General features: G+C 48.9%; 1 protein-coding gene across 1 annotated transcript; it reads left to right on the top strand.

The window, feature by feature from the left end:
* Positions 1 to 38879: 38879 nt before the first annotated feature.
* Positions 38880 to 70813, top strand: aqp1a.1 (aquaporin 1a (Colton blood group), tandem duplicate 1). Its single transcript, XM_080213561.1, has 4 exons — positions 38880 to 39324; positions 56984 to 57148; positions 60975 to 61055; positions 70557 to 70813. Exons 1-4 carry the CDS (start codon positions 38956 to 38958, stop codon positions 70734 to 70736), a joined length of 795 nt encoding a protein of 264 aa, XP_080069687.1. The 5' UTR covers positions 38880 to 38955; the 3' UTR covers positions 70737 to 70813.
* Positions 70814 to 72089: the final 1276 nt, after the last annotated feature.

Below are 72089 nucleotides of genomic sequence, written 5' to 3'. Positions count from 1 at the left end.
AGTCCCCAGGTCTTTGACAGAGCCTGCAAACAACTGGGCTTGGGATTTCGGTCCCTTACCGCCTAAGGTGAAGAGCAAATGTTTGGGAGTTGCACAGCATAGCTGCCGGTACCCATCCCCAAAACAAACAGCAACAGCGATAACAGGGTGGAAGAGAGGAGGGTTCAGGAAGGCTGCCATTTGAATTTAACCTTCGACTTGTATTGTGTGGGAGAATGTCACTACACAACAACCTTGTGCAAGTCGCCAAGGCTACAGCAAGTTAACGATTAAACCCAAAGCGAAGCAGGAGAATTTGAAGCATCAGTCCCACAGTCCACACCTACGTCACAAGGCAATTGACGGAGCATCTGCTTGTTGTGTGAATGTGTGCCTCTCAAAAGTGTAACTTATTGTACTATCTCTGTGCGGTGTCTACGTACCAAAATACAGGGCAACCAGTATTTCAGCTGCTCTCATCTTGTTCAGTGTTCTCCTTTAACAAACTGTTTCTGAAACATGTGGATCCTACCTAGATTATTTTGAAATTAATTATGTATATTGAAATAAATGTTGCTGATGTTTTAAGTTTCAATAAAATGCGTTTGATCGCTTGGCATACAGTATTATAAAGTTAAGCCCTTGTCTGGTGGTCACTTTGTATCTTGCCTGCGTATTGAATGAAAGACAACCTTTTCCCAATGGACGAGAGGAGGAGCATGCAAGATGTGCGTTTGAAAAAGCATTTTGTATTTGCATATGACATACCAATTAATTATCCTAATAGCTTACCCCAAATCTCTGCATTGCTTTGTTAACTTACTCTTAGAGCTGCTTGTGCTTTTGATGTTTGACAGAAATTTTAGGAGTCCGTTTGACCCATCATTTTTTCTGGGTGGTAGAGTGGTTAGCACTACTGCCCCAAAGCACCTGGGACCCGGGTTCAGTTCCGGTCTTGGGTGACTGTGCCGAGTTTGCACATTCTCCCCGTGTTTTATGGGTTTCCTCCGGGTGCTCCTGTTTCCTCCCACAATCCAAAGACGTATGGGTTAGGTAAATTGCCTATGCCAAATTGCCCCTTAGTTTTAGGGGGACCAGCAAGGTAAACGTGTGGGGTTACGGGGTTGGAATCTGGTTAAGATTGTTGTTGGTGCAGGTTAAATGGGCCGAATGACCACCTCCTGCACTGTAGGGATTCTATGGTTCTATTCTAATTTACCCCAAATCTCTGCATTGCTTTATTAACTCACTCTTACAACTGCTTGTGCTTCTGGTATTTGACAGAAATTTTAGGAGTCCATTTGGCCCATCATATTGGTACTGGCTTTTTGAAAGAGCTGTCCAATTAGTTTCACGCCCCTGCTTTTTCCCTATAGCCCTTCATTCTTTTTCTCCTTCCAGTACATATCCAATTTCCACTTTGAAAGTTACTATTGAATCTGCTTCCACTGCCCTTTCAGATGGCAATCAGGAGGGCAATGGCTAGTGGTATTGTCGCTAGACTATTACTCCAGAAACTCAGCCAATGTTCTGGGGACCCGGCTTCGAATCCCACCATGACAGATGGCGGAATTTGAATACAAAAAATCTACTGATGGCCATGAAATCATTGTCGATTGTTGGAAAAATCCATCTGGTTCACTAATGTCCTTTTAGGGAAGGAAATCTGCTGTCCTTATTCGGTCTGGCCTACGTGTGACTCCAGAGTCACAGCAATAGGGTTGACTCTTAACTGCCCTCAGGCAATTAGAAATCATAGAACCCTACAGTGCAGAAAGAGGCCCTTCAGCCCATCGAGTCTGCACCGAACACAATGCCACCCAGGACCTAGCCCCATATCCCTACATGTTATACCCACTAATCCCTCTAACCTACACATCCCTGGACACTAAGGGACAATTTCTTAGCATGGCCAATCAACCTAACCCGCACATCTTTGGACTGTGGGAGGAAATCGGAGTATCCGGAGGAAACCCACGCAGACACGAGGAGAACATGCAAACTCCACACAGACAGTGACCTGAGCTAGGAATTGAACCCAGGACCCTAGAGCTGTGAAGCAGCAGTGCTAACCACTGTGCTACCGTGCCGTACAAGGGGTGGGCAATAAATGCTGGCCAGCCAGTGACGCCCATGTCCCATCGATGAATAAGAATAAAAAGCACCTTCCGAATCAGAACAACTCACTATGTAAAAAAAGTCTTATTTGTCCACTGAATGTTTTATGACTTCGTTAGATCTGTCCTTAGTAACTCACCCACCAGTGAAACATTTCTCCTTGTTTACATGGACAAATACCCTCATACTTCCATCACATCTCTCCTTACCCTTCTCAGCTTTCAGAGGAACAGTTCCAGCTACTTGTGCCTATAATTTAGGAATCGTGTTTCAGGAATAGGATGCCAGAATTCTTGAAAAGGTACTGTCGCTCAATCTAGCCCTAGCACACCAACTGGAGGTTTGCTTAATGTCAAGAGCCAAGTGTGCAAAGGAATAGTTAGTTAGTTAGTTTGCAGGATTGTACGCTCGTTCTATTGTAGAGGACTCAATTGCTGTCGCTGAGATGCCAAGCTACCAAAGTTAATGACTGTATTTTCATTCAATTGTGGGACAAAGATGTGCGGGTTAGGTTGATTGGCCATGCTAAAATTGCCCTTAGTGTCCTGAGATGAGTAGTTTAGAGGGATTAGTGGGTAAATATGTAGGGACATGGGGGTAGGGCCTGGGTGGAATTGTGGTTAGTGCAGACTCGATGGGCCGAATGGCCTTTCTCTGTACTGTAGGGTTTCTATGTTTTCTATTCCATGATTTCTATGACATGGATGTCACTGGCTGGCCAGTATTTATTGCCCATCCCTTGTTACCCTTGGTGGTGACAACTTGCTCGACCATTTGGGACAATTAAGCGACATCCACATTGCTGTGTGTGTGTGGAGTCACGTTTTGATTTGATTTTGATTCATTATTGGCACATGTATTGGTACACAATGAAAAGTATTGTTTCTTGCATGCGGTACGGACAAAGCATACCTTGCAAGAAATTACAGAGACAGGGAGAGTATAGGAGATTGGGAGTACAGGGAGAGTTATGGGAAATTGCAGAGATAGGGAGCGAGTTCCAGACAAATATGAGACTTTTTGGAAAGTCTAATACAGATGGGAGATGTAGAATAAGCGGCAGAGCCCTTAAGAATATTGATAGGCAGAGGGATCTGAGTGTACAGGTACACAGGTCACTGAAAGTGGCAATGCACGTGGAGAAGGTAGTCAAGAAGCTGGGCATTGAATATAAAAATTGGCAGGTCAGGCTGCATCTGTACAGACCTTTGGTTCGGCTTCATTTAGTACATTGTGTACAATTCTGGTTGCCGCGCTACCAGAAAGAATGTGGATGCTTTGGAAAGGGTACAGAAAAGGTTTACCAGGATGTTCCCTGAGCTGGGGGGTATTAGCTATGAGGAAAGATTGGATAAGCTCGGCATGTTCTCACTGGATCAGCAGAGGTTGAGGGGTGACCTGATAGAGGTTTACAAGATTATGAGGGGCATGGACAGAGTGGATAGTCAGATGTTCTTTCCTAGGGTAGAAAAGTCAAGTACTCAGGGACAAAAGGTTTAAGGTGCGTAAGGAAAAGTTTAGAGGAAATGTGCGAGGCAAGTTTTTACCCAGAGGGTGGTGAATGTCTGGAAGGCACTGCCAGGGGGGTAGTGGGAGCAGGTACGTTAGCGGCATTTAAGGGGCAACTAGACGAACACATGAGTAGGATGGGAATGGAAGGATACGGACTCGAAGTGCATACGGTTTTAGTTTAGGCAGACGTCATAATTGGCGTAGGCTTGGAGGGGCCGAGGGGCCTGTCCCTGTGCTGTACTGTCTTTTGTTCTTTGTTCCTAGAGGAGGAAAGGAGAGAGTGCAGAATCTAGTGTTACAATCATAGCTAGGGTTTGGCGAAAGATCAACTTAATATAAGGTAGGTCCATTCAAAAGTCTGATGGCAGCAGGGAAGAAGCTGTTCTTGAGTCGGTTGGTACATGACCTCAGACTTTGGTATCTTTTCCCTAAAGGGCATTAGTGAACCAGATGGATTTTTCTGACAATTGACAATGGTTTCACGGTCATCAGTAGTTTCTTAATTCCAGATTTTTTTATTGAATTCAAATTCCACCGTCTGCTGTGGCGGGATTCGAACCTGGGTTCCCAGAACATTCGCTGAGTTTCTCGACTAATAGTTTGGTGATAATGCCACAAGGCCATCGCCTCCCCAGTTTGTCAGTCTCACTGATGCCTGTGCCCTTGTGTGGAGTTCAAGTGGCTGCAGGACATGCAGACTAGTGCAGGAAGGTACATATCTCTTGCAACCAGTACAGGCAGCCAAACAGTTCCCTCTGTCAGACACTTTCTACGCCATAACTTGGTGCCTCTTGAATGTTGCTCAGGTTGGTGAAGTGGTGCCTGAAGACCCACTGTGTCTATGGGCCCCTGTGTAACACCCTCGCCAATCTCCTCCCAGCATCTCCTGTCTTTCTCATTGCTTCAGAATCAGCCCAAAGGCAGCCCTTATCAGACCACTTGTGACTTTTCAGAATGGAGATCAGTTACTGGTAGTGTTCCACAGTGTTGGGACTCCAGTTGTTTGTAGTATATATAAATGATCTGGAGGAAGATGTGATTAGTAAGTTTGCGCATGACAAATTGGCAGAGTTGCAGGTAGTGACGGGGATTGTCAAAGGATAGTCCAGGATATAGATACATTGGACACTTGGGCAGACAAATGACAGATCATGCATTTTGGAGGATCAAATTCAATTGTGAATTCTACAGTAAGTGGCAGAACCCTTAGGAACATTGACATTTTTAAAAATTCGTTCATGGGACATGGGTGTTGCTGGCTGGCCAGCATTTATTGCCCATCCCTTGTTACACGAGGGCTGTTGAAAGTCAACCATATTGCTGTGGCTCTGGAGTCATATAGGTCAGATCAGGTAAGGATGACAGATTTACTTCCCTGAAGGACATTGGTGAACCTGATGGGTTTTTCTGACGAACAAAGAACAATACAGTGCAGGAAACATGCCCTTCGGCCCTCCAAGCCTGTGCCGCTCATTGGTCCAACTAGACCATTCTTCTCTATCCCTCCATTCCCAGTCTGCTCATGTGACTATCCAGATAAGCCTTAAACGATCCCAGTGTGTCTGCCCCCACCACCCTGCTTGGCAGTGCATTCCAGGCCCCCACCACCCTCTGTGTAAAAAAACGTCCCTCTGATATCTGAGTTAAACCTCGCCCCCCGCCTCACCTTGAACCTGTGATCCCTCGTGATCGTCACCTCCGACCTGGGAAAAAGCTTCCCACTGCTCACCCTATCCATACCCCTCATAGTTTTATACACCTCTATTAGGTCTCCCCTCATTCTCAGTCTTTCCAGGGAGAACAATCCCAGTTAACCCAATCTCTCCACATAGCTAATCGACAATGGTCCCATGGTCATCAGTAGATTCTTAATTCCAATTTTTTTTTATTGAATTCAAATTCCACCATCTGCCGTGGCGGGATTTGAACCCGGGTCTCCAGAACATCAGCTGAGTTTCTGGATTAATAGTCTAGCGATAACATCAGTAGACATATAGAGGGATCTGGGTATATAGGTCCACAAATCCCTTCAATTAGTAACACAAGTGGATAAGGTGGTCAAGAAAACTTATAGCATGCTTGCCTTAATTGGCCAAGGTATCGAGTATAAAAATTGGCAAGTTATGTTACAGCTGTATAAAACTTTAGTTAGGCTGCATGTGGAATATTGCGTGAAGTTCTGGATGCCAAACTACCAGGAGGACGTGGATGCTTTGGAGAGGGTGCAAAGAAGGTTTACCGGGATACTGCCTGGTCTGGAAGGCTTTAGGTAAGAGGAGAGGTTGGGTAAACTAGGATTTTTTTTCACTGGAAAAGTGGAGGCTGAGGGGAGATCTGATAGAAGTTAAAATTAAGAGAGGCACAGATGGGGGGATTATCAGAGACTTTATCCTAGGGTGGAAGGGTGGACTGCAAGAGGGCACAGGTTTAAAGGTGAGAGAGGGGTAAGTTTAGGGGAGATATGAGGGGAAAGCTTTTCACACAGAGGGTGGTGGATGCCTGGAACGCATTGCCAGTGGAGGTGGTGGAAGCAGGCACATTAACAATGATAGACACATGAACAGGGGGTGAACAGAGGGTTAGAAACTATGTATTGGTGCAGGTTTGGTGGGCCGAAGGGCCTGTTCCTGTGCTGTATTCTTCTTTGTACTTTGATTGCAGCAGAACTGTTTAGGAAGTAGCCAAGAAAACCATTCAACACTAACAAAACCTCAGAAATTCAAATTAAATTTTGACTGATAAGAGGCCAAAAGCCTTTAAAATGAACCAGCTTGTAATTTGTTTTATTGTGTTACGTGATGGGGAGTGTTGCTGGCCAGAGCAGCGTTTTTATTACTCAAGCCTAATTGCCTTTGAGAATTGGGATGAGCTCTATAAATTGTGCTGCTGAAGGCTTTATTGTTTACCATTTTAATTTGGGTATATTAATGCCGAATGGTGCAGTCTTTCCTGGTTTGGAGCTGAATTGTGCCATTGAGTGCCAGTGTTTGGTGACTGCAAAGTATCCTTATTCCGTGTTTAACAAAGTCTTGGTCACAAGAGTTGAATACCGTCCACGCTCACAGGCCAATCGCACCCCAGTAAGCAGAGTTTGTGACCACTTCCACAAATAGGGCGGCACAGTAGCACAGTGGTTAGCACTGCTGCTTCACAGTACGGGGAACCGGGGTTCAATTCCCGGCTTGGGTCACTGTCTGTACATTCTATCTGTGTCTGCGTGGGTTTCCTCTGAGTGCTCCCGTTTCCTCGCACAATCCGAAAGGTAGTAAGGTCGTGGAATGCCCTGCCTGCAGCAGTTGTGGACTCGCCAACTTTAAGGGCGTTCAAATGGTCAGTGGATAGGCACATGGATAACATTGAAACGGTTTAGGTTAGAGGGTCATTAGATTGGTTCCACTGGTCGGCGCAACATCGAGGGCCGAAGGGCCTGTACTGCGCTGTAATGTTCTATGAAAGACGTGCTGGTTAGATGTATCGGCCATGATAAATTCTCCCTCAGTGAACCCGAACAGGTGCCAGAGTGTGGTGACTAGGGGATTTTCACAGTAGCTTCATCACAGTGTTAATGTGAGCCTTGCCTGTGACAATAATAAATAAAACTTTTGTAGTCAGCGTGACAGAAATAATTTGGACTCAGCAGTGGCATGGCATTGCAATTTGCAGATAAATTAGGGGGTATTGCTAAAACTAAGGTGGACGACTGCACCAAAATCGCAGAGGACATAAGTCCAGAATGGTAGGACAGTCAGCAGGTTGGTGAAACGTGAGCTGCTCATTTTGGTAAGAGGAATAAGGAGGCTACTTGCTTGGAAGATGAGAAACCAACTGGGACATTGGATGAGAGACTGAGGAATACAGATACATAAATTGCAGAAAGGATCCACACTAATTGATAAGGCCAACTAAGAATGCAAACAAATCATTGACTTTCATTTCAGGAGTAGAATATAAAAGGGAGATGACAGAGGCATAATTAAAGTTTATTTATTAGTCACAAGTAAGCTTACATGAAATTGCCCCTTAGTGTCCAGGGATGCGTAGGTTAGAGGGATTAGTGGGTATAATATATGGGGGTAGGGCCTGGGTGGGATTGTGTTCGGTGCAGACTTGATGGGCCAAAGGGCCTCTTTCTGTACTGTAGGGATTCTATGATCTTCTACATTAACGCTGCAATGAAGATTGTCTCATCTTTCAAAACCCTGTACAACCCTGTTAAAATTCTGTAAGTTTCTATAAGATCCCCTCTCACTCTTCTAAACTCCGGTGAATACAATTCTAATTGACTTAGTCTCTCCTCATATGACAGACCTGCCATCCCAGGAAATCAGCCTGGTAAACCTTCACTGTACTCCCTCTATAGCAAGGACATCCTTCCTCAGATAACTATAGCAAGGACATCCTTCCTCAGATAACTATAGCAAGGACATCCTTCCTCAGATAACTGCACACAAGACTCCAGCAATGGCCTAACCAGCACCCTATACCATTGCAGCAAAACATCCCTATCCCTATTCTCAAATCCTCTAGCTATGAAGTGACCTCTTTGTAAATGTGAAGGCTCTCAGTTCAGTCAGTGTGTGTTGCAGAGAATTTATTGCAGTTCTAGCACAGCAGCAGACACCCAGGCAATGCCTTTTGATCATTTAGTAAAATTTATTACCAACAGTGACTCTGTATTCCCGCAGAAATTTAGTTAACCTCTGAAGAAGAAATAGCGCTCTTTCTTTCTGTTGTTATTGGCATCCACATACTGGAGCCACCCTAACCTTTGTTCCATGGTGAGATTTGACCGCATTTTTTCACAGCCTCTGCATAGAGTGTTGGAAACGACCTCCAGTGGTTCAAAGGAGCTGCATGTCCAACTGTTTGTTTACAGTCCAAGGATAAGTTGTTAAGAAACTAAACACAAAGTGAGTTTTACTACGACTTGGCTCAAAGTGTCATGTTGTGCCATGTTTCTCCTGCAGGCAAATTCTTTCCTGTGAGTTTCCTACACTCGGGATTCCATAAGAGTTGGGAGCAGAAATAGGCCATTTGGCCCATCGAGTCTGTTCCGCTGCTCAATGAGATCATGATTGATTTGATAACCATTCAACTTCCCAATTCCTGGCTTGGGCCACTGTCTGTGGAATCTGCACATTCTCCCCGTATCTGCGTGGGTTTCCTCTGAGTGGCCAGGTTTCCTCCTGTGCTCTAAAGACGTGCAGGTTAGGTGGATTGGCCATGCCAAATTGCCCCTTAGAATCAGGGGGACTAACTAGGGTAAATGCATGGGGATAGAGGCTGGGTGGGATTGTGGTCAGTGTAGACTTGATGGGCCAAATGGCCTCCTGCACTGTAGGGATTCTATGATCCATTTCTCTACCTTATCCCTTTGAACCACGGCACCGCTTCTTTCTGGAAGCTTCTGCAGCTCTCCTGTTTGCCCTCTGATCTCTGCGCTCCTTCCAGGCTGGACTCTTGTACCCTACTCCCCATCATTGGTCGGCTTATCCCCTAGGGGTTGAGCTCCGCAACCCTCTCCATCAATCTCTTCACCCAGTCCTTGAAAACCCACCTTAAAACCTACATCTCTTGGCTTCTCTTGGCTTCTCTTGGCTTCTCCTCTTGGCTTCGGCTTTGGGCTGATGATGTTTCTGTGAAGAAACATGGAGCATTTTCTAATGTTGGAGATAGAGCAGAAGTGCAAATTGGTGTGAGGACCATGAGATATAGGATCAGAATTAGGCCATTCAGCCCATTGAATGTGCCATTCAGTCACGGCTGACAAGTTTCTCAACCCCATTCTTCCACCCTATCCCCATAACTTTTGATCCCCTTACAATCAATTAGATTCCAAGGTGGCGCTGGAGTGAGGCAATTTCTTGCAAGCTGTGCCCAGCATACCTTCGAATTCTATCTTTTACTCTCATTCTATGCTTCTAAAAGTTCATTCCAACTTTTTTATCTTCCTCTACACCCTAGCTATGACTGTAACACTCCATTCTGCACTCCCTCGTTTCCTTCTCTATGAACGGTATGCTTTGTCTGTATAGCATGTAGAAAAAGAATCTTTTCACTGTATACTAATACATGTGACAATGATAGATCAGATCAAATCAAATCAAGAACCTATCTATCTCCGCACTCAATAATCTGGCCTCCACGGCCTTCTGTGGCATTGAATTCTAGAAGTTGACCACCCTCTGGCTGAAGAAATTCCTCCTCGTCTCAATTCTAAAAGATTGCCCCTTAATTCCGAGGCCGTACCCTTTGATTGGGCACCACGGTGGCACAGCAGTTAGCTGCTTCACAGCGCCCGGGACCTGGGTTCGATTCCCGGCCTGGGTCACTGTCTGTGTGGAGTCTGCACGTTCTCCCCGTGTCTGCGTGGGTTTCCTCCCACAGTCTGAAAAATGTGCTGGTTGGGTGCGCTGACCCGAGCATGGGGCTGGAGTGTGGCGACTAGGGGAATTTCACAGTAACTTCATTGCAGAGTGTAAGCCTTACTTGTGACTAATAAATAAATACAGAATGACCTCCTTCTGCTCTGTAGGATCCTACGATCCTAATCTCTCCTACTGATGGAAATATCTTCTCCAAGGAATGTTGCCTCATGTTCCCATGACCTGTACATTCTGTTGCTGTACTGCAGATTGATGTATGATACTTTGTTCATTTTTAAGAGCTTTTTAATCATTTCCTTATTTGCCCCACAAGCAGCTATCTGTCCGTCTGTGGACTCAGGTAGACTCTGAGTGCAGTGGCGTTTCCTTGTGCACCCCCGATTTCCATCATTCTTCTCAGCTACCTTAAGCACAGAAATTCCCTCCCTAAATCCAACTCCCTCTGTCTCATCCATTAGGATGTTTTGCAGAGGTTGAGGGTGATTGGCAAAAGGGAGACGGAGATGCCATGAAGAAAAATGTTTTTACGTGAGCGGTTAAGATTAGAAAGACGTTGCCAGGAAGGATGATGGACGCAGCCTGTACTTTTAAAACTAGGGAAAGCAGTGGCCTGGTGGTATTATGGCTAGACTATTAATCCAGAAACTCAGCTAGTGTTCTGGGTTCGAATCCTGCCACAGCAGCTGGTGGAATTTGAATTCAATTTTAAAAATCTGGAATTAAGAATCTACTGATGACCATGAAACCATTGTAGATTGTTGGAAAAACCCATCTGGTTCACTCATGTCCTTTAGGGAAGGAAATCTGCCATCCTTACCCTGGTCTGGCCTACATGTGACTCCAGAGCCACAGCGATGTGGTTGACTCTCAACTGTCCTCTGGAATGGCCCAGCAAGACACCTGGTTCAAGGGCAACTAGGGATGGACAATAAATGCTGGCCAGTCAGTGATGCGCCATTCCCTGTATGAATAAAATAATATTGGCCAAGTTCTCTATGATCTGCTTGGCATCTGTCACAAGCACACCTTCTTTATCTGAATAATTCCCTCCTCCAGGGAGCTCAGGTTTGGTTTGTTCTACCTTATCCTGCTCCTACAAACAACTTGATTTAGTGCTACAGTTCCTGAAATGAGACTTGATCCCATAATCTTGCTACCCATGGGTGACCATAGCTGACACTGTTCACTGAACCAGGTAATTGAGATGTTTCTAAAACTTATTAGTCTCAGTAACTGCTCTTTTTTTTGATCATCTTGGTTTAGCAATCCAAATGTCACTCATTCTGACCTCAAATGTCCTTTCTCTGGCAGTGATCTTATTTTTAGTGACCCCCAGTTCACCCTAGATTTTACTAACGCCACCCATAATCTCCCTTCCATCTGATGTGTCTCAATGTGCCGCAGGAAACACACACACACATGCATGCACACACATGCACACACACACACATACACACACACACTCTCTGACACATGCACACATGCACACACACACACTCTCTGACACACGCACACACACACACTTTCTGACACACACATATGCACTCTCTGACACACGCGCACACACACACTCTCTGACACACACGCACACACACTCTCTGACACACGCACACACACACACACGCGCGCACACACACACATAAGCACACACACATACACACACACACGCTTTCTCACACTTGCACACACACACTCTCCCTCACACTCACACACACATACACACACATGCACACACACACACTCTCCCACACTCACACACAGTCTCACACACACTGACACACACACTCTCACATACACACTCTCTCACTCACACACACACACACACACTCTCTCTCACACACACACTCTCTCACACACACACACACACTCACTCACACACACACACTCTCACACACACACACATGCACACTCTCACACACATTCACAACACACACACACTCACACACACTCTCACACACATACACACAGACTTTCACACACACACTCGCAAGCACTCTCTCACACACACTCTCACACATACATACATACACACATACTCACTCTTTCACATACACTCTCTCTCATGCACACTTTCACACACACACTGACACACACATACTCACACACACTCTCACACACACACACACAAACGTCAAAATCACTGAATGTTGCTGTGAGGAGCTTTGAGTTTTTTAAGTTCATCCTGACGGATTGTAGTTGCTTTCAGAGGCTGATTTCTCTGAGTGAGAGAGTGCGAGACCCTTCATTATCTCATCGTCCTGTCCAGTAAATATGGTCTGGAGAAAATCCCCCTGTGATCCCAGCCATGTAGATTTTGATTTGTCATGAACACTACCCGATTTAATGAGCTTCCTGGAGGAGGTGATTTGACAGGGGTCAAGCTGACTCTGACCCCCCCCTCCTAATGAATCACCAGCTATCCGCTCATACAGCTGGGATTAGACTGCCCCTTCCCACTAGGGTCTTACAGATGACATATGCTTGGTTCCAGCGCACAGGAGCCCATTTACTCTGAGCGTCATTGACGAATGCCCATGTTTATCATTAAAATATTCATTCCTTTTCTGAATTTCTCTTGCTACCAACTCGATTCATTTCCCTGGCAATGGCCTGAGGCTGAACCGCGCTGTTAATAACCTTGGCGTGATGCTTGACACTGACCTTCTATCCGTGCCATCGCTAAGGTCACCCATTCCCACCCCCCCTACCGTTGACTGACTTTGCCCTTGTCTCAGCTGAACTGTGTTTGATAGCCTTGTCTGGGCCTTTGCTATCTACACGCTTTACCATTCCAATGCACTCCTGGGACAAACACCACATTCTACACTCTATAAATACAAGGACATCCAAAACTGCTCCCACTGTCCTTATTCATTGAGGAAAGGTCATAGAATCATACAGAAGGAGGTCATTCGGCCCACACTGACCACAATCTCACCCAGATCCTATCCCCACAACCCCGTGCATCTACCCTAGCTGGTCCCCCTGACACTAAGGGGGCAATTTAGCATGGCCAATCCATCTAACCTGTGAGGAAAGATGTAGTGGCATAGGAGGCAGTTCAGAGGAGGTTCATTAGATTGATTCCAGAGATGAGGCTGTTTGTCAGATGAAGAGAGGTTGAACAGTTTAGGCCAGTTTAACGCGACATGGTGGCACAGTGGTTAGCACTGCTACATCACAGCGCCAGGGACCCAGGTTCGATTCCCGACTTAGGTCACTGCCTGTGTGGAGTTTGCACATTCTCCCCGTGTCTGCGTGGGTTTCCTCCGGGTGCTCTAGTTTCCTCCCACAGTCCAAAAGATGTGCAGGATGCGTAGGTTAGAGGGGTAAATATATGGGGTTAGTGCGATAGGGCTTGGGTGGGATTGTTGTCAGTGCAGACTCAGTGGGCCAACTGACCTCCTTCCGCATTGTCAAGATTCTATACTCTCTGGAATTTAGAAGAATGAGGGGCGATCAAATTGAGATATACAAGACAATAAAAAATATGGACAAAGTAGACATGGAGTGGATGCTTCCCTTTGTGGGACATTCTAGGACGGAAGGTCACAGTCTTAGGATAAGGGGTTAGCAAATTTAAAACAGAGTTGAGGAGAAACTACTTCTCCCAAAGGATTGTGAGTCCATGGAATTCGCTACCCCAAAGTGCAGTGGATGTTGGGACAGTGAGTAAATTTAAGGAGGAGTGAGACAGATTTTTAATTGGGAATGGGTTGAAGGGTTATGGGGAGAAGGCAGGAAAATGGGGATGAGGAGCATATCAGCCATGATCGAATGGTGAGGTGGGCCAAATGGCCTAATTCTGTTCCAATATCTCATGAACTTATGTTAACCCACGTTGCCCCAACGGCTGACTTACTTTGGTTCCTCCTTGAGCAACATCTCTATTTTAAAATTCTAACCCTTGTTTTCAAATCCATTCATAGACACACCCTTCCCTGTCTGTGTAATCTCCCTCCCCCCCCCCCCCACACCCTCCCCCCCCACACCACACTCTCCTGGTCTCTGGAGGATCCCCAACCATTAATCACTCAGCTATTGCTGGTCCTGCCTTCAGCTGCCCAGGGTTTAGCTCTAGAATTCCCTCCCTGAATCTCTCCACTCTCTGCCTCTTTATTCCGTTTAAGACCTGACTCTCTAACCAAGCTATTAGATCTTTACCCTACCGTTGCCCTATGTTTCTGAATATCTGGTTTTGTTTTATAATATTCCTGGGGCTGGGCACCTTGAGATGCTTTGTAATGTGGTGTAGAAACTAGAAGCAGGAGTAGGCCGTTTGGCCCTGTGAGCCTGCTCCCCCATTCATCTTGATCATGGCTGATCATCAAATTCAATATCCTGATTGAAGCAGAATGTTGCCAATGGTGGGGGAATTCAGAACCAGGGGTCAGAGTTTGAGGATAAGGGGGTAAACCTTTTAGAACTGAGGGTGAGGAGAAATTTCTTCACCCAGAGGGTGGTGAACGTGTGGAATTCACTCCCACAGAATGGAGTTGAGGCCAGTCCATCACCTTTCCCCCCACATCCCTTGATCCCTTTAGCCCCAAGAGCTATATCTAATTTCTTCTTGAAATCACACAATGTTATTTTGATTTAATTTGATTTGATTTGCTTTATTATTGTCACATGTATTAGTGTACAGTGAAAAGTATTGTTTCTTGCCCGCTTTACAGACAAAACATGCCGTTCACAGAGAAGGAAAGGAGAGAGTGCAGAATGTACTGTTACAGTCATAGATAGGATGTAGAGAAAGATCAACTTAATGCAAGGTAAGTCCATTCAAAAGTTTGACAGCAGCAGGGGAAAAGATGTTCTTGAGTCAGTTGGTACGTGTCCTCAGGCTTTTGTATCTTTTAAAAGGTGGAAGAGAGAATGTCCAGGGTGTGTGGGGTCCTTAATGATGCTGGCTGCTTTGCTGGGGAAGTGAGAAGTGTAGACAGGGTCAATGGATGGGAGACTGGTTTAAGTGATGGATTGGCCCGTGAATTCCACACATTCACCACCCTCTGGGTGAAGAAATTTCTCCTCATCTCCATCCCAAAAGGTTTACCCCTTATCCTCAAACTATGACCCTTAGTTCTGAACTCCCCCACCATTGGGAACATTCTTTCTGAATCTACCCTGTCTAACCCTGTTAGAATTTTATAAGTTTCTATGAGATTCCCCTCTCACTCTTCTAAACTCCAGTGAATATAATCCTCACCGACTTAGTCTCTCCTCATATGACAGACCTGCCATCCCACGAATCAGCCTGGTAAACCTTCTGTGTACTCCCTGTATTGGGGTGAGTGGGTTGGCGAATAAATTGGGGCTTCTGTGCCCTCGGAGGTTAGAAGAATGGGAGTTGATCTCATTGAAACCAATAAAATTTTGTAGTGAGGGTGGCATGGTGGCACAGTGGTTAGCACTGTTGCCCCACAGCGCCAGGGACTGGGGTTCAATTCCCAGCTTTGAGTCTGTGCGTGTGTGCGGAGTTTGCATGTTCTCCCCGTGTCTGCGTGGGTTTCCTCCGGGTGCTCCGGTTTCCTCCCATTGTCCAAAGATGTGCGGGTTAGGTTGATTGGCCGTGCTAAATTGCCCCTTAGTGTCAAGGGGATTAGCAGGATAAATAAGTGAGGCTACGGGAATAGGACCAGGGTGGGATTGTGGTCAGTGCAGACTCGATGGGCCGAATGGCCTCCTTCTGCACTGTGGGGATTTTGTGATTGTATGAGGTGATAGGTTGGATTGTTCCTATTGGTCGGGGAAACACAGGGAATCAATCTGAGGATAAGGGGTCAGATTATTTCCGAGTGAGCTGAGGAGATATTTCTTCACTCAGAGGGTTGTGAATCTTTGGAATTCTCTCTCCCAGTGGGTTGTGGATGCTCCATTCCTGAATATATTTAAGGCTGTGGGATAGACAGATGTTCTGGGAATTAAGTGATACGGGTAGTGGGCGGGAAAATGGAATTGAAACCCAAGTTCACCCATGATTGTATTGACTGGGGAATGAGGTTCGTTGGGCCGAGTGATCTACTCCTGCTGCTATTTCTCAATGGCCTTCTGATGTTCACAGTCATATGTCCAAAAGATTTACCAATGCCTGGAGACTCCAGCAGGATCATTCCAGTGTGAGAACAAACCTAGTTTCTCCAACCTCTCCTCATAGCTAATGCCCTCCATACCAGGCAACATCCGGGTAAATCTTTTCTGTACCCTCTCCAAAGCCTCCACATCCTTCTGGTAGTGTGGTGACCAGAATTGAACACTATATTCCAAATGCAGCCTAACTAAGGTTCTATAAAGCTGCAACATGACTTGCCAGTTTTTAAACTCAGTGCCCTGGCTGATGAAGACAAACATGTCGTATGCCTTCTTGACTACCTTCTCCACCTGCGTTGCCACTTTCAGTGACCTGTGTCCCTGTACACCCAGATCCCTCTGCCTATCAATACACTTAAGGATTCTGCCATTTACTGTATATCTCCCATCTGTGTTAGACCTTCCAAAATGCATTATCTCACATTTGTCACTTATTGCTTGTGCTGTTTGACAGATTAGTATCTTCACCGTATTGACAACTCATTTTTTCGGTTTGCTTGGCGCTGCTCCTGGCCTGCCGTCCTGCACTCTCCATTTTCATACTAAGAAGTCTCACAACACCAGGTTAAAGTCCAACAGGTTTATTTGGAATCACGAGCTTTTGGAGCCTCGCTCCTTCCTCAGGTGAGTCTCCTTCCTCAGCGCTCTAAAAACTCGTGATTACAAATAAACCTGTTGGACTTTAACCTGGTGTTGTGAGACTTCCTACTGTGTTTACCCCGAGTCCAACGCCGGCATCTCCACATCGTGGCTTCCGTTGACGTGAAGGGAAGGGAAGCTTTCTCCTGGCTGTTTGTGAACTTTGCTACCTTTGTTTTGCATCATTTACAAATACACTAGGATTCCAGTAACCACTGGGAAGCAGCGTTGCCAGGTCTGGGCCATGCATTCCTGGAAATTTTAGTCATATGACATCCTGCCTCCAGCTGTCTGGCCTCCCACCACTGGCCACCCCATATCTCCGCCTTGACCTTCCCCACAGCCAACTGGGAAGCAAGCAGATGTTCCATTGCCCAGTGGAATAATTCTTGGAGGTTATTCAAAAGGTCTTTCTCTTGATGTGTCAACAGACTCGTTCAAAACACATGAAAAAAGAATGCTTCTTAAAATACCGATGATCTTGTTTTATACAGAGTTGCTCGCACTTGCTGGACATTACTGTCCAGTTCCTGGATTCTTCAGGGCAATTAGGAATAGTCTCAAGAGGAAATTTACTGGAAAAGGTTCCAGAGAAAGGGGACTTCCATTAATGTTTATTTATTAGTGTCACAAGTAGGCTTATATTAACACTGCGGTGAAGTTATTATGAAAATCCCCTAGTTGCCACACTCCAGCGCCTGTTTGGGTTCACTGAGGGAGAATTTAGCGTGGCTAATGCGCTGAACCAAAGGTTCAGTGGAAATATGTGGGGTAAGTTTTTTTACACAGATTAATGGGATTGAGGGTTATAGATAGGCCTGGTAGGTAGGGATATGATCGGCGCAACTTGTGGGCCGAAGGGCCTGTTTGTGCTGTAGTGTTCTATGTTCTTTCTTTTGGACTGTGGGAGGAAATGGGAGCACCCGGAGGAAACCCACACAGACATGGGGAGAACATGCAAACTCCTCACAGACAGTGATCCAAGCTGGGAATCGAGCCTGGGTCCCTGGTGCTGTGAGACAGCAGTGCTAACCACTGTGCCGCCGTGCTGGCCAATATGTGGATATATTATTGAGATTGGGCTTATTCTTCTTAGAGCGAGAAGGTCACGGAGAGATTTGATGGAGGGGTTCAAAATAGGGTAAGGAGAAACTGCTTCCACTGGCAGCTGGCATGAAAAGCAGAGGGTAAAGAAATTGCCAAAAGAATGACAGGCATGTTTGTAAGTTTTAAGTGGACAGTGAAGAAAGTTATCTCGGATTGCAATGGGACCTTGATCAATTGGGCCAGTGGGCTGATGAATGGCAGATGGAGTTTAATTTAGACAAATGCGAGGTGATGCATTTTGGTAGATTGAACCAGGGCAGGACTTACTCAGTTAATGGTAGGGCATTGGGGAGAGTTACAGAACAAAGAGATCTAGGGGTACATGTTCATAGCTCCTTGAAAGTGGAGTCACAGATGGACAGAGTGGTGAAGAAGGCATTCGGCATGCTTGGTTTCATCGGTCAGAACATTGAGTTGGGATGTCTTGTTGAATTTGGTAAGGCCACACATGGAATACTGTGTACACTTCTGGTCACCCTATTATAGAAAGAATATTATTAAACTAGAAAGGGTGCAGAAAAATTTACTAGGATGCTACCAGGACTTGGTAGTTTGAGTTTTAAGGAGAGGCTGGATAAATTGAGACTTTTTTCCCTGGAGCGTAGGAGACTTAGAGGTGATCCTGTAGAGGTCTATAAAATAATGAAAGGCATGGATAGCGTAGATAGCCAATATCTTTTCCTAAATGTAGGGGAGTCTAAAACTAGAGGGCATAGGTTTCAGGTGAAAAGGTCCAGTGGGACAATTTTTTCACACAGAGAATGGTGAGTGTCTGGAAGGAGCTGCCAGAGGTAGTAGTAGTAGAGGCAAGTACAATTTTGTCTTTTAAAAAGCATTTAGACAGTTACATGGGTAAGATGGGTATAGAAGGATATGGGCCAAATGCGGGCAATTTGAAATAGCTTAGTGGTAAAAATTGGCATGGACAAGTTGGGCCAAAGGGCCTGTTTACATGCTGTAAGCCTCTATAAGTTTATTTATTAGTGTCAAAAGTCAGCTTACATTAACACTGCAGTGAAAGTACTGTGAAAATTCCTGAGTTGGCACACTCAGGCACCTGTTTGGGTACACTGAGGGAGAATTTAGCACGGCCATTGCACCTAACCAGCACATCTTTCAGACTGTGGGAGGAAACCCACACAGACACAGGGAGGACGTGCAGACTTTGCACGGACAGTGACCCAAGCCAGAAATCGAACCCAGGTCCCTGGTACTGTGAGGCAGCAATGCTAACCACTGTGCTACCGTGCCACCCACAATTGTCATGGGCAACTTTTATTTAGATTCAGAGTGTTGTGATCTGACATGTGCTGCCTGACAGAGAGGTGGAATCAGGTTGAATAATAGCTTTCAAACGGAAATGGGATAAATACTTGTATTGCAAATAATTGCAGAGGGAGGGAGAAGGAGCAGGGGAGTGGGTGTAGTTTCACCTCCATAGCGCCATAGAAATGATGCAGCACAGAAGAAGGCCATTTGGCCCCTCTTGTCCATGCTGACCCAGATACTCAGGTGCCCTTTCTAACCCCATCCAGTGAGTACACCCCACAATCTCCACATGGCTTCTGTCAGCATTGCACTCATATCTGATGGCAGCAGTGAACACTGTCGTTTTGATAATTTGATTTGATTTATTATTGCCTCATGTATTTGCCTACGGCGAAAAATATTGTTTTATTGCGCCCTATACAAAGCTTATAATTCATCAAAGAAGGAAAGGAGAGAGTGCAGAATGTAGTGTTACAGTCATAGCTAGGGTGTAGAGAAAGATCAACTTAATGTGAGGTAGGTCCATTCAAAAGTCTGACAGCAGCAGGGAAGAAGCTGTTCTTGAGTTGGTTGGTACGTAACGCCTGAAGGAAGAAGGTGGAAGAGAGAATGTCCGGGATGCATGGGATCCTTGATTATGCTGGCTGCTTTTCCGAAGTAGCAGGAAGTGTAATCAGAGTCAGTGGATAGGAGGCTAGTTTGAGTGATGGACTGGTTTCGTTCACAACCCTTTGTAATTCCTTGCAGTCTTGGGTAGAACAGGAGGCAAGCTGTGACACAACCAGAAAGAATGCTCTCTGTGATGCATCTATGAGATGTTGGTGAGAGCCATAGCTGACATGCCAAACTTCCTTAGCCTCCTGAGAAAGTAGAGGTGTTGGTGGGCTTTCTTAACTATAGTGTCGGTGTGGCGGGACCAGGACAGGTAGTTGATCAGGACAGGTTGTGATCTGGACACCTATCAACTTGAAGCTCTCAACCATTTCTACTTCATCCCCATTGATGTAGACAGGGGCATGTTCTCCTTTACACTTCCTGAAGTTGCTGACAATCTCCTTTGTTTTGTTGACGTTGAAGGAGAGAGTATTGTTGTCGCACCAGTTCACCAGATTCTCTATCTCAGTGCCAGGGTCCCAGGTTCAATTCCGGCCTCAGGTCCTGTGTCTGTGTGGGCTTCCTCCAGGTGCTCCAGTTTCCTCCCATAGCCCAAAGGTGTGCGGGTTAGGTTGATTGGCCATGCTAAAATTCCCCCTTAGTGTCCCAGGATGTGTAGGTTAGAGGGATTAGTGGGGTAAACGTATGGGGTTAGGGCCTGGGGTGGTGGGACTGTTGTCGGTACAGACTCAATGGGCTGAATGGTCTCCTTCTGCACTGTAGGGTCTCTATGAAATGTGTGAGGTTACGGGAATAGGGTCTGGTTGTGATTATGATCGTGAACAGACTCAATGGGTTGAATGGCCTCATTCTCCACTCTCGGGATTCTATGAAAGAGGATTGTTAAACTGAAATGGAGATAAAGCTGAGAGACTGGCCATCAGACCTCCTCAATAACCTTGTCAGCCGTGTAGTTTGAAATAGAGAAAACCTCACACAGACTGTGTCAGAATCACTGAAGGAAAATGCATTTTTGCAGTGTAGAACATCTGGCTGTTGTGCTTTTGTTTGTGTTTTGGGTTCACGTTAACACTTCCCCCGGGGATGAAATCTTTGTTTTTGTTTTCGCTGCTAAGACGTTAGCCATGCAGCAGAGCTCGAGGCTTGTGTGAGAACCCGAGTGGACAGGAAGTGTTGTTCAGGGCTAGTATCCACTTCCTCCCCCATTGAGAAACACAAGGTCTGCTTCCTGTAAATATCTGTTTTTACAACTTTTAAATGTTGCCAACACCTTACCTTACCCTGCGAGGCAACCTTTGCTCCCTACCAAAGTTATAAATGGGGCAGTTAGAAGTAGCAACAACAAGATGTATACAGCGCCATTAGCGTCGTAAAGCGTTCCAGGATAGTTTGCCAGGAAGTTATCAAATACGCTTTGACATTGAATCACAAGGATAAGTGACCCCGAACTTGATCAAAGGACACCGCCACTATAATTAAGAAAGCTCACCAACGCCTCTACTTTCTTAGGAAACTAAGGAAATTTGGTATGTCCGCAACAACTCTCATCAACTCTTTGGGTCAGTGATTCCTGTTTTCAAGTGCACAGTGGTTAGCACTGCTGCTTCACAGCGTCAGGGACCTGGGTTCGATTCCTGGCTTGGGTCACTGTATGTGTGGAGTTTGCATGTTCTCTCCGCGCCTGCGTGGGTTTCCTCCGGGTGCTCCGGTTTCCTCCCACAGTCTGAAAGACATGCTGGTCAGGTGCACTGGCCGTGCTAAATTTTCCCTCAGTGTACCCGAACAGGCGCCGGAGTGTGGCGACTTGGAGAATTTCACAATAGCTTCATTGCAGTGTTAATGTAAGCCTTACTTGTGACACCGATAAATAAACTTAAAACTTTAAATCCCTCCGAGGCCTCGACCAACACAACCCCTTCACTCATAAGAACATAAGAAATAGGAGCAGGAGTAGGCCATCTAGCCCTTCGAGCCTGCCCCGCCATTCAATAAGATCATGGCTGATCTGAAGTGGATCGGTTCCACTTTCCCGCTTTCTCCCCATAACCCTTAATTCCCTTGTCTATCAGAAATCTATCTACCCATGACTTAAATATATTCAGCGAGGCAGCCTCCACCACTTCAATGGGCAGAGAATTCCAGAGATTCACCACCCTTTGAGTGAAGAAGTTCCTCCTCAACTCTGTTCTAAACTGCTGCCCCCTTATTTTGAGGCTGTGCCCTCTAGTTCTGGTTTCCTTTCTAAGCGGGAAGAATCTCTCTACCTCTACCCTATCTATCCCCTTCATTATCTTATACGTCTCTATAAGATCCCCCCTCATCCTTCTAAACTCCAACGAGTACAGACCCAGTCTATTCAATCTCTCCTCTTAAGCTAACCCCCTCATCTCCGGTATCAGCCTGGTGAACCTTCTCTGTACTCCCTCCAAGGTCAATATATCCTTTCACAAATAAGGCGACCAAAACTGCACACAGTTCTCCAGCTGCAGCCTCACCAGTGCCCTGTACAGTTGCAGCAAGACCTCCCTGCTTTTATATTCTATCCCCCTTGCTATAAAGACTCTCAGTCTTGATGTGGAGATGCTGGCGTTGGACTGAGGTGGGCACAGTAAGAAGTCTGACAACACCAGCTTTAAAATCCAGCAGGTTCATTTGGAATCACGAGCTTTCGGAGCGCTGCCCCTTCATCAAGTGAGTGGAGCAGGTGAGTGGATGAAGGGGCAGCACTCTGAAAGCTTGTGATTCCAAACGAACCTGTTGGACCTTAACCTGGTGTTGTGAGACTTCTTACTGCCTCCTTCAGTCTGATAGCACTCAGGGATAACTGCGTTCCTCCAATTTTGGAGTCTGGAGCTTACTTTTCTTTAATCCATCATTTTAAGAGCTCGAATCCCTCTCTACACCTGTCTGCCTCTCTCCCTCTCCCTCCTACTTTAAGAAGGTGTTAAGATCACCCTCGGCATGATTGAGCACCTGACCTAACATCCCTTTACGCTGCTGAGTGTGAAACTTCGCATCGTGTTTGGTTCTGAACACCACACTTTACAAATTAGGAGCAGGAGGAGGCCACTCAGCCCCTCGAGCCTGTTCCTCCATTCATTGAGATCACGGCTGATCTGACTGTGACCTCAACCCCACATTCCTGCTGACCCCCTGATAACTTCTCACCCCCGTGTTAATCAGGAATCTATCTTGCGCTGCCTCAAAAATAGTCAAAGACTCTGCTTCCACTGCCTTCTGAGGGGGAGATTTCCAGCGACTCACCACCCTCTGAGAGAAAACTAGTCCTCTCATCTCTGTATGAAATGAACGACCCTTTATTTTTACACAGTGACCCCTGTCAATGGAGATATTCTTTCCATATCTACACTGTCAATGCCCCTCAGGATCTTAAAGATTTTGATCAAAATGAAGGAGATTGTCATCGACTTCAGGAAGCGTAAAGGAGAACATGCCCCTGTCAAATCAACGGGGATGAAGTAGAAAGGGTCGAGAGCTCCAGGAATTTAGGTGTCCGGATCACCAATAACCTGCCCTGGTCCCCCCCCATGCCGACACTATAGTTAAGAAAGCCCACCAACGCCTCTACTTTCTGTTACGACTCTCACCAACTTTTACAGATGCCCCACAGAAAGCTTTCTTTCTGGTTGTATCACAGCTTGGTATGGGCTCCTGCTCTGTCCAAGACCGCAAGGAACTACAAAAGAGTTGTGAATGTAGCCCAATCCTTCATGCAAACCAGCCTCCCATCCATTGACTCTGTCTACACTTCCCGCTGCCTCGGAAAAGCAGCCAGCATAATTAAGGACCCCACACACCCCGGACATTCTCTCTTCCACCTTCTTCTGTCGGGAAAAAGATACAAAAGTCTGAAGTCACATGCCATCCAACTCAAGAACAATTTCTTCTCTGCTGCCATCAAACTTTTGGAAGGACTTACCTTACATTAAGTTGATCTTTCTCTGCATCCTAGCTTTGACTGTAACACTACATTCTGCACTCTCTCCTTTCTTTCTCACCAGTGTTTTATATAACTGAAGCATAACATCCCTACTTTTGGAATCAATTCTCTTCACAATAAACAATAACATTCTTTTAACTTTCCTAATTACCAAGTGTTTAGGAAGGATAGACGGGAGGAAAAGGGGGGAGGGGTAGCTCTGCTGATTAAGGATAGTATCAGGGTGGTTGTAAGGGAAGATATAGGAGCCAAAGAGCAGAACGTGGAATCCTTGTGGGTGGAGATAAGGAAAGCAAGGGGAGGAAGACGCTGGTGGGTGTGGTCTATAGGCCCCCAAATAATAACTTGGAGGTGGGGCGGGCTGTAAATACGCAAATAAGTGCGGCGTGCAGGAATGGAACAGCGATAATTATGGGGGATTTCAATCTACATATTGATTGGTCGACCCATGTTGGACACGGTGGGCTCGAGGAGGAGTTCTTGGAATGCTGCCGGGATAGTTTCCTGGAACAGTGTGTGTTGGAGCCGACGAGGGACCGAGCTATCTTGGATCTGGTGTTATGTAATGAGGCGGGTAGAATTAGGGACCTTGTTGTGAGGGATCCTCTTGGGAAGAGTGATTATTATATGGTTGAGTTTCTGATGCAGATGGAGGAGGAGAAAGTAGGGTCCTGGACCTGTGTCCTTTGTTTGAACAGAGGGGAGTACAATAGGATGAGAGAGGAATTGGCGAATGTAGATTGGGGGCGCAGATTGGGCGGCAAGACTGCTGAGGAACAGTGGAGGATCTTTAAGGAGATCTTCTTCGGTACTCAGCAGAAATTTATTCCAATGGTAAAGGAGGATCGTAGGAGAAGGGATAATCAGCCGTGGTTAACGAAGGAAATAAAGGAGAGCATTAAATTAAAAACTGATGCGTTTAGAGTGGCTAAAAGTAGTGGGCGAATAGAAGATTGGGAGAGATTGACTAAGAAGTTGATAAAGAAGGGTAGGATAGACTATGAAGCTAAACTAGCACTAAATATAAAAAAGGATAGTAAGAGTTTCTATAAATATATAAAGAGGAGGAGGCTGGCTAGAGTGAATGTTGGACCCTTAGAGGATGAGGGGGGGGATTTAGTGATGGGAGAAGAGGAAATGGCTGAGACCTTAAATAAGTTTTTTGCTTCGGTCTTCACGGAGGAGGACGCGAATAGTTTGCCGGGTATTAAAGATAGAAGGATGGTAGGAGTTGAGGGCCTGAATGCGATCACAGTCACTAGAGAGGTAGTGCTTGATAGACTATCGGGACTGATGGTGGACAAGTCCCCAGGACCGGATGGAATGCATCCCAGGGTTCTGAAGGAAATGGCAGAGGTGATAGTGGATGCCTTAGTGATTATTTTCCAAACCTCGCTGGATTCCGGGGAAGTGCCGGAAGATTGGAAAACGGCTAATGTTACGCTGCTGTTTAAAAAGGGTAGCAGGCAAAAGGCGGGGAATTATAGGCCGGTTAGTTTAACGTCTGTTGTGGGAAAAATGCTTGAATCCGTCATCAAAGAAGAAATAGCGAGGCATCTTGAGAAGAATTGTTTGATAGAGCAGACGCAGCACGGATTCGTTAAGGGGAAGTCGTGTCTGACGAATTCATTGGAATTCTATGAGGATGTGTCTAGTGCGGTGGATGGAGGGGAACCGGTGGATGTGGTGTTTCTCGATTTTCAAAAGGCATTTGATAAGGTGCCGCACAAAAGGTTGCTTCAGAAGGTTAGGGGGCATGGAGTTGGGGGTAGGGTGTTAGCGTGAATAGAGGATTGGTTGTCTAATAGGAGGCAGAGAGTGGGGGTCAATGGGTGCTATTCTGATTGGCGGTTGGTGACTAGTGGAGTGCCTCAGGGACCGGTGCTGGGGCCTCAGCTATTTACCATTTATATAGATGATTTGGAGGAGGGGGCTGAGTGTAGGGTGACGAAATTTGCTGATGACACAAAGATAAGTGGAAAAGCAAATTGTGCAGAGGGTGTGGAAAGTCTGCAGAGGGATCTGGATAGGCTGAACGAGTGGGCAAGGACCTGGCAGATGGAGTACAATGTTAGCAAGTGTGAGATTGTCCACTTTGGCAGGAATAATATTAGGAGGGATTACTATTTAAAGGGCGAAAAACTGCAGCATGCTACGGTGCAGAGGGACCTGGGGGTCCTTGTGCATGAGTCGCAAAAACCCAGCCTGCAGGTGCAGCAGGTGATCAGGAAGGCAAATGGGATGTTGGCCTTTATAGCGAGGGGGATAGAATATAAAAGTAGGGAGGTCTTGCTGCAACTGTGCAGGGTGAGGCTGCAGCTGGAGTACTGTGTGCAGTTTTGGTCACCGCGCTTGCGCAAGGATATTTTGGCCTTGGAGGGAGTGCAGAGGAGGTTTACTAGGCTGATACCGGAGATGAGGGGGTTGAACTATGAAGAGAGGCTGAATAAACTGGGCTTGTACTCGTTGGAGTTTAGAAGGATGAGGGGGGATCTTATAGAGACGTATAAGATAATGAAAGGGATGGATAGGGTAGAGGTTGAGAGATTCTTCCCGCTCAGAAAGGACAGCAGGACTAGAGGGCACAGCCTCAAAATAAGTGGGGGGCAGTTTAGAACAGAGTTGAGGAGGAACTCCTTCACTCAAAGGGTGGTGAATCTCTGGAATTCTCTGCCCATTGATGTGGTCGAGGCTACCTTGCTAAATATATTTAAGACACGGGTGGATAGGTTTTTGGTAGGCAAGGGAATTAAGGGTTATGGGGAGAAAGCGGGAAAGTGGAACTGAGCCAACTTTAGATCAGCTATGATCTTATTGAATGGCGGGGCAGGCTCGAAGGGCTAGATGGCCTACTCCTGCTCCTATTTCTTATGTTCTTGTGTTCTTATGTTCTAATTACATGCTGTACCTGTTCACTAGCCTTTTGTGAATCATGCACTAAGATGCCCAGATCCCTCTGCATCTCAGAGCTCTGTAATCTTTCACCGTTTAGATAATAAACTTGTTTATTATTCTTCCTGCCAAGAGCAGCAATTTTTCACATTTGCCCATATTATACTCCTTTTGCCAGATCTTTGCTCACTCACCTAATCCTTTTGTAGTCTCCTCATGCCCTCTTCACGATTTAATTTCTCACCTATCTTTGTGTTGTCAGCATTTTTAGCATCCATACCTTCCATCCCTTCATCCAAGACATTTATATAAATTGTGAAAATTGAGATTCCAACACTGATCCCTGTACTTGGCACATCTTACCAACTAGAGAAAGACCCATTTATGCCAACTCATGGGAACATTGTGGCCAAGTGATATTATCGCTAGACTATTAATCCAGAAACTCAGCAAATGTTCTAGGGACCCGGGTTCGAATTCTGCCATGGCAGATGGTGGAATTTGAATTCAATAAAATATATCTGGAATTAAGAACCTACTGGTGACTATGAAATCATTGTCGATTGTTGGAAAAACCCAACTGGGTCACTAATGTCCTTTAGGGAAGGAAATCTGCCTTCCTTACCTGGTCTGGCCTACATGTGCCTCCAGATCCATAACAATGTGGTTGACTCTCACGTGCCCTTGGGCAACTAGGCTTGGGCACTAAATGCTGGCTAACCAGCAACACCTATATCCCATGAATGAATAAAAAAAAACACTGTTTGCATTGGCCAATTCATGCCAACCTCTTATTTTATATTGTCTCTCTATGTTCTTCCTACCAAAATGCAACACCTCACACTTCTCCACATTGAATTTCATCTGCCGCCTCTCTGCCCACTCCACCAACTTGTCTGTGTCCTCCTGAAATTCTACACTGTCCTCTTCACAGTTTATGATACTTCCAAGTTTTGTCATCCACAAACTTTGGAATTGTCCCCTGCACACCAAGATCGAGATCATTAATATACATCAGGAAAAGCATGGCTCCCAACTCATATTCCAGTTTTCTTGTTTGAAGTGCTTAATGCTCCTCTGAACTTTCCCCCTTGTGTAGTTCTTGAGCTTTGAGTGAACGCCACTGCTCACTCTTCACTCTTCCAATCTGCTGATGTGAAGACTCATATTCCCACATTTCCACTTCCCTGGGGCATCAAACCCACTCATTCTCAGTCTTTTAAGAGCTCAATATCTCTGTTAGTTAATCTTGCTTCCTGAGATCTCAGCTTCTGTCTCAAAACTTGTTCCTTCAGTTTCAAAGCAGCCGACAAAATGTTTCTAATCAACCTACTTCATCCTACTTCCTTCCTTTTTAACTCCCACTGATCACTGGCACTTTCTATCTCCCGATGTTTGATTTAACTTGATTTGATTTGATTTGATTTATTATTGTCACATGTATTAGCATACAGTGAAAAGTATTGTTTCTTGCGCGCCATATAGACAAAGCATACCGTTCATGGAGAAGGAATGGAGAGGGTGCAGAATGTAGTGTTACAGTTACAGCTGGGTACAGAGAAAGATCAACTTAATGCAAGGAAAGTCCATTCAAAAGTCTGACAGCAGCAGGGAAGAAATTGTTCTTGAATTGGTTGGTACGTGACCTCAGACTTTTGTATCTTTTTCCCAACAGAAGAAGGTGGAAGAGAGAATGTTCGGGGTGTGTGGGGTCCTTAATTATGCTGGCTGCTTTGCCAAGGCAGCGGGAAGTGTAGACAGAGTCAATGGATGGGAGGCTGGTTTGGGTGTTGGATTGGATACATTCATGATCTTTTGTAGTTCTTTGCGGTCTTGGACAAAACAGGAGCCCATACCAAGCTGTGATACAACCAGAAAAAATGCTTTCTATGGTGCACCTGTAAAAGTTGGTGAGAGTCATAGCTGACATGCCAAATTTCCTTAGTCTTCTGAGAAAGTAAAGGCCTTGATGGGTTTTCTGAACTATAGTGTCAGCTTGGGGGGACCAGGACAGGTTGTTGGTAAATTGGGCACCTAAAAACTTGAAGCTCTCGATGTGAGTTTCTGTCTCTTACAAGATTGCTCAATGATTAGAGATGTTACCTAAGTGGGTCCACCAATTTACAATGCAAAGAAATTGTAACACAGAAACAGGCCATTCAGTCCCTCCAGTCAATGTTGCTTCACATTTCCTACATCCACACGTCCAATCTAATCATCAAGCTTATCATAGTTCCTGTTTCAACGATGAACCCTGGAAGTGAATTCCACAGCCTCGCAACTCTCTGTGTAATAATGATTTCTCTTGCCCTCTGCTGCAAGTAACTATCTCCAACAAGGGGGAATCTAACCATTGCCCCTTGACATTCAAATCCATTACTGTCACTGAATCCCCCACTATCAACATCCTGGGGGTTAACATTGACCAGAAACCGAACTGGACTAGCCATATAAATACTGTGGCTGCAAGAGCAGATCAGAGGCTAGGAATTCCATAGTGAGTAGCTCATCTCCTGACTCCCCAAAGCCTGTACACCATTTATGAGGCAGAAATCAGGAGTGTGATGGAATACTCCCCACTTGCCTGGACAGATACAACTAAATCAACACTCAAGAAGGTTAACACCACCCTGTAAGAGCCCCAAATGATGCCCCATCCACAAACAATTCACTCCCTCCACTACCTGCTCACAGTTGCTGCAGTGTGTACTAGCTACAAGATGCATGAAGCATCTTGCTAAGTCTCTTTGAACGTACCTTCCAAACCAGCGATTTTTGCCAAAGAAAAGGGCAGCAGATACCCTGGGAACACCACTGTGCTGCCGCGTATCAATGATTTAGATAAAGGAATAGAGAGTTGTATATCCATTTTAGTTCCCCTCCAAGTCACTCACCATCCTGACGTGGTCCATTATTGATGACTCCTTCATTGTCGCTGGGTCAGTGTCCTGACATTCCCTCCCTATGGGTGTACCTACACCCCATGGACTGCAGCGGGTCAAGAAGGCAGCTCACCACCACCTTCTTAAAGATTAGTACGCGATAGAAGAGAGTTGTGGGTGTGGAGGGTCAGTCATCTCAGCTCCGGGACGTCTCTGTAGGAGTTCCTCAGGATAGTGTCCTAGGCCCAACCATCTTCAGCTCCTTCATCAATAGATCTTCCCTCTGTCACAGGTTTAGAAGTGGGGATGTTCGCCGATGATTGCACAATATTCAGCACCTATCTCCTCAGATGCTGAAGCAGTCCTTGTCCAATACAACAAGACCTGGACAATATCCAGGGTTGGACTGATAAGTAGCAAATAACATTAGCACCACACTAATGCCAGGCAATGACTATCACCAATAAGAGACACTCTAACCACTGCCGCTTGACATTCAATGGTGAATCCCCCACTGTCAACATCCTTGGGGTTACCATTGACCAGAAATTCAACTGGACTCGCCACATAAACACAGTGGCTACAAGAGCAGGTCAGAGGCGAGGAATCCTGCAGTGAGTAACTCACCTCCTGACTCCCCAGAGCCTGTCCACCATCTACAAGGCACAAGTTAGGAGTGTGCTGGAATACTCCCCACTTGCCTGGATGGGTGCAGCTCCAACAACACTCAAGAAGCTCAACACCATCCAGGATAAAGCAGCCCCGTTTGATTGGCACCACATCCACAAACATCCACTCCCTCCACCACTGATGCTCAGTAGCAGCAGTGTGTACTGTCTACAAGATACACTGCAGCAACTCACCAAAGATCCTTAGACAGCACCTTCCAAACCCACCACCACTTCCATCTAGAAGGACAAGGACAGCAGATACATGGGAACACCCCCACCTGCAAGTTCCCCTCCCAGCCACTCACCATCCTGACTTGGAAATATATCACCGTTCCTTCACTGTCACTGGGTCAAAATCCTGGAATTCCCTCCCTAACGGCATTGTGGGTCAACCCACAGCACGCGGACTGCAGCGATTCAAGAAGGCAGCTCACCCCCACCTTCTCAAGGGGCAACTAGGGCAGGGCAATAAATGCTGGCCAGACAGTGACGCCCATGTAGCACGAACAAATAAAAAAGTAGGTCAGGGACAATAGATTCTAGTTTTGGCAGCAAAGCCCAAAACATCAACAAATAAAATAAAAAACATTTAGTAACTGTGTATCCAAAACCAGCAAAATCCTTTTGCCCCTGCTCACTTCCTAACCTCTCGTCATTAAACATTTTAGTTTGTCTTTCTTGGATTTTAAATGCATTCCTGCATTGAACTCAATTTGGTCTCTCACTTCTTCCTGCTCGTGGAACCTGTCCATCTCCATGTTAAACTCTTGGTTCCCAACCGCATTGCCAACTGTTCCTCCTGAGTTTGTGTCAGCTACAGTCTTAGATTGAGCATTGCCTTGTGGCGCAGTGGATAGCATCTCAGGCTTTCAGCTGGAGCCAGGTTCGAATCCCACCCCAGCACTTGATGCTAACAACATGTGCTGATAATGCAGTCTAATAGGTTGCGTGTTAACGTGCAAATCCTCCCGACATATGCCAGAGGCAGGTACTAAGTGGGAGAGATTCCTGATCAATCATGCAATGGAAAGAATGTTGGAGCCTCAACTATAGATGACAATCTGTATAAAAGTGCTTGTTACCACAGAACTCTGAGTCTGTAACACATCACCACTACTAAAATGGATATACAACTCTCTATTCCTTTATCGAAATCATTGATACGCGGTGGCACAGTGGTTAGCACTGCTGCCTCACGGCGCCAGGGGCCCAGGTTCGATTCCAGCCTCAGGTCACTGTCTGTGTGGAGTTTGCATGTTCTCCCCATGTTTGCGTGGGCTTCCTCTGGGTACTCTGGTTTTGTCTCACACTCTGAATATGTACAGGTTAGGTGGATTGGCCATGCTAAATTGCCCCTTAGTGTTCCAAGATGTTTCTTGTTTAAGAAAGGAAGCAGGGATAATCCAGAAAATTATAGGCTGGTGAGTCTGACGTCAATAGTGGGGAAAACTTTTGGAGAAGATACTGAGATATGCACATTTGGAAGAAAATGGACTAGTTAGTTACAGGCAGCGTGGTTTGTGCGGGGAATGTTAAGTCTCACCAACTTGATTGAGTTTTTGAAGAGGTGACAAAGATAATTAAGGAAGGGCTGTGGATGTAGTTTATCTGGACTTTAATAAAGGGTTTGACAAGGTTCCACATGGCAGACTGGTACAAAAACTAAAATCACTTGGGATTCAGGATGGGCTGGCTAGCTGCATACAGAACTGGCTTGGCAATAGAAGACAGAGTGTAGCAATGGAAGGTATTTTTCAGAATGGAGACCTGTAGCTAGTGATGTTCCACAGGGGTCAGTGCTGGGACCTCTGTTTCTGGTATATATAAATGATCTGGAGGAAAATGTGGGTGGTCTGATTAGTAAGTTTATGCATGATACAAAGATTGGTGGAGTTGCTGATAGTGCCAGGGATTGTCAGAGGATACAATAGGATATAGATAGATTAGAGACTTGAGCACGGAAATGGCAAATGGAGTTTAATCCGGGCAAATGTGAGGTGATGTATTTTCGAGGATCAAATTTAGACGTGAATTATACTGTAAATGGCAGAGCCCTTAGGAACATGAACATACAGAGGGATCTGGGCATGCAGGTCCACAGTTTGCTAAAAGTGGCAACACAGGGCAGCCAAGGTGATTAAGAAAGTCTATGACATGCTTGTCTTCATCAGCCAGGGCACTGAGTACAGGAGTTGGGAAATCATGTTGCAGTGATATAAAACCTTGGTTAGGCCGCATTCGGAGTATTGCGTGCAGTTCTGGTCACCACACTACCAGAAGAATGTGGAAGCTTTGGAGAGAGAGCAAAGAAGGTTCACCAGGATGTTGCCGGGTCTCGGGGGTGTTGGCTACGAGGAGAGGTTGAATAAACTAGGATTGTTTTCACTGGAAAGACGGAGGCTGAGGGGAGACCTGATAGAGGTCTACAGAATGATGAGACAGGGTGGATAGTCAGAGGCTTTTTCCCCAGGGTGGAAGTGTCAATTACACGGGGGGGCACAGGTTCAAGGTGAGAGGGGGGAAAGTTTAAGGGAGATGTAACGGGGGGAAGTTTTTCACACAGGGAGTGGTGGGTGCCTGGAACGTGCTGCCAGAGGAGGTGGTGGAAGCAGGTACATTAACAACACTTAAGAGGCATCTGGATGGGTACATGAATAGGGAGGGAATAGAGGGATACGGACCGAGTGAGGGCAGAAGGGTTTTTTTTTCATTTAATTAGGGCATCGTGGTCGGCACAGGCTTGGAGGGCCAAAGGGCCTGTTCCTGTGCTGTAGTTTTCTTTGTTCTTTGCCAAGGTTAGACGGAATAGCCGTGGTAAATATGTGAGGTTTCAGGGAAAGAGCCTGGATGAGATATTCTGTCAGAGAGAGTTGGTGCAGGCTCAATGAGTGGAATGGCCTCCACTGCACAGTAGGAATTCTGTGATTCGAAATATTACATATATTATACATATATCCGATATAGGGAAAAGCTGAGGGCTCAGTACAGATAGCTGGGGAAAACCACTTACCACATCTTATCAATCAGATCTATCCCTTTATCAGTGCTTTACTATGATCCCCAGAACGTAGGGGGTTTTAGTTCAGTCGGGCAGCATGGTCGGTGCAGGCTTGGAGGGCCGAAGGGCCTGTTCCTGTGCTGTAATTTTCTTTGTTCTTTGTTCTTATTCAATAAGGTTATGAATCCCAGTTTCCCCCGTAATTCTCAATTCCCTTTATCCATGATTACTGACTCCAAATTCCCAGCCCATGTCACATGTGACATACCTTCACTGCTGCTATTAACACTTGGGGTGAATGGGATCAAAGGTTATGGGGAGAAAGCAGGATTAGGCTGTTGAGTTGGATGATCAGCCATGATCGTAATCATAGAATCGTAGAACCCTACAGTGCAGAAAGAGGCCCTTCGGCCCATCGAGTCTGCACCGACCACAATCCCACCCAGGCCCTACCCCCCCGTATCCCTACACATTTACCCACTAATCCCCTCTAACCTACACATCCCTGGACACTAAGGGGCAATTTCTTAGCACGGCCAATCAACCTAATCCACACATCTTTGGACTGTGGGAGGAAACCGGAGCACCCGGAGGGACACCCACGCAGACACGGGGAGAATGTGCAAACTCCATGCAGACAGTGACCTGAGCCGGGAATCGAACCCGTAATGAATGGGGGAGCAGCCTCGAAGGGCCGAATGGCCTCCTCCCGCTCCTATCTTCTACGCTTCTATGTCTCTTTTACAAAACATTGTTAAAAGTTTTTAAACAGTCCATGTGGACAGTGGGGGGGGGGGGTGGGGGGGGTGCGGGGGGGTTGGGGGGGCTAGTGGGGGGCAGGGGGGGGGGATTTTCCACCCCTGTTTTCGGGGGACGGGAATGGTGTCCGGGGGGGAGGCACTGAATTGAGCAAGAAACCCACTAATGTGTTGTGGAATTTCCCACTTGATTCTCCTGCCCCGTCCCCACTCCTCCCACACCAATGACGCGGTGAGGATCCCATTAACTCTAACTGAATGTGCGTATCAGGTGTTGATGCCTGATTATGTCCTGTGAGGACACACCAACATGAATCAGCCCGGGTCCCCCCCACACCGTGCACCTGGTGAACAGAAGCTGCTGGAGGGACCCAGGTAAGTACAGCCCCCAGGAGCAGAGGTAGCCAACGGGGGGGGGGGCCCCCCATACCTCTCGAGATGCCTGTGGGACCACCCACCAGAGGCTGGTAGTTCTGGGTTTGCTTGGTTTTCGGGGAACAGAGGCCAAAGCGGAGGAACGCTGGGCAAGCGAGGGTGAGACCCTCACTGGCGGGTGGGCTGCCACATCACCAAGGGGCAGGGCATGACTTTGTGGGGGTCCTCGCAAAGAGGGAGTGTGAGGGGACCCCCCCGCCAAAAGTCTGCCCCTGCCTAGGGGGGAGAGGGTCTCACCTGGGCAGTAACCCTGAAACTATTGTCGATTATTGGAAAAATCCATCTGGTTCACTAAAGTCCCTTTAGGGACGGAAATCTGCCATCCTTACCCGGTCTGGCCTACATGTGATTCCAGAGCCACAGCAATGTGGTTGACTCTCAGCTGCCCTCTGGAATGGCCCTGCAAGACACTCAGTTCGAGGGCAACTAGGCATGGGGGCAACAAATGTTGGCCTTGCCAGTGACACCCAAATTCTTGAACGAAAAAAAATGTACAATATATACGTCTTCTTTAGTTTTCACTTGTACTCAATTCACAATTTTTAGGGGCAGCATGGTGGCACAGTGGTTGGCACTGCTGCCAGGGACCTGCGTTCGATTCCCGTCTTGGGTCGCTGTCTGTGCGGAGACTGCACATTCTCCCCGTGTCTGTGTGGGTTTCCTCCGGGTGCTCCAGTTTCCTCCCACAGTCCGAAAGACGTGCTGGTTAGGGTGCATTGGCCGTGCTAAATTCTCCCTCAGTGTACCCGAACAGGTGCCGGAGTGTGGCGACGAGGGGATTTTCACAGTAAATTCATTGCCGTGTTAATGTAAGCCTAATAAATAAACAACACTAATAAATAAACTGAAACAGTTTGAGTTAAGGTAATGTTCTGGGTGTAGCATTTCCATGTCTTCACTACCTCCTCACCATCACTTTCTCCAGGGGCAATTACGCTTGGTCAATCAATGCTGGCCTGGCTACATTTTGCGAAAGGATAAAGAAAACTGGGTGGAAATCTCCCTAAAATATTGTTGAATTTGCGTGAAAACTGGAGTAATCCACACTGCTTTCTCGGTGGGAGATGAGACTAGAAGCTCCCACACTCTGCGCATTGCAGAGGCTGCCAATGAATATCATTGAATTTCAGAGGGCAGGGCCTATTCCTGCCCCAGGGGTGGGGGGGACTGAAGCCAGCGAGACTCTGCACATGCGCAGTGGCCCCGAACTGTCACCCGTCCCGATCACAGGCCTCCCTCCTGCCCCATCGATCCCTAGGCAGCGAGGAAGAAGGCCCCCCCCCCTCCCCCACCTCCACGCCCGATCGCAGTCCCCTGACCATTCTGGGCCAGTCTTTACCACCCCCCGCCCACTTCGTGGACCATCATATCTCCAGCTCCCCCCCCCCCCCCCCCCCGCCACAGTGCCAATCCTCCCCTGCCCCCCCACCCCCCACATAGTGCAGACCCTCTCCCCAGTTTGCCCCGCTCGCTGGTTAGACCTCAGTCAGCACGATCCCTGGCGCTGTGAGACAGCAGTGCCAACCATTGTCGGAATTCTACGAATAAATCTTTAGCCCCACCCTAAGTAGCAAGATCCCACAAACAGCTGATGACCCTGATTATGGGTGGGATTTTACAGCCTCGCTCAGGCAAAACATGAAATCTCTGCCTGAAGTCAACAGAGATTTCCATAGTCAGACCCACGCCTGCACCAATTCCATTGTGGGTGCGGTGGAAGAGTTCCGGCGTATCTGTTGGTTAGAAGGGGGTTAAAGTTAAGATAGGAGGCAGGAAGGGAGGAGGTGGGAATAATAAAGTTAAAGTTAATTTATTAGTGTCACAAGTAAGGCTTACATTAACACTGCAGTGAAGTTACTGTGAAATTTTCGGAGTCCCGCTGCCCCACTCGGGTGCCTGCTCAGGTACATGGAGGGAGAATTTAGCATGGCCAATCCACCTAACCAGCACATCTTTGGACTGTGGGAGGAAACCGGAGGACCCAGAGGAAACCCACGCAGACACAGGGAGAATGTGTTATTATTAATGTGTTATTAGAATGGTCCCCAGCATTGTGAGGCAGCAGTGCTAACCACTGTAGGGATTCTATGAATAAATCTTTACACCCTCCCAAATAGCAAAGCTAATGACCAAGATTATGGATGGGATTTTATGACCTCGCTTGAGCGAGAGTGGAAATTCCTGCCCAAGTGCAACAGGGGTTTCTGTTGTCAGACCCTCACCCGCTCCAATTCTGGTGCGGCAGTAAAATTCTCGTGTATCTGTTGGTCAGAAGGGGAGTTAAAGTCAAATCTGTCATAGACTTCAGGAATCGTAGAGGAGAACATGCCCCTGTCTACATCAATGGGGACAAAGTAGAAAGGGTAGAGAGCTTCAAGTTTTTAGATGTTCAGATCACTGACAACCTGTCCTGGTGCATCCACGCTGACACTATTGTTAAGAAAGCCCACCTATGCCTCTACTTTCTCAGGAGACTAAGGAAATTTGGCATGTCAGCTATGATTCTCATCAGCTTTTACAGACGCACCATAGAAAGCATTCTTTCTGGTTGTATCACAGCTTGGTATGGGCTCCTGCTCTGCCCAAGACCACGAGGAACTACAAAGGTCATGAATGTAGCCCAGTTCATCACACAAACCAACCTCCCATCCATTGACTCTGTCTGCACTTCCCGCTGCCTCAGCAAAGCAGCCAGTATAATTAAGGATCCCAGGCACCCCGGACATTCTCTCTTCCACCTTCTTCTTTCGAGGTCAAGTACCAAACGACTCAAGAACAGCTTGACATGCCAAATTTCCTTAGTCTCCTGAGAAAGTAGAGGCATTGGTGGGCTTTCTTAACAATAGTGTCAGCGTGGATGGACCAGGACAGGTTGTCAGTGATCTGAACATCTAAAAACTTGAAGCTCTCTACCCTTTCTACTTTGTCCCCATTGATGTAGACAGGGGCATGTTCTCCTCTACGATTCCTGAAGTCTATGACAGATTTGACTTTAACTCCCCTTCTGACCAACAGATACACGAGAATTTTACTGCCGCACCAGAATTGGAGCGGGTGAGGGTCTGACAACAGAACCTGCTGCTGTCAGACTTTTGAATCGATCTATCTTGCATTAAATTGATTTTTCTCTACACCCTAGCTATGACTGTAACACTTCATTCTGCACTCTCGTTTCCTTCTCTATGAACAGTATACTTCGTATAGCACAAAAGAAACAATACTTTTCACTGTATACTAATACATGTGACAATAATAAATCAAATCAAATCAGTGAAGATAGGAGGCAGGAAGGGAGGAGGTAGGAATAATAAAGTTAAAGTTTATTTATTCATGTCACAAGTATGCTTACATTAACACTGCATTGAAGTTACTGTGAAATTCCCCTAGTTGCCACACTCTGGTGCCTGTTTGGGTACGCTGAGGGAGAATTTAGCACGGCCAATGCACCTAACCAGCGCGTCTTTGGACTGTGGGAGGAAACCGGAGCACCCGGAGGAAACCCACGCAGACACGGGGAGAATGTGCAGACTCCACACAGACAGTGACCCAAGCCAGGAATTGAACCCAGGTCACTGGCACTGTGAGGCAGCAGTGCTAACCATTGCACGGATTCTATGAATAGATCTTTTCCCCCAAGATCCCACAGTTGATGACCAAGATTATGTGTTGGTTGGGGGGGTGGGGGTGGTTTAAAGTCAAGATGAAAGGCAGGAGGCGATAAGGTGAGAACAATACAATCAAGTTTATTTATTAGTATCACAGTAGGCTTACATTAACACTGCAATGAAGTTACTGTGAAAATCCCCTGGTTGCCATACTCTGGTGCCTGTTCGGGTACACTGAGGGAGAATTTAGCACGGCCAGTCCACCTAACCAGCACGTCTTTTGGACAGTGGGAGGAAACCGCAGCACCCGGAGGAAACCCACGCAGACACGGGGAGATTCCACACAGACAGTGATCCAAGCTGGAAAGGCTTACATTAACACTGCAATGAAGTTACTGTGAAATTCCCCACACACTCCAATGCCCGTTCGGGCCAATGCACCCTAACCAGCACCTCTTTCGGACTGCGGGAGGAAACCGCAGCACCCGGAGGAAACCCACGCAGACACGGGGAGATTCCACACAGACAGTGATCCAAGTCGGAAAGGCTTACATTGACGCTGCAATGAAGTTACTGTGAAATTCCCCACACAACTCTGGCACCTGTTTGGGTCAATGCACCCTAACCAGCACCTCTTTCGGACTGCGGGAGGAAACCGGAGCACCCGGAGGAAACCCACGCAGACACCGGGAGAAGTTAAAGTTTAATTATTAGTGTCACAAGTGAGCTTACATTAACACTGCAACGAAGTTGCTGTGGAAACCTCCCCTCCACCCTCCCCCCCCCCAACTAGTTAATAAATCTCTCCCCTTTCCAAACAGCAGCTGTCAGAGTCAGGGGCTGGAAGGTTTAACATTGCAGGGCAGCATTTTGAAAGCACCTCCTTCTCCCACCCACTCCACTGACAAAGGGGAACTCCAGTATAAAAACTTTGGAAGTTTGCACTCTCTGCTAACCTGACTTGTCCCTCTCTCCACTCGCTGCAGGTCTTTCACCCAGGCACACACACACTCACACTCACACACACACAGAGATTACAGCATGGTCAGGGAGGTGCAGTGTAAATCTTTCTGGAGAGCTGCCCTGGCTGAATTCCTGGGCATGACCGTCTTCATCTTCCTCAGCATCGGCTCGGCCACCAAGTGGACACCCAGCCGAGTCCCCGCGGACGTGGTGCAGATCGCCCTGACCTTCGGGCTCTCCATCGCCACCCTCGCCCAGTGCGTGGGCCACATCAGCGGGGCGCACCTCAACCCCGCCGTCACCCTGGGGCTGCTGCTGGGCTGCCGGATCAGCCTGCTCCGGGCCATGGTCTACATGATCTCCCAGCTGCTGGGAGCGCTGGCTGCTAGCGCCATCCTGCTGGGAATCACCCCCAAATCCAGGAACGGCACCCTGGGAGTCAACGCTGTGAGTAACCCACCCACCCCACCTCCTAACCCCACCTCCACCCCCCCCAGGAAGGGCAGACATCAGGGTACTGGGGGTGGGGGTGTCATTAGTGTGCTGGGGATTGGGTGGAGGGGTTCAGGGTGCTGGGGATTGGGTGGAGGTGTCATTAGGGTGTTGGGGATTGGGTGGGGGTGTCATTAGTGTGCTGGGGATTGGGTGGAGGGGTTCAGGGTGCTGGGGATTGGGTGGAGGGGTTCAGGGTGCTGGGGATTGGGTGGAGGGGTTCAGGGTGCTGGGAATTGGGTGGGGGTGTCATTAGGGTGTTGGGGATAGGGTGGGGGTGTCATTAGGGTGTTGGGGATAGGGTGGGGGGGTCGTTAGGGTGTTGGGGATTGGGTGGGGGGGTCATTAGCGTGCTGGGGATTGGGTGGGGGTCATTAAGGTGTTGAGGATTGGGTGAGGGGGGTCATTAGGGTGCTGGGGATTGGGTGGGGGTGTCATTAGAGTGATGGGGATTGGGTGGGGGTGTCATTAGGGTGCTGGGGATTGGGTGGGGGTGCCATTAGAGTGATGGGGATTGGGTGGGGGTCATTAAGGTGTTGAGGATTGGGTGAGGGGGGTCATTAGAGTGTTGGGGATTGGGTGGGGGGGGTCATTAGTGTGCTGGGGATTGGGTGGAGGTGTCATTAGGGTGCTGGGGATTGAGTGGGGGGGTCATTAGAGTGCTGGGGATTGGGTGGGGGGGTCATTAGGGTGCTGGGGATTGGGTGGGGGGGTCATTAGAGTGTTGGGGATTGGGTGGGGGGGTCATTAGGGTGCTGGGGATTGGGTGGGGGGGTCATTAGAGTGCTGGGGATTGGGTGGAGGTGTCATTAGGGTGCTGGGGATTGGGTGGGGGGTCATTAGAGTGCTGGGGATTGGGTGGGGGGTCATTAGAGTGTTGGGGATTGGGTGGGGGGGTCATTAGAGTGTTGGGGATTGGGTGGGGGGGTCATTAGTGTGCTGGGGATTGGGTGGAGGTGTCATTAGAGTGCTGGGGATTGGGTGGGGGGTCATTAGAGTGTTGGGGATTGGGTGGGGGGGTCATTAGTGTGCTGGGGATTGGGTGGGAGGTCATTAGGGTGTTGGGGATTGGGTGGGGGAGTCATTAGGGTGTTGGGAATTGGGTGGGGGAGTCATTAGGGTGTTGGGGATTGGATGGGGGAGTCATTAATGTATTGGGGATTGGGTGGGGTGTATTTAAGCTGCTGGGGATTGAGTGGGGTGTATTTTAGGTGCTGTGGTGGTGTTATGAAGGCGCTGGGTGGACGGTGTATTTAAGGTGCTGTGTTGGGCTGTCAATGAGTGCAGTATTTATAAAGTGTGCAAGTCATAAGTTAAAAAAAAAACAAACACCTCTGAAGTCACTGTGCATCCCTTCAACCTGTGGACCCCACTGAGAACCCCAGTTAGTCTCACACCCAGGAAGGGGGTCTAAGGAGGAGATTTGTCACTGAGGGATTATCATTGTAGCTGTTTGATCAGATTTGAAGGGTGGATAGGATGAAGAGTGAGCCTTTTAAATAGATCACATCGATAACTAGCAAAAGACTCAAAGTTTTTGCAAACGTTGTATGAGCAAATGCATACTCCCTCTCTCTATACATACACACACACACATATATATATATAATATATAAATCTAAGAGTGTGTAACAGCAGTGTGTCAAGGAGCTGTGGTCTTATCTAGTTGTCAGTACCGCTTGCAACATCAGTTGGCAGAATGGGGCTGGATAACCATTCTGGAGACCATTCGGCCCATTCTGCACCTGCTCCTGTCCCCTTGCACCAGAGCTTTGTCAATCTCCTCCTCTGATAAGCGATTTGTAACTGCGAGCTTAAGCCTCTTGATTGCAAACACACAGTGCTTTTACGGTCTGTGGGTGAGATGGAGCTTTATTCGTTAATTTAGCATGTATTAGTTTTGTATAGATGTTAGGGAAAAGCCGCCCGAAGTGAAATACATAAAGCGCCGAAGTTAAACGTCATTCAGTATTCAGCCACCACTATCTACGAGTTAGCGAACAGCCCTTAACCTCAGCATGGGTTTAATATTTCATGATCTGGGATATCTTTTTCCCTGGTTAAAAGCTCTGTACCTGTGCAGTGTTTATCTAAACAATCCATGCTTATTTGTGAAGTTTATCTGTGCAAATAGTTTAAATTGGCCTGTCTATGTTATCACTCAGGTTTAACTGTTCTTTATCTATAGGAAAATAAATAAGCTTCTTCAAATTAATCATCAGATATGATCACAAGCTGTTTGTCCCGAGGCGCCCTGAAAATCAAATCACCTCAGACCCACCTAACTATTAAAAAGGATATAGATCATTCAGACCCGGGCTATTCCCTCGCTTGAACCCTTGGGATTGTGTGTAATATTCACACTCGATTGATTCAGACACAACCGTCACTGAACCTTTGAGATTTTCACCGAATCTCTCTCCCAAAAACTTTGAAGACAATTTAAAAGTGCTCGGGATTTCGATACTCCCGTCATTTTCCGAAGCGTGCGTGTGCGTGTTAACATTTGTATATTTTTTGGGCGTATCTTAGTAGTTATATATTTTGTGTTCGTGAATTAATTTATATTAGTATTTGTATATAGTGTGTGTCTATGAGTATATGTATATGTTGCATGTGTTTATTTATGCCAGTATTTGTATATTTTGTGTGTGTATGTTAGTATTTGTACATTGTGTGTGTGTGTTTTAGTATTTGTATATCGTATGTGCATGCGTTAGCATTTCTATATTTTGTGTTTGTATACGTATAGTTTGTGTATGTGTTTATTTGCGGGTATTTGTATATTTTGTGTGTATATGTTAGTATTTGTATATTTTCTGAGTATATGTATATTTTGTGTGTATATATACATTTTGTGTGTGTGTATGTGTTTATGTATATTGGGAAATTACTGAGACCAGTCCCCTCCCAATGACTGTGTCGGTGCGGTCAGTGTCCCCTGAGTGAGTCATTGCTCAGAGCTTGTATCATCACAACAGCCCTCACACACAGCACACAGAGATGGGAATACAGTACAGAATGGATCTGCGGGCAGGACACTCGGCTGTTCCCTTATCTCATTTTTGGATTGACCTCTGATCGTTTCTCCAATTGTCCATTCTCCTCAAGGTCCTAGTGCTGTCAGCCAGACAGATCCACCCGTCATACCTGGAACATAGGGACATTTAGCCCGGGTCAGTCACAGAGGCGGCCATTCGGCCCATTGTGTCTGTACCGGTACTCCAAACGTGCATCCTGGTTTAGTGCCATTCCCCTGCCCTTATCCCCATTCCCCTGTCCTTTCCCCCATTCCCCTGCCCTTATCCCCATTCCCCTGCCCTTATCCCCATTCCCCTGTCCTTTCCCCCATTCCCCTGCCCTTATCCCCATTCCCCTGCCCTTATCCCCATTCCCCTGTCCTTTCCCCCATTCCCCTGCCCTTATCCCCATTCCCCTGCCCTTATCCCCATTCCCCTGCCCTTTCCCCCATTCCCCTGCCCTTATCCCCATTCCCCTGCCCTTTCCCCCATTCCCCTGCCCTTATCCCCATTCCCCTGCCCTTATCCCCATTCCCCTGTCCTTTCCCCCATTCCCCTGCCCTTATCCCCATTCCCCTGCCCTTTCCCCCATTCCCCCTGCCCTTTCCCCCATTCCCCCCGCCCTTTCCCCCATTCTCCTGCCCTTTCCCCCATTCCCCCCGCCCTTTCCCCCATTCCCCTCCCCTTTCCCCCATTCCCCTGCCCTTTCCCCCATTCCCCCGCCCTTTCCCCCATTCCCCTGCCCTTTCCCCCATTCCCCTGCCTTTTCCCCATTCCCCTGCCCTTTCCCCCATTGCCCTGCCCTTTCCCCCATTCCCCTGCCCTTTCCCCCATTCCCCTGCCCTTTCCCCCATTCCCCTGCCTTTTCCCCATTCCCCTGCCCTTTCCCCCATTGCCCTGCCCTTTCCCCCATTCCCCTGCCCTTTCCCCCATTCCCCTGCCCTTTCCCCCATTCCCCTGCCCTTATCCCCATTCCCCTGCCCTTTCCCCCATTCTCCTGCCCATTCCCCCGCCCTTTCCCCCATTCCCCTGCCCTTTCCCCCATTCCCCTGCCCTTTTCCCCATTCCCCTGCCCTTATCCCCATTCTCCTGCCCTTTCCCCCATTCCCCTGCCCTTATCCCCATTCCCCCTGCCCTTTCCCCCATTCCCCCCGCCCTTTCCCCCATTCTCCTGCCCTTTCCCCCATTCCCCCCGCCCTTTCCCCCATTCCCCTCCCCTTTCCCCCATTCCCCCGCCCTTTCCCCCATTCCCCTGCCCTTTCCCCCATTCCCCTGCCTTTTCCCCATTCCCCTGCCCTTTCCCCCATTGCCCTGCCCTTTCCCCCATTCCCCTGCCCTTTCCCCCATTCCCCTGCCCTTTCCCCCATTCCCCTGTCCTTTCCCCCATTCTCCTGCCCATTCCCCCGCCCTTTCCCCCATTCCCCTGTCCTTTCCCCCATTCCCCTGCCCTTATCCCCATTCCCCTGCCCTTTTCCCCATTCCCCTGCCCTTTCCCCCATTCCCCTGCCCTTTCCCCCATTCCCCTGCCCTTTTCCCCATTCCCCTGCCCTTTCCCCCATTCCCCTGCCCTTTCCCCCATTCCCCTGCCCTTTCCCCCATTCCCCTGCCCTTTCCCCCATTTCCCTGTCCTTTTCCCCATTCCCCTGCCCTTTCCCCCATTCCCCTGCCCTTTCCCCCATTCCCCTGCCCTTTCCCCCATTCCCCTGCCCTTTCCCCGTATCTGTTCACATGGTTTCTATTCAAGTAATCATCTAACACCCTCCTGAATGCCTTGATGGAAGCTGCCTCCTCCACACTTCCAGGCAGCACACTCCAGACCCCACCACTCGCTGGTCTTTCTCACATCACATTTGCTTCTTTTGAAAATCACTTTCATTCCCTCTCGTTCTCAATCCTTTTACGAGTGGGAACAGTTTCTCCCTGTCCACTCTGTCCAGCCCCCTCATAATTTTGAACATCTCGATCAAATCTCCTCTTAGCCTTCATCTCTTCGAGGAGAACAATCCCAACCCTTTCCAATCTAACCTCATCGCTGACGTTTCCCATCCCTGGAACCATTCCTGTCACCCTCTCCCGCACTCTCTCCAATCTGTTCACATCTTCCTTGTAGTGTGGCACCCAGATCTGTACACAGTATTCCAGCTGAGGTCTAACCAGTGTCCTGTATAAATTCGGCATAACCTCCTTGCTGTTGTACTCTCTGCCTCTATTAATAAAGTAAGAAGTCTCCCGACACCAGGTCAGAGTCCAACCAGTTTATTTGAGAGTAATCACACAAGCTTTCGGAAGCAGTGTTCCTTCGCCTGGTGAGTGGGAGGTTCATGGTGGAAGTGCATGAGAACCTTCTACACCTGACGAAGGAACACTGTTGCCAAAAGCTTGTGGGATTACTATCAAATAAACCTGTTGGACTTTAACCTGGTGTTGTGAGACTCCTTACTGTGTTTACCCCAGTCCAGGGGTCGGTGCTGGGGCCTCAGCTATTTACCATTTATATAGATGATCTGGAGGAGGGAACCGAGTGCAGGGTGTTGAAATTTGCTGATGACACCAAGATTGGGGGAACGGCAAATTGTGCGGAGGGTGTGGAGAGTCTGCAGAAGGATCTAGATAGGCTGGGCGAATGGGCCAGGAAATGGCAAATGGAATTTAATGTTGGCAAGTGTGAGGTGGTCCACTTTGGTAGGAAGAATGGTAGGAAGGACTATTACTTACGTGGCGAAAAACTGCAGCAGGCGACGGTGCAGAGGGACCTCGGGGTCCTTGTGCATGAGTCGCAAAAACCCAGCTTGCAGGTGCAGCAGGTGGTCAGGAAGGCAAATGGGATGCTGGCCTTCATAGCGAGGGGGATTGAATATAAAAGTAGGGAGGTCTTGCTGCAGCTGTATAGGGCATTGGTGAGGCCGCAGCTGGAGTACTGTGTGCAGTTTTGGGCGCCGCACCTGCGCAAGGATATTTTGGCCCTGGAGGGAGTGCAGAGGAGGTTTACTAGGCTGATACCGGAGTTGAGGGGATTGAGCTATGAGGAGAGGCTGAATAAACTAGGCTTGTACTCGTTAGAGTTTAGAAGAATGAGGGGAGATCTCATTGAGACGTATAAGATGATGAATGGGATGGATAGGATAGAGGTGGAGAGACTCTTCCCGCTCAAAAAAGACAGTAGGACTAGGGGGCACAGCCTCAAGATAAAGGGGAGGCGGTTTAGAACGGAGTTGAGGAGGAACTTCTTCACTCAAAGGGTGGTGAATCTCTGGAATTCTCTGCCCGTTGAGGTGGTGGAGGCTGCCTCGCTAAATATTTTTAAGAAGCGGGTTGATGGGGTTTTGATAAGCGAGGGGATTAAGGGTTATGGGGAGAGGGCGGGAAAGTGGAACTGAGCCACAACAGATCAGCCATGATCTTATTGAATGGCGGGGCAGGCTCGAAGGGCTAGATGGCCTACTCCTGCTCCTATTTCTTATGTTCTTATGTTCTTATGTTCAATGCCAGCATCTCTACATCATATCTATTAATAAAGTCCAGAATACCAAACACTTTATTAATTGCTCTCTCTGCCTGTCCCACCACCTTCAATGATCTGCACATATACACCCAGCTCCCTCTGCTACTGCAGCTCTTTTAGAATTTTTATTTTATCTTGTCTCTCCATGTTTTTCCTACCAAAATGCATCACCTCACACTTCTCCACATGGAACTTCACCTGCTACCTATCCTGAATCCGTTCCGATAGTCAATGGGCTAATGGCTGCTCTGCAACTAACTCCGCATACACCACTTTTGCCCCTTCCCCCAAATACTTTTCATAGAAGCAGAGAAACATAGAATCCCTACAGTGCAGAAGAGGCCATTCAGCCCATCGATTCTGCGCTGACTCTCTGACCTAGTATCTTACCCAATCCCTCTTCCCTGCCCTATCCCCATAACCTCACACATCTAGCAAGGCCAATCCACCTAAACTGCACATCTTTGGACACTAAGGGGCAATTTAGCATGGCCAATCCACCTAACCTGCGCATCTTTGGACACTAAGGGGCAATTTAGCATGGCCAATCCACCTAACCTGCACATCTTTGGACACTAAGGGGCAATTTAGCATGGCCAATCCACCTAACCTGCACATCTTTGGACACTAAGGGGCAATTTAGCAGGGCCAATCCACCTAACCTTGGCATCTTTGGACACTAAGGGGCAATTTAGCATGGCCAATCCACCTAACCTGCACATCTTTGGACACTAAGGGGCAATTTAGCAGGGCCAATCCACCTAACCTGCGCATCTTTGGACACTAAGGGGCAATTTAGCATGGCCAATCCACCTAACCTGCACATCTTTGGACACTAAGGGGCAATTTAGCATGGCCAATCCACCTAACCTGCACATCTTTGGACACTAAGGGGCAATTTAGCATGGCCAATCCACCTAAACTGCGCATCTTTGGACACTAAGGGACAATTTAGCATGGCCAATCCACCTAACCTGCACATCTTTGGACACTAAGGGGCAATTTAGCAGGGCCAATCCACCTAACCTGCACATCTTTGGACACTAAGGGGCAATTTAGCAGGGCCAATCCACCTAAGCTACACATCTTTGGACAGTAAGGGACAATTTAGCATGGCCAATCCACCTAACCTACACATCTTTGGACACTAAGGGGCAATTTAGCATGGCCAATCCACCTAAACTGCGCATCTTTGGACACTAAGGGACAATTTAGCATGGCCAATCCACCTAACCTGCACATCTTTGGACACTAAGGGGCAATTTAGCATGGCCAATCCACCTAAACTGCGCATCTTTGGACACTAAGGGACAATTTAGCATGGCCAATCCACCTAACCTGCACATCTTTGGACACTAAGGGGCAATTTAGCAGGGCCAATCCACCTAACCTGCACATCTTTGGACACTAAGGGGCAATTTAGCATGGCCAATCCACCTAAGCTACACATCTTTGGACAGTAAGGGACAATTTAGCATGGCCAATCCACCTAACCTACACATCTTTGGACACTAAGGGGCAATTTAGCATGGCCAATCCACCTAAGCTACACATCTTTGGACAGTAAGGGACAATTTAGCATGGCCAATCCACCTAACCTTGGCATCTTTGGACACTAAGGGGCAATTTAGCATGGCCAATCCACCTAACCTTGGCATCTTTGGACACTAAGGGGCAATTTAGCATGGCCAATCCACCTAACCCACACATCTTTGGACAGTAAGGGGCAATTTAGCATGGCCAATCCACCTAACCTGCACATCTTTGGACACTAAGGGGCAATTTAGCATGGCCAATCCACCTAACCTTGGCATCTTTGGACACTAAGGGGCAATTTAGCATGGCCAATCCACCTAACCTTGGCATCTTTGGACACTAAGGGGCAATTTAGCATGGCCAATCTACCTAACCTGCACATCTTTGGACAGTAAGGGGCAATTTAGCATGGCCAATCCACCTAACCTGCACATCTTTGGACCGTAAGGGACAATTTAGCATGGCCAATCCACCTAACCTGCGCATCTTTGAACACTAAGGGGAATTTAGCATGGGCAATCCACCTAACCTGCACATCTTTGGACACTAAGGTGCAATTTAGCATAGCCAATCCACCTAACCTGCACATCTTTGGACACTAAGGGGCAATTTAGCATGGCCAATCCACCTAACTTGCACATCTTTGGACAGTAAGGGACAATTTAGCATGGCCAATCCACCTAACCCACACATCTTTGGGACACTAAGGAACAACTTAGCATGGCCAATCCACTTAACCTGCACATCTTTGGACTGTGGGAGGAAAGCGGAGCACCCGGAGGAAACCCACGCAGACATGGGGAGAATGTGCAAACATCACACGGGCAGTCACCCAAGCTGGGAATCGAACCCAGTTCTGATCTGGCATTAGTGCCATTTGCAGATGAGGGTTCCAAGCTTCTGCAACCCTTTGCTTTGCATGTTTTTAGAGCTATTTTTCTAGTGACCCCTGAAGGGTTAGGTATTTTGTTTAAACGCTCCCTCCCAGCCTGAGATGCTTGAGCTAACACGAATAGTTTTCTGTGCTTACCATACCTGTTTCCCATATTCACCTGAAAGCTTTGATCAAATCTAATAAATACCAGCATTTAGTGCCCCTGTTTGTGCAATTGCTGCTTATGGTTTAATGCTTGATGTTCTGCTATCTTTCTGGTGAATCTGCATTCTCCCCAAGGTGTTGTCTTTTCATATAGGTAGCAGGGTGACACAGTGGGTTAGCACTGCTGCCTCACAGCGCCAGGGACCCGGGTTCACATCCCCGCCTTGGAATCTGTGTGTGTGGAGTCTGTACATTCTCCCCATGTCTGTGTGGGTTTCCTCTGGGTGCTCCAGTTTCCTCTCACACTCCGGAGGTGCACATTGGCCATGCTAAATTGCCCCTGAGTGTCAGGGGGACTAGCAGAGTAAGAACGTGGGGCTATGGGGCTAGGGGCTGGGTGGGATTGTGGTCGGCGCAGACTCGATGGGCCGAATGGCCTCCTCCTGCAGTGTAAGGATTCTGTGATGTCTCACATTGCTCCAGGTATAGTTGGGCCACGATTTTCTACTACAGAAACCTGACTTCCAGGACGTGTCGCAGGCTGTTTTTACAAATGAATATCAAGGTGAAGCAGGGGTGGATGGGGGTAACCCCAGCCCTTTCCCTTCAGGCACCTGAGGGTGTAAACATAAAAACTAGAAGCAGGACTAGACCATTTGGCCCATCGAGCCTGCTCCCCCATTCATCTTGATCATGGTTGATCATCAAATTCAATATCCTGATCCCCCCCCCATATCCCTCGATCCCTTTAGCCCCAAGAGCTATATCTAATTTCTTCTTCAAATCAGACAACATTTTGGCTCCAACTACATTCTGTGCTACGTTCACCACTCTCTGGGTGAAGAAATTTCTCCTCACCCTCAGTTCTAAAAGGTTTATCCCTTATCCTCAAACTATGACCCCTAGTTCTGTACTCCCCCCACCATTGAGGACATTCTTTCTGAATCTTCCCTGTCTAACCCTGTTAGAATTTTATAAGTTTCTATGAGATCCCCTCTCACTCTTCTAAACTCCAGTGAATATAATCCTAACCGACTTAGTCTCTCCTCAGATGACAGACCTGCCATCCCAGGAATCAGTCAGGTAAACCTTCACTGTACTCCCTCTATAGCAAGAGCACCCTCCCTCATGGCTAATGGACACCTTGCTTGGAAAGAACAGTACAGCCCAGGAACAGGCCCTTCAGCCCTCCAAGCCTGCGCTGATCGCGATAACTGCCTAAACCAAAACTGTACACACTTACGGAGTCCATCTCCTTCCATTCCCATCCTATATAAGGGGAGATGATGGCGTAGTGGTATTATCGCCTGACTATTAATCCAGAAACTCAACTAATGTTCTGGGGGACCAGGGTTTGAATCCCACCACTGCAGATGGTAGAATTTGAATTCAGTAAAAGGTATCTGGAATTAAGAATCTACTGATGACCATGAAACCATTGTTGATTATCGGAAAAACCCATCAGGTTCACCAATGTCCTTCAGGGAAGGAAATCTGCCATCCTTACCCGGTCTGGCCTACATGTGACTCCAGATCCACAGCAATGTGGTTACTCTCAATTGCCCTCGGGCAACTAGGGATGGGCAATAAATGCTGGCCCAAACAGCGACAGCCATGTCCCACGAATGAATAAAAAACTTGATGGGCCGAATGGCCGCCCTGTGAACTGGATTCTCTGGTTATCGCCAGGTCCAGGTCAACAATGCCCAGGGGTGGCCACTGACTGTGTGGGTGATAGGAAGTTTCAGTGAGATCATGGAGGAGTTAGTGTTGTGATTACAAATCACAGAGGGATTTGTGCTGGGGAGTTAAAAAGGACCAAGAGCAAAGCACAGTACAGACAGGAACAGACCCTTCCGCCCCTCCAAGCCTGTGCCAATCATGATGCCAGCCTAAACTAAAACCATATGCACTTACGGAGTCCATATGCTGATACCGGAGTTGAGGGGTTGAGCTATGAGGAGAGGCTGAATAAACTAGGCTTGTACTCGTTAGAGTTTAGAAGAATGAGGGGAGATCTCATTGAGACGTATAAGATGATGAATGGGATGGATAGGATAGAGGTGGAAAGACTCTTCCCGCTCAAAAAAGACAGTAGGACTAGGGGGCACAGCCTCAAGATAAAGGGGGGGGCGGTTCAGAACGGAGTTGAGGAGGAACTTCTTCACTCAAAGGGTGGTGAATCTCTGGAATTCTCTGCCCGTTGAAGTGGTGGAGGCTGCCTCGCTAAATATTTTTAAGAAGCGGGTTGATGGGTTTTTGATAAGAGAGGGGATTAAGGGTTATGGGGAGAGGGCGGGAAAGTGGAACTGAGCCACGACAGATCAGCCATGATCTTATTGAATGGCGGGGCAGGCTCGAAGGGCCAGATGGCCTACTCCTGCTCCTATTTCTTATGTTCTTATGTTCTTATGTTCTTATTCCCATCCTATTCATATATTTGTTGAGTTGCCCTTAAATGTCGCTATCATACCTGCTCCCACTATCTCCCAAGGCAGTGCATTCCAGACATTCACCACCCTCTGTGTAAAAAACTTGTCTCGCACATCTCCTCCAAACTTTTCCCCACACACCTTAACCCCATGTCCCCTAGTACTTGACTTTTCTACTCTGGGGAAACAGTATCTGACTATCCACTCTGTCCATGCCCCTCATAATCTTGTAAACCTCTATCAGGCCGCCCCTCAACCTCTGTCGTTCCAGTGAGAGCAAACCGAGTTTCTCCAACCTCTCCTCATAGTTAGTGCCCTCCAAGGCTGGTGAAAGTTAGCACCAGTTAGCCTGAAGATCCCGGTCCAAATTCACGTGAGTGCTCCCGAGGCTCAGATACTGCACGTCAGCAACTGATTCACTGAAGGTGGGGGAACAGGAGGGTGATGGGTGAAGGGAACAGAGTAGGGAAGAGAGGAGGGGAGAGACATAATTGTACCAAGTCCCACTCGAGGCAGCAGTCTCTCCCAATCCAACCAACAACGGGGCGACACAGTGGCAGTGTGGTTAGTACTGCCGTCTCACAGCATTAGGGTTCAACTCTGGCCTGGGGTGACTGTGTGGAGTTTGCACATTCTCCCTGTGTCTGCATGGGTTTCCTCCAGGGTTCTCTCTTTTCCTCTCCGAAGATGTGCAGGTTAGGTTGATTGGCCATGTTAAATTGCCCCTTAACGTCAGGGGGTTAGCAGGGTAAGTACACGGGGTTACGGGGATAGGGCCTGGCTGGGACTGTGGTCGGTGCAGACTCGATGGGCCGAATGGCCTTCTCCTGCCCTGTAGGGATTCTATGATTAATTGAGGAAGCTATAAATAAGCATAAATAACAAATCAAATAACAATCAGAGTCAGAAAGCTATTGATTCCAGTCCCGCTGTGTACATAATCTTACATTGGCTGTAAAGTGTTTGGAGATGAAGTCCTGAGGTGACGTGAGGGTGCAATCTCTCCCATCCCTATCTGCCCTCCATTTCCGAGGGTAGCTGAAGGTCAACCACATTGCTGTGGCTCTGAAGTGCGGAGTCAACATGCACAGGGATGTTTCAGTGCGGCGCTGAGGGAGTGCTGCACTGTCAGAGACCCTGTCTCTCAGAGAACACTTTCAGCTGAGGTCCTACCTGCTGCCGGGGTCTGCAGGTTGCCGGAAAGCTTGCTGGGACGTGGGCTTTGAAGCTATTGAGAGGGTGCAGGGGAGATTTACAAGGATGTTGCCTGGATTGGGAGGCATGCCTTATGAAGATAGGTTGAGGGAGCTGGGACTCTTTTCCCTGGAGAGACGAAGGTTGAGAGGCGACCAGATAGAGGTTTATAAAATGTTGAGAGGAATAGATAGGGTGGATTCTCAGAGGGTATTTCCCCGGGTTGAAATGGTCGCTACGAGAGGACACAGGTTTAAGGTGCTGGGGAGGGAGGTTCAGAAGTGATGTTAGGGGTAAGTTTTTCACTCAGAGGGTGGTGAGTGAATGGAATCGGCTGCCGTCAGTGGTGGTGGAGGCGAACTCGCTGGGGTCTTTTAAAAGACTTCTGGATGAGTATATGGGATTTAGTGGGATTGGGGTTATAGATAGGTCTATGGATTGGTAGGTATTGATGTGATCGGCGCAACTTGTGGGCCGAAGGGCCTGTTTGTGCTGTAGTGTTCTATGTTCTAAATGTGGGGTAGTAGGTTTGGGGATGGGGGGGGGGGGGGGCGCGGGGCAGGGGTAGGTGGAAAAGGTTGAGCGGGGGGGATCATCTTGCCACGTGTCCTGGCAATATCTGCCTCTCAACCATGTTCACCGAATGCTGGTGATCTGCTCAGGATCCCAGTCATGTTTGTGGGATCTTGCTGTGCTCACTCTGACTGCACCCCCCCCCCCCCACCCCCCACATGACAACCGTGACTATGTTGGCTGTAAAGTGAAGTCCTGAGGTGACGTGAGGATACAACCTCTCCCACCCCTATCTGCCCTCCATTCCCGAGGGTAGTTGAAAGTCAGCCACATTTCTGTGGCTCTGAAGGGCGGAGCTGACCTACACACAGAGATGTGGAACCCCGGCACCCGCCCCCCTACCTACACCCCCCCCCCCCCCCCCACCACTGGACACCCAGTCGATTTTTGTTCTCCCGATGGGTGCCACCCTTCTCCTTTAGTTTTCCTTTTGTTGTTGTGTTTACTTCCTGTTGATCCTCTCTCTGGTGGGAATAGTCAGAACTGCAGTCCAGAACTTCTGGTCTTTCAGAGACTCCAGGGGCTATGGGGGGGTGGGGGGAGGGCGGGAAAGTGAAGTGGAGGTGGAAGGTCAGCCATGATTGTGCCCGAACGGCAGGGCAGGCTTGATGGGCTGAGCGGCCTACTCCTTCTCCTGATCTTCAACAACCTAGTCCATTCTTCAAAGTAGAGGAGGCAATGGGCTAGTGGTATTATTGCTATACTATTAATCCTGAAATGCAACTAATGTTCTGGGGACCCGGGTTCGAATCCCGCCACGGCAGATGGTGGAATTTGAATTCATTAAAAAAATCTGGAATTAAGAATCTACTGATGACCATTAAACCATTGTCGGATAAACCCATCTGGTTCACTAATGTCCTTTAGAACAAAGAACAAAGATTTTATGAGGATGTGACTAGTGTGGTAGATAGAGGGGAACCGGTGGATAGAACAAAGAACAACACAGCACGGGAAACAGGCCCTTCGGCCCAACGAGCCCGCGCCGCCGTCCCACTGTCTCAGTGACCTATTCATTTAGGGAAGGAAATCTGCCGTCCTTACCCGGTCTGGCCTACATGTGATTCCAGAGCAATGCAGTTGACTCTCAACTGCCCTCTGAAATAGATATAGAGATATAGAATCCCTACAGTGCAGAAGGAGACCATTCAGCCCGTCGAATCTGCACCGAGCACAATCCCACCCAGGCCCTAATCCCGTAACCTCACATATTTACACCAGCTAATCTCCCTGACACAAAGGGGCAATTTAGCATGGCCAGTCCACCTAACCCGCACATCTTTGAAATGTGGGAGGAAACCGGAGCATCCGGAGGAAACCCACGCACACATGGGAGAACATGCAAACTCCACATAGATAGTGACCCGGAGCTGGAATTGAACCTGGGTCCCTGGTGCTGTGAGGGCGCAGTGCTAACCACTGTGCCATCGTGACTGAGTAAGCTACTCAGCTCTAGGGCATGGTCAACAAATGGTGGTCCAGCCAGCGATGCCCATGTCCCACCAATGAATCAAATAAGCTCAAGAGTAAAATCCTTCACTGATGAAGCCCAGGGTATAAAGTTCACTCGCAGGCGGAGAAGATATTTCCATCAAAACCTGCAATTATGTGCTCGCAATAAAGTACTTGTGAAATCTCGCAAAGTTTGCTGGTTCCTATAAACCCATTAAACTGACCATGTGATCCTCGCAGTTTATTCGGGAAAGTTAGCAACGGAAGGTGATTTTACTGTTTGCGTTTCCACCTAATGTTGTGGACAGTATTCTTTGGCCCTTTGCACAGAATTGAGTCCCCTCTGCCCGTGAATCTGATCTGGCAATGGGGGTGGGGGGGGGATGTGGGGGATAGGGTAGAAGCAGGATGGCGGGGGTGGGGGGGGGCGTGGTGGATGGCGGAGCGATGGTGTTATGGGTTTAACTGGGTGGTGTTATCGCTGGTTCAACCAGCGTTTAGAATTCAGGACCGGAAAAATGGTTTAACCGAAAGACAACAACATTAAGCTTAGTTTGCACAACCTACCCTTGTGAGTTAAAAAAATACTTAGCCAGAAGTTTCTTTGGATTCAAAGTCGTGCAAAGCTCTTTATAGTCACCCCATTAAGACCAATAAAACCAAGCGAACACTCTGGGAAGATTTATGGTTTAGTGCGTGACGCATTCCCCCCACCCCCCTCTCCGTAATAAACACTCAAGTGGCAGGAGAGGAGAACCTGGTTTGGAAGTTCCCCTCCACTATCCGGATGTGGAAATATATCGGCCGTTCCTTCACTGTCGCTGGGTCAAAATTCCGGAACTCCCTCCCTAACAGCACTGTGGGTGTACCTACACCACAGGGACTGCAGCAGGGGTTCAAGCAAATAGCTCACCACCACCTTCTCAAGAGCAACTAGGGATGGGTAATAAGTGCTGGCCAGCGACGCCCATGTCCCAGAAATGAATAAAAAAGTTGAAGAACGTCACCTCATGAACCCTGCATCTCATGAATCCTGCGTAATTTTTAAAATTAACCTGAATTAATTCATTTTAGACAGAACTAAGTGATCCCACAGCCAACAGATCAGATCTCAGTTCTGCATTCCTGCCACATTCAGCCGTGAATCATAGGGGTGGCACGGTGGCACAGTGCCCAGCACTGCTGCCTCCCAGTGCCAGGGACCCAGGTTCGATTCCCGGCTTCGGGTCACTGTCTGTGCGCAGTCTGCACGTTCTCCCTGTGTCTGCGTGGGTTTCCTCCGGGTGCTCCAGTTTCCTCCCACCCTCCAAAGCTGTACGGGTTAGGTGGATTGGCCATGCTAAATTGTCCCTTTGTGTCAGGGGGACTAGCTAGGGGAGATGCATGGGGCCAGTACTGAGAGAGTGCTGCACTGTCAGAGGGTCAGTGCTGAGGGAGTGCTGCACTGTCAGAGGGTCAGTGCTGAGGGAGTGCTGCACTGTCAGAGGGTCAGTGCTGAAGGAGTGCCACACTGTCAGAGGGTCAGTGCTGAAGGAGTGCCACACTGTCAGAGGGTCAGTACTGAGAGAGTGCTGCACTGTCAGAGGATCAGTACTGAGAGAGTGCTGCACTGTCAGAGGGTCAGTACTGAGGGAGTGCTGCACTGTCAGAGGGTCAGTACTGAGAGTGCTGCACTGTCAGAGGGTCAGTGCTGAGGGAGTGCTGCACTGTCAGAGGGTCAGTACTGAGAGTGCTGCACTGACAGAGGGTCAGTACTGAGAGTGCTGCACTGTCAGAGGGTCAGTACTGAGAATGCTGCACTGTCAGAGGGTCAGTACTGAAGGAGTGCTGCACTGTCAGAGGATCAGTACTGAGAGTGCTGCACTGTCAGAGGGTCAGTGCTGAGGGAGTGCTGCACTGTCAGAGGGTCAGTGCTGAGGGAGTGCTGCACTGTCAGAGGGTCAGTGCTGAGGGAGTGCTACACTGTCAGAGGATCAGTACTGAGAGTGCTGCACTGTCAGAGGGTCAGTGCTGAGGGAGTGCTGCACTGTCAGAGGGTCAGTACTGAGAGAGTGCTGCACTGTCAGAGGGTCAGTACTGAGAGAGTGCTGCACTGTCAGAGGGTCAGTGCTGAGGGAGTGCTGCACTGTCAGAGGGTCAGTACTGAGAGAGTGCTGCACTGTCAGAGGGTCAGTGCTGAGGGAGTGCTGCACTGTCAGAGGGTCAGTACTGAGGGAGTGCCGCAGTGTCAGAGGGTCAGTGCTGAGGGAGTGCCGCTCTGTCAGAGGGTCAGTACTGAGAGAGTGCCGCACTGTCAGAGAGTCAGTACTGAGGGAGTGCCGCACTGTCAGAGGGTCAGTACTGAGGGAGTGCCGCACTGTCAGAGGGTCAGTACTGAGGGAGTGCCGCACTGTCAGAGGGTCAGTACTGAGGGAGTGCCGCACTGTCAGAGGGTCAGTACTGAGGGAGTGCTGCACTGTCAGAGGGTCAGTACAGAGGGAGTGCCGCACTGTCAGAGGGTCAGTACTGAGGGAGTGCTGCACTGTCAGAGGGTCAGTACAGAGGGAGTGCCGCACTGTCAGAGGGTCAGTACAGAGGGAGTGCCGCACTGTCAGAGTGTCAGTACTGAGAGAGTGCCGCACTCTCAGAGAGTCAGTACTGAGGGAGTGCCGCAGTGTCAGAGGGTCAGTACTGAGAGAGTGCCGCACTGTCAGAGGGTCAGTACTGAGAGACTGCCGCAGTGTCAGAGGGTCAGTACTGAGGGTTCAATCAGACAGGGAAGGGATTGAAAAAGGTAATAATGATTCCCGATCATGTTGGTCCATTTCCTTCCTGTGTGGCATTTTCTAATCGTGCTTCTTCCTTGTTTTTTGCCTGTGTGTTTCAGCTGGGAGAGGGTGTTACTCCAGGGCAGGGTCTGGGAGTTGAAATCATCATCACCTTCCAGCTCGTACTGTGTGTCTTTGCAACGACTGACAAGCGAAGGTCGGACCTCTCTGGCTCAGGCCCTCTCGCCATCGGACTATCGGTCGTCATTGGTCACTTAATGGCGGTGAGTGAAACTTGGCAGAAACATCTGGCTGGGGTTAGCAAAGCCTTCCAAAACTGCGTTTCAACAACCTTCCAGCCAATAGTCTCAGCTGAATTGTCACATAAAGAGGACCAGCAGCGTGGAAGATTCCAGATGGTTCCAGGCTTATCCAACACGGAAGGCCATTCTGGCCCTCCAGGTCTCTGCTGTCACTGTGAAGGAACTACCATTCATGTCAGGAGGATTAGCTATGGTAAATGCATGGGGTTATGGGGATAGGGCCTGGGTGGGATTATGATGGATGCAGAGTCAATGGGCCGAATGGCCTTCTTCTACACTGTAGGATTCTATGATTCTGTGCTGCATTTTGGAAGGACCAACAAGGCTAGGGAATACACAATGAATGGCAGGACATTAGGAAGTACCGAGGGACCTTAGGGTGCGTGTCCAAAGATCCCTGAAGGTAGCAGGACAGCTAGATAAGGTGGTTAGGAAGGCAGATGGGATACTTGCCTTTATTAGCCCAGGCATACAATGCAAGATCAGAGAGGTTGTGATGGAGCTGTACAAGATGCTGGTTAGGTCACGGCTAGAGTATTGTGTGCAGTTCTGGTCACCACACTATAGGAGGGAAGTGATTGCGCTGGAGAGGGTGCAGAGGAGATCCACCAGGACGGTACCTGGGCTGGAGTGTTTCAGCTCTGAAGAGAGGCTGTTTAGGCTGGGGTTGCTCTCCGTAGAGCAGAGAAGGCCGAGGGGGACCTGATTGAGGTGCACACAATTATGAGGGACACAGATAGGGTGGATAGGAAGGAACTTTTCCCCTTAGTTGAGGGGTCAATAACAAAGGGGCAGAGATTTAAGAGAAGGGGCAGGAGATTTAGCGAGGATTTGAGGAAAACCCTCTTCACCCAGAAGATGATGGGAATCTCACTGCCTGAAAGGGTGGTAGAAGCAGGAACCTCACAACAAAGGGGTAAGTTTTTCACTCAGAGGGTGGTGGGTGGGTGGATTCGGCTGCCGTCGGTGGTGGTGGAGGCAAATTCTGGATGAGTCCATGGGACTTAATAGGATTGAGGGTTATACGTAAGCCTAGTAAGTAGGGATATCATCGGTGCAACTTGTGGGCCGAAGGGCCTGTTTGTGCTGTAGTTTTTCTATGTTCTATGTTCTAACATTTAAGAAGCATTTAGATGAGCGCTAGAAACACCCATAGTATACAAGGCAAGTGCTGGAAAATGGGATTAGAATAGATTGGAGTTTGATGGCTGGCACAGACATGATGGGCTGAAGGGTCTCTTTCTGTGCTGTAAACCTCTATGGCCGAAACCCTATCACCTCGCCCTCCCCAGAATGGAAATCTCCTACGATCTTCCCCAAGCGGAGCTGTAAACCCCCACCTACGGCTGCTGTCACTGCACACTGAAGATAGCAGTATCTACTGGGGAATCCATCATGAGAACTTTGCCCTACCATGAAATAATGTCATTGGGAGCATCTATAGATAAGGGCTGTGAGCCTGAGCGCCAGAGTGAAATAAAAACAGCAGAAACTGGATAAACTCAGCATCTGTAGAGAGAGAAACAGAGATAATGTCTCGGGTATGTGTGACACTTCCTCAGAACTTCTGTAGATGAGGCTGAAATAGGAGATACATTGCGTCTTTATCCAGAGATTGGTTAGAAGTCTGTGTGTTTGCATGTTCTCCCCATGTCAGTGTGGGATTCCTCCAGGCGCTCCAGTTTTCTCCCACAGTCCAAAGGTATGCAAGGTAGGTGGATTGGCCATGCTAAATTGCCCCTTAGTATCCAAAGATGTACAGGTTAGGTGGATTGGCCATGCTAAATTGCCCCTTAGTATCCAAAGATGTACAGGTTAGGTGGATTGGCCATGCTAAATTGCCCCTTAGTATCCAAAGATGTACAGGTTAGGGGATTGGCCTTGCTAAATTGCCTCTTAGTGTCCAAAGATGTGTAGGTTAGGTGGATTGGCCATGCTAAATTGCCTCTTAGTGTCCAAAGATGTGTAGGTTAGGTGGATTGGCCATGCTAAATTGCTCCTTAGTGTCCAAAGATGTGTAGGTTAGGTGGATTGGCCATGCTAAATTGCTCCTTAGTGTCCAAAGATGCACAGGTTAGGGGATTGGCCATGCTAAATTGCCCCTTAGTGTCCAAAGATGTGTAGGTTAGGTGGATTGGCCATCGTAAGTTGCCCCTTAGTGTCCAAAGGTGTGCAGGTTAGATGGATTGGCCATGGTAAATTGCCTCTTAGTATCCAAAGATGTATAGGTTAGGTGGATTGTCCATGATAAATTGCCCCTTGGTATCCAAAGATGTGCAGATTAGGTGGATTAAGTATGGTAAGTGTGTAGGATTCAGGGGATAGAACAGGGGAGAGGGCTTTGGTAAAATGCTCTGTCAGAGAGCCAGTGCTGACTCGATGGGCCGAATGGGGATTCTATGGTTCTGTAACATGGTAGCTAATAGCAGCTGGTGTGGTCAGGTGACGGAGGCTGTGTTTGTGTGTGCTATAACATCAGGGGGAGCACTTTCTGTGGAGATGGCCCTGTCAGAGTTAGTGAAGTGTTTTGATTTGATTTGTTATTGTCACATGTATTAGCATACAGTGAAAAGTATTGTTGTTCGCACACTATACAGACAAAGCATACCGTTCACAGAGGAGGAAAGGAGACGGTGCAGAGTGTAGTGTTACAGTCACAGCGAGGGTGTAGAGAAAGATCAACTTAATATAAGGTAGATCCATTCAAAAGTTTGACGGCAGCAGGGAAGAAACTGTTCTTGAGTCGGTTGGTATGTGACCTCAGACTTTTGTATCTTTTTCCTGAAGGAAGAAGGTGGAAGAGAGAATGTCCGGGGTGTGTGGGATCCTTAATTATGCTGGCTGCTTTGCCGAGGCAGCGGGAAGGGTAGACAGAGTCAATGGATGGGAGGCTGGTTTGTGTGATGGACTGGGCTACATTCATGCCCTTTTGTAGTTCCTTGCGGTCTTGGGCAGAGCAGGAGCCCATACCAAGCTGTGATACAACCAGAAAGGATGCTTTCTATGGTGCATCAGAGTCAGTGAAGTCATTGCTCGTTCTGGGCAGTTCTCTCGACCACACACAAACTCCTAGTTTAGGTGGATAATCCTGAGGGGTTTCCCAGTGTAGTCATTACTCCAACTCAATGCTGTCTTAAGAACTGTTAATTAAGGCCCTGAGGGGGGACCTGATAGGGCTGCATAGAACATAAACACTACAGCACAAACAGGCCCTTCGGCCCACAGGTTGCGCCGATCATATCCCTACCTCCCAGGCCTATCTATAACCCTCAATCCCATTAAATCCCAGGTACTCATCCAGAAGTCTCTTAAAAGACCCCAGCGAGTTCGCCTCTACTACCACCGACGGCAGCCGATTCCACTCACTCACCACCCTCTGAGTGAAAAACTTACCCCTGACATCTCCTCTGTACCTGCTCCCCAGCACCTTAAACCTGTGTCCTCTCGTAGCGACCATTTCAGCCCTGGGAAATAGCCTCCGAGAATCCACCCTAACTATTCCTCTCAACATCTTATAAACCTCTATCAGGTCGCCTCTCAACCTTCGTCTCTCCAGGGAGAAGAGACCCAGCTCCCTCAACCTATCTTCATAAGGCATGCCTCCCAATCCAGGCAACATCCTTGTAAATCTCCTCTGCACCCTCTCAATAGCTTCCACATCCTTCCTGTAGTGAGGCGACCAGAACTGCGCACAGTACTCCAAGTGGGGTCTAAAAAGGTACCCCAAGTACTCCAAGTGGGGTATGAAACATTTGCTGATCTCTGTATTGTTACTGTCTCTCCTTAGATCGGCTTCACCGGGTGCGGGATGAATCCGGCTCGGTCTTTCGGGCCGGCTGCTGTTACTGGAAACTTCAAGGATCACTGGGTGAGTTGGTGCCTGTCAGAACAAGAGACTGTTGGGTCCAATGAGCCAGTGGGCCTGGTGCGGTGTGGGGGGTGGGGGAGGGATGTGAGTAAATGGGGGGATGGGGGAGGGAGGTGTGTAAATGGGGGGGATGGGGGGAGGGATGGGAGTAAATGGGGGGGATGGGGGGAGGGAGGTGTGTAAATGGGGGGGATGGGGGGAGGGATAGGAGTAAATGGGGGGGGATGGGGGGAGGGATGTGAGTAAATGGGGGGGATGGGGGGAGGGAGGTGTGTAAATGGGGGGGATGGGGGGAGGGATGTGAGTAAATGGGGGGGATGGGGGGAGGGATGGGAGTAAATGGGGGGGATGGGGGGAGGGATGTGAGTAAATGGGGGATGGGGGGAGGGATGTGAGTAAATGGGGGGGATGGGGGGAGGGATGTGAGTAAATGGGGGGGATGGGGGGAGGGATGTGAGTAAATGGGGGGGATGGGGGGAGGGATGTGAGTAAATGGGGGGGATGGGGGGAGGGATGTGAGTAAATGGGGGGGATGGGGGAGGGATGTGAGTAAATGGGGGGGATGGGGGGAGGGATGTGAGTAAATGGGGGATGGGGGGAGGGATGTGAGTAAATGGGGGGGATGGGGGGAGGGATGTGAGTAAATGGGGGGGATGGGGGGAGGGATGTGAGTAAATGGGGGGGATGGGGGGAGGGATGTGAGTAAATGGGGGGGATGGGGGGAGGGACGTGAGTAAATGGGGGGGATGGGGGGAGGGATGTGAGTAAATGGGGGGATGGGGGAGGGATGTGAGTAAATGGGGGGGATGGGGGGAGGGATGTGAGTAAATGGGGGGATGGGGGGAGGGATGTGAGTAAATGGGGGGATGGGGGGAGGGATGTGAGTAAATGGGGGGATGGGGGGAGGGATGTGAGTAAATGGGGGGGATGGGGGAGGGATGTGAGTAAATGGGGGGGATGGGGGGAGGGATGTGAGTGAATGGGGGGGATGGGGGGAGGGACGTGAGTGAATGGGGGGATGGGGGGAGGGATGTGAGTAAATGGGGGGGATGGGGGGAGGGATGTGAGTAAATGGGGGGGATGGGGGGAGGGATGTGAGTGAATGGGGGGGATGGGGGGAGGGACGTGAGTAAATGGGGGGGATGGGGGGGAGGGATGTGAGTGAATGGGGGGGATGGGGGGAGGGATGTGAGTAAATGGGGGGAGGGATGTGAGTAAATTGGGGGGATGGGGGGAGGGATGTGAGTAAATGGGGGGGATGGGGGAGGGATGTGGGTAAATGGGGGGGATGGGGGAGGGATGTGAGTAAATGGGGGGAGGGATGTGAGTAAATTGGGGGGATGGGGGGAGGGATGTGAGTAAATTGGGGGGATGGGGGGAGGGATGTGAGTAAATGGGGGGATGGGGGAGGGATGTGAGTAAATGGGGGGATGGGGGGAGGGATGTGAGTAAATGGGGGGGATGGGGGGGAGGGATGTGAGTAAATGGGGGGATGGGGGGAGGGAGGTGTGTAAATGGGGGGGATGGGGGGAGGGATGTGAGTAAATGGGGGGGATGGGGGGGAGGGATGTGAGTAAATGGGGGGGATGGGGGGAGGGATGTGAGTAAATGGGGGGGGATGGGGGAGGGATGTGAGTAAATGGGGGGGATGGGGGAGGGATGTGAGTAAATGGGGGGGATGGGGGGAGGGATGTGAGTAAATGGGGGATGGGGGGAGGGATGTGAGTAAATGGGGGGGATGGGGGGAGGGATGTGAGTAAATGGGGGGGATGGGGGGAGGGATGTGAGTAAATGGGGGGATGGGGGGAGGGATGTGAGTAAATGGGGGGGATGGGGGAGGGACGTGAGTAAATGGGGGGGATGGGGGGAGGGATGTGAGTAAATGGGGGATGGGGGAGGGATGTGAGTAAATGGGGGGATGGGGGGAGGGATGTGAGTAAATGGGGGGGATGGGGGGAGGGATGTGAGTAAATGGGGGGGATGGGGGGAGGGATGTGAGTAAATGGGGGGGATGGGGGGAGGGATGTGAGTAAATGGGGGGGATGGGGGAGGGATGTGAGTAAATGGGGGGGATGGGGGGAGGGATGTGAGTAAATGGGGGATGGGGGGAGGGATGTGAGTAAATGGGGGGATGGGGGGGGGGATGTGAGTAAATGGGGGGGATGGGGGGAGGGATGTGAGTAAATGGGGGGGATGGGGGGAGGGATGTGAGTAAATGGGGGGGATGGGGGAGGGACGTGAGTAAATGGGGGGGATGGGGGGGAGGGATGTGAGTAAATGGGGGGATGGGGGAGGGATGTGAGTAAATGGGGGGGATGGGGGGAGGGATGTGAGTAAATGGGGGGATGGGGGGAGGGAGTGAGTAAATGGGGGGATGGGGGGAGGGATGTGAGTAAATGGGGGGATGGGGGGAGGGATGTGAGTAAATGGGGGGGATGGGGGGAGGGATGTGAGTAAATGGGGGGGATGGGGGGAGGGATGTGAGTGAATGGGGGGGATGGGGGGAGGGACGTGAGTGAATGGGGGGGATGGGGGGGGGATGTGAGTAAATGGGGGGGATGGGGGGAGGGATGTGAGTAAATGGGGGGGATGGGGGGAGGGATGTGAGTGAATGGGGGGATGGGGGGGGGACGTGAGTAAATGGGGGGGATGGGGGGGAGGGATGTGAGTGAATGGGGGGGATGGGGGGAGGGATGTGAGTAAATGGGGGGAGGGATGAGTAAATTGGGGGGATGGGGGGAGGGATGTGAGTAATGGGGGGGATGGGGGAGGGATGTGGGTAAATGGGGGGGATGGGGGAGGGATGTGAGTAAATGGGGGGAGGGATGTGAGTAAATTGGGGGGATGGGGGAGGGATGTGAGTAAATTGGGGGGATGGGGGGAGGGATGTGAGTAAATGGGGGGATGGGGGAGGGATGTGAGTAAATGGGGGGGATGGGGGGAGGGATGTGAGTAAATGGGGGGGATGGGGGAGGGATGTGAGTAAATTGGGGGGATGGGGGGAGGGACGTGAGTAAATGGGGGGCTGGGGGAGGGATGTGAGTAAATGGGGGGGATGGGGGGAGGGATGTGAGTAACTGGGGGGATGGGGGAGGGACGTGAGTAAATGGGGGGGATGGGGGTTGGGATGTGAGTAAATTGGGGGGCTGGGGGAGGGATGTGAGTAAATGGGGGCTGGGGGAGGGATGTGAGTAAATGGGGGGAGGGATGTGAGTAAATTGGGGGGATGGGGGGAGGGATGTGAGTAAATTGGGGGGTGGGGGGAGGGATGTGAGTAACATGGGGGGGAGGGATGTGAGTAAATGGGGGATGGGGGAGGGATGTGAGTAAATTGGGGGATGGGGGGAGGGATGTGAGTAAATGGGGGGAGGGATGTGAGTAAATGGGGGGATGGGGGGAGGGATGTGAGTAAATTGGGGGGATGGGGGGAGGGATGTGAGTAAATGGGGGGGATAGAACATAGAAAATAGAACATAGACATTACAGCGCCGAACAGGCCCTTCGGCCCACGATGTTGCGCCGACCAGTTAAAAAACAATGACCCTCTAACCTAAACCAATCCCTTTTCATCCATAAACCTATCCACGGATCTCTTAAATGCCCCCAAACTAGGCGCATTTACAACTGCAGCAGGCAGGGCATTCCAATCCCTCACCACCCTCTGGGTAAAGAACCTACCCCTGACATCTGTCCTATAACTACCCCCCCTTAGTTTAAAGCCATGCCCCCTCGTGCTAGCTTTCTCCATCCGAGGAAAAAGGCTATCACTGTCCACCCTATCTAAACCTCTAATCATCTTATATGTTTCAATAAGATCCCTCTTAGCCGCCTTCTTTCCAGCGAAAACAACCCCAAATCCCTCAGTCTCTCCTCATAGGATCTCCCCTCCATACCAGGCAACATCCTGGTAAACCTCCTCTGCACCCTCTCCAAAGCCTCCACATCCTTCCTGTAATGTGGGGACCAGAACTGCACACAGTACTCCAAGTGCGGCCGCACCAGAGTTGTGTACAGTTGCAACATGACGCTGCGACTCCTAAATTCAATCCCCCGACCAATAAACGCCAAGACACCGTACCGTGGGGGGAGGGACGTGAGTAAATGGGGGGATGGGGGGAGGGATGTGAGTAAATGGGGGGGATGGGGGGAGGGATGTAAGTAAATGGGGGGATGGGGGGAGGGATGTGAGTAATTGGGGGGGATGGGGGGAGGGATGTGAGTAAATTTGGGGGATGGGGGAGGGACGTGAGTAAATGGGGGGGATGGGGGGAGGGATGTGAGTAAATGGGGGGATGTGGGGAGGGATGTGAGTAAATGGGGGGGATGGGGGGAGGGATGTGAGTAAATGGGGGGGATGGGGGGAGGGATGTGAGTAAATGGGGGGGATGGGGGGAGGGACGTGAGTAAATGGGGGGATGGGGGAGGGACGTGAGTAAATGGGGGGGATGGGGGGAGGGATGTGAGTGGATGGGGGGAGGGATGTGAGTAAATGGGGGGGATGGGGGGAGGGACGTGAGTAAATGGGGGGATGGGGGAGGGATGTGAGTAAATGGGGGGGATGGGGAAGGGATGTGAGTAAATGGGGGGATGGGGGGATGGATGTGAGTAAATGGGAGGATGGGGGGAGAGAAATGAGTGGATGGGGTGTATGCAGGGGGGGCATCAGGAATTGGGGAGACGCTGTTAGAAACACCAACCCTTTCAACAACATCCACATTCTTTCTTTTTACTCATTCATCGGACATGGGTGTTGCTGGCTGGGCTAGCATTCAGTAGACCATAAGTCATTGGGTCAGGATTAGGCCACTCGGCCCATCGAGTCTGCTCTGCCATTCAATCATGACTGGTATTTTTCTCATCCCCATTCTCCTGCCTTTTCCCCATAACCCCTGATCCCCTGATTAATCGGGTTCCTATCTATCTCTGTCTTAAATGACCCGGCCTCCACAGCCTTTTGTGGCAAAGAGTTCCACACATTCCCCACTCTCTGGCTGAAGAAATTCCTCCTCATCTCTGTTTTAAAGGATCGTCCCTTTACCCTGAGGTTGTGCCCCCTGGTTCTAGTTTTTCCCATTAGTAGAAACATCCTCTCCACGTCCACTCTATCCAGGTCTCGCAGTATCCTGTAAGTTTCAATAAGATCCCCCCCTATATCCAACAAGTACAGACCCAGAGTCCTCAACCGTTCCTCATACGACAAGCCCTTCATTCCAGGGATCATTCTTGTGAACCTCCTCTGGACCCTTCCCAAGGCCAGCACATCCTTCCTTAGATAAAGGGCCCAAAACTGCTCACAATACTCCAAATGGGGTTTGACCAGAGCCTGATACAGCCCCAGAAGTACATCCCTGCTCTTGTATTCTAGCCCTCTCGACATGAATGCTAACATTACATTTGCCTTCCTAACTGCCGACTGAACCTACACGTTAACCTTAAGAGAATGTTGAAAATGACTCCCAAGTCCCTTCTTTTCTGTCTCCTCTCTCCCCGGTCCCTTCCAATATCTTCACCTCTTCCCCGTCTCTCAAAAGAACAATGAAAATTACAGCACAAGGAAAAGGCCCTTCGGCCCCCAAGCCTGCACCAACCATGGTGCCCAACTGAACTAAAACCCCCTACCCTTCCGGGGACCATATCTCCCTGTTCCTATCCTATTCATGTAGTTGTCAAGATGCCCCATAAAACTCACTACCGTATCTGTTTCCATTACCTCCCCCGGCAGCTAATTCCAGGCATCCACCACTCTTGTAAAAAACCTGCCTCGTACATCTCCTTTAAACCTTGCCCCTCGCACCTTAAACCTGTGTCCCCTAGTAATTGACTCTTCCACCTTGGGAAAAAGCTTCCGACTATCCACTCTGTCCATGCCTCTTGTAATCTTGTAGACTTCGATCAGGTCATCCCTCAATGTCAGTTGTCCAGTGAGAACAAACCAAGTTTAACATAAGAACATAAGAAATAGGAGCAGGAGTAGGCCATCTAGCCCTTCGAGCCTGCCCCGCCATTCAATAAGATCATGGCTGATCTGTCGTGGCTCAGTTCCACTTTCCTGCCCTCTCCCCATAACCCTTAATCCCCTCTCTTATCAAAAACCCATCAACCCGCTTCTTAAAAATATTTAGCGAGGCAGCCTCCACCACTTCAACGGGTAGAGAATTCCAGAGATTCACCACCCTTTGAGTGAAGAAGTTCCTCCTCAACTCCGTTCTAAACCGCCTCCCCTTTATCTTGAGGCTGTGCCCCCTAGTCCTACTGTCTTTTTTGAGCGGGAAGAGTCTCTCCACCTCTATCCTATCCATCCCATTCATCATCTTATACATCTCAATGAGATCTCCCCTCATTCTTCTAAACTCTAACGAGTACAAGCCTAGTTTATTCAGCCTCTCCTCATAGCTCAATCCCCTCAACTCCGGTATCAGCCTAGTAAACCTCCTCTGCACTCCCTCCAGGGCCAAAATATCCTTGCGCAGGTGCGGCGCCCAAAACTGCACACAGTACTCCAGCTGCGGCCTCACCAATGCCCTATACAGCTGCAGCAAGACCTCCCTACTTTTATATTCAATCCCCCTCGCTATGAAGGCCAGCATCCCATTCGCCTTCCTGACCACCTGCTGCACCTGCAGGCTGGGTTTTTGCGACTCATGCACAAGGACCCCGAGGTCCCTCTGCACCGTCGCCTGCTGCAGTTTTTCGCCACGTAAGTAATAGTCCTTCCTACCATTCTTCCTACCAAAGTGGACCAAGTTTCTCCAACCTCGCCTCATAGCTAATGCCCTCCATACCAGGGCAACATCCTGGTAAATCTTTTCTGCGCCCTCTCCAAAGCCTCCACATCCTTCTGGTAGTGTGGCGACCAGAATTGAACAACATATTCCAAGTGTGGCCTAACTAAGGTTCTATAAAGCTATAACGTGACTTGCCAATTTTTAAACTCAATGCCTCGGCCGATGAAGGCAAGCACGCCGTATGCTTTCTTGACTACCTTCTCTATCTGCGTTTCAGTGATCGGTGTACCTGTACACCCGGATCCCTCTGCCTATCAATACTCTTAAGAGTCCTGCCATTTACATTTATGAACCGTCTCCTGGGGAAGGAATCTCCCCAATATGTAGATAGGCCAACTAGAGGTGAGGCTATATTGGACTTGGTGCTGGGAAATGAGCCGGACCAGGTGCTAGACTTGGAAGTTGGTGTGCTTTTTGGTGATAGTGACCACAATTCGGTTACGTTCACCTTAGTGATGGAAAGGGATAGGCATGAACCTCGGGTCAGTAGTTTTAGCTGGGGGAAGGGTAATTATGAGGCCATTAGGAGAGAATTAGGAAGCATTGATTGGACTAGGAGGTTACAGGGACTAGGAACGTCTGAAATGTGGAGTTTTTTCAAGGAGCAGCTACTGTGGGTCTGTGATAGGTATGTCCCTGTCAGGCAAGGAGGAATTGGTAGGGCTAGGGAACCGTGGTGCACAAAAAAAGTTGATGTGTTGGTTAGGAAGAAGAAGGAGGCCTATGTTCGGATGAGGCTTGAGGGCTCAGGTAGTGCAGTAGAAAGCTTTAGATTGGCTAGGAGGGAGTTGAAGAGGGAGTTAAGAAGGGCTAGAAGAGGGCATGAGATGACTTTGGCTGATAGGATTAAGGAGAATCCTAAGGCGTTCTATAGGTATGTCAAGAACAGAAGGTTGGTCAGGGCAAGATTAGGGCCAGTTACAGACAGTAGGGGGAAGTTGTGTGTGGAACCGGAAGAGATTGGAGAGGCATTGAACCATTATTTCTCTTCGGTGTTCACGCAGGACGATATGAATGTAGCTGAGGAGGTCACTGGGGTGAAGGGGTGTAAAATAGAAAGTATTGTAGTTGATACAGAGGATGTTTTGGATATTCTAGAGGGGTTGAAAATAGATAAGTCCCCTGGTCCGGACGGGATTTACCCTAGGATTCTATGGGAGGCAAGAGAGGTGATTGCAGAGCCACTGGCTCCGATCTTCAGGTCGTCGTTGGTCTCTGGTATAGTACTGGAAGATTGGAGGACAGCGAATGTTGTCCCATTGTTTAAGAAGGGGAGCAGAGACTTCCCTGGGAATTACAGACCAGTGAGTCTTACTTCTGTAGTGGGCAAGGTTTTAGAAAGAATTATTAGGGATAGGATTTATAGTTATTTGGAGAGTAATGAATTGATTAGAGATAGTCAGCATGGTTTTGTAGCGGGAAGGTCGTGCCTCACTAACCTTATTGAGTTCTTTGAGAAGGTGACCAAAGAGGTGGATAGGGGTAAGGCAGTAGATGTGGTATATATGGATTTTAGTAAGGCGTTTGATAAGGTTCACCATGGTATGCTTCTGCAGAAAATGCAGATGTATGGGATTGGTGGTAATTTAGGTACTTGGATCAGGAATTGGTTAGCAGATAGGAGACAGAGGGTGGTGGTTGATGGTAATTATTCATCATGGAGTGCGGTTACGAGTGGTGTGCCTCAGGGATCTGTTTTGGGGCCACTGCTGTTTGTAATCTTTATTAATGATCTGGATGAGGGTATAGTTGGGTGGATTAGTAAGTTTGCTGATGACACCAAAGTCGGAGGTGTGGTAGATTGTGAGGAAGGGTGTCGAAGTTTGCAGGGTGACTTGGACAGGTTGCAGAGCTGGGCCGCGAGGTGGCGGATGGAGTTTAATGCGGAGAAGTGTGAGGTAATCCATTTCGGTAGGAATAACAGATGTGTTGAGTATAGGGCTAACGGGAGGACTTTGAATAGAGTGGAGGAGCAGAGGGATTTAGGTGTATGTGTACATAGATCCCTGAAAGTTGGGAATCAAGTAGATAAGGTTGTTAAGAAGGCGTACGGTGTCTTGGCGTTTATTGGTAGGGGGATTGAATTTAGGAGTCGCAGCGTCATGTTGCAACTGTACACAACTCTGGTACGGCCGCACTTGGAGTACTGTGTGCAGTTCTGGTCCCCACATTACAGGAAGGATGTGGAGGCTTTGGAGAGGGTGCAGAGGAGGTTTACCAGGATGTTGCCTGGTATGCAGGGGAGGTCCTATGAGGAGAGACTGAGGGATTTGGGGTTGTTTTTCACTGGAAAGAAGGCGGCTAAGAGGGGATCTTATAGAAACATATAAGATGATTAGAGGTTTAGATAGGGTGGATGGTGATAGCCTGTTTCCTCGGATGGAGAAATCTAGCACGAGGGGGCATGGCTTTAAATTAAGGGGGGGTAGTTATAGGACGGATGTCAGGGGCAGGTTCTTTACCCAGAGGGTGGTGAGGGATTGGAATGCCCTGCCTGCTGCAGTTGTAAATGCGCCTAGTTTGGGGGCGTTTAAGAGATTGGTGGATAGGTTTATGGACGAAAAGGGATTGGTTTAGGTTAGAGGGTCAATGTTTTTTTTTAAAAATAAGACTGGTCGGCACAACATTGTGGGCCGAAGGGCCTGTTCCGTGCTGTAATGTTCTATGTTCTATGTTCTCCTGCTAATTCCTGTGCTGTTTATTGTCCCCCCGCCAGTTGTACTGGGTGGGCCCCATCATCGGGGGGCTCGCCGCCGCGTTGAGCTATGACTTCCTGCTGACCTCCAGCTGCGGCAACATGTCCGAGCGGCTCAAGGTGCTGACCAACGGGCAGGCGGAAGAGTACGATGTGGAAGCAGAGGAGGACAGCGCCAGGATAGAGATGAAGCCAAAGTAAACTCAACAAGAAGAGAAAGTAAAGGAGAAGGGTGGCACCCATTGAGAAAAGAAAAATCGAATGGGTGTCTGGTGGTGGTGGTGGGGGGGGGTGGGGTTCGGGGGGAGGGAAGGGGTGGTGGGGGGGGTGTGGGGGGAGGGGGAATGAGGGTGGGGGGAGGGGAGGGGCGCCGGGCTTTCTCATCTCTTGCGCACGTCGGCTCCGCACTTTTCCGGTTGGGAGATGTTGGGATCGTGGAGGCAGAATGGGAAGTCCCAGCCTCTTCCTCCACTTTCAAATCTGGTGGAATCTCGGCCACCTCCCCTCCCCTCCCCCCTCCCGCCCCCCCCAAGCCTTGGCCGCACTGACGGGGGAGGGGGCAGGGGTGCCACATCGCCGAGAGCGCTGTCTTTCGAGCGAGACTTCGAACCCGGGCCCCGATTCCACTGCGGTTGGACTTGTTTTGATCGCGGGTCCCTAACTTCTCGCAACCCAGAACGGGTTGGGTCTGGATCCTTCGCCTCGCTCACTCTACAAGCAGAACCCTTCTCAAATTTCAACTTTACCTCACATCCAGACGGCAGGATCTGCCGTCGTTCAGCACCTAACTGGTGGCCTTAACCGTCGGGGTATTTTTGATGTGCAAGGAAGGAATTTTGGGATCCAATTTACACACGAGAGAAAAAAAAAAACCAGAAAGGAAATCAGTGATCAGATAAGGCGTTTTTTTCTTTAACTTGTGGGATTAACGTTAGCCCAGGGCGTGAGGATGGGGAGAATGTGGGCCCAGTGAAGCCTCTCTTTTTACGGGAGGCCTCGGAGATTTTACATTCACGTGAGCAGGCAGGCAGGAACCGACTTTAACATCTTAAACTGGAAGTGCCCCTGACGGTGCAGCTCTCCCTCGGCACTGCACCGGGATTGTTGAGCACAGGGGTTACAGGCTCCCTACAGCGCAGAAGGAAGCCGTTCGGCCCATCAAACCTGCACCGACCACAATCCCACCTCGGCCCTATCCCTGTAACCCCACGCATTTACCCTGCTAATCCCTCTAACCCACGCACGCCCCCCCCCCGGGACACTAAGGGGCAAATTTAGCACGGCCAATTCACCTAACCAGGACCCCTTTCGGATTGTGGGAGGAAACTGGAGCACCCTGAGGAAGACACGGGGACACAGAACCAGAGAAAATTACAGCTCAGAAACAGGCCTTTTGGCCCCCCTTGTCTGTGCCGAACCATTTTTTTGCCTAGTCCCACTGACCTGCACTTGGACCATATCCCTCCACACCCCTCTCATCCATGAACCCGTCCAAGTTTTTCTTAAATGTTAAAAGTGACCCCACATTTACCACTTTATCCGGCAGCTCATTCC

This window comes from Carcharhinus amblyrhynchos, chromosome 2, assembly GCF_965287045.1.
Source record: "Carcharhinus amblyrhynchos chromosome 2, sCarAmb.v2.hapA, whole genome shotgun sequence".
NCBI classification, from domain to species: Eukaryota; Metazoa; Chordata; class Chondrichthyes; order Carcharhiniformes; family Carcharhinidae; genus Carcharhinus; species Carcharhinus amblyrhynchos.
Note: the sequence above shows the minus strand (reverse complement) of the source record. Positions and strands in the feature narration are given on the sequence as shown.

Bases quoted from the DNA above. Each gene is read 5' to 3' on its own strand.
- aqp1a.1 (XM_080213561.1), top strand. From the start codon at position 38,956: ATGGTCAGGGAGGTGCAGTGTAAATCTTTCTGGAGAGCTGCCCTGGCT. The intron at 39,325-56,983 runs GTGAGTAACCCA...TGTGTGTTTCAG, and splicing joins GCACCCTGGGAGTCAACGCT to CTGGGAGAGGGTGTTACTCC. The intron at 61,056-70,556 runs GTGAGTTGGTGC...TCCCCCCGCCAG, and splicing joins GAAACTTCAAGGATCACTGG to TTGTACTGGGTGGGCCCCAT.